We start from the raw sequence: 72089 nt of genomic DNA, 5'->3' as shown, positions 1-72089 counted from the left end.
TAAAAACATATAAGTCTAATTATATTCTTAAATAACAAATTTTATATTTACTATTTATGAAAATTCATGGGTTTATGAGACTTATTTAAGAAAATGTAATAAGGATTAATGGAGTTTTTATCTTTTATTTAAACTTGTAAATAATTTCCGGTAACCATTTAGTTACACTAACATATTAGCATTCATGAATGCATAGTCAACACATAGATGAACAAATGGGAAAAATAATTATTTGATTTAGATCATTAGAGAATGAGATATCAAACTTCAAATGTTCATAAAAAAAAACAAATTGAAAACATAATAATAAAACTAATGAACTTTTGTTTCTCTAATGCTTTATTTGATTCCTATTTTTTTCACTTTTTTTTCTATTATTTATAAATGTAAATAAAACTAATAATAATAATAGAGACATAATAAAATTATTTGATATTTCTTTATTTGTAAATTAATTTTGGGATTCAAATTGTATGTACTTCTCATGATTTAATTTTGCATTATTTGGACATATCATGACTATACCTAGCTAGTCACATGTTAGAATAGATGTTCACTAACTATACTATTGATATGATCGGATATCTTACTTTTAGTCAATCCGGATCTTTTTGCTACCAATTACCATGTTCCCGGTTGCGGACCAATCAAAATATAAGATTATTATTATATTAATAAATCAAGCTGGGTTGAAGAGGAGAGAAGGAGAATTCGGAACCCGGGTTTCATTCCGGGTTCACCCCATACGTCGTTAATGGAATGTCTAGTTAACGTACGGAGCGAAGCTCCCTTCCTCCAACTTCCAGATTAAAAGGAATCAAGATATATTGTTACCAGCGAAGCTCACATCTCTCTAAGCGCAATGTAAGAAGGAATGGAGATATATTGTTACGAGCGAAGTTCCTTTCCCTCAGCTTCCAGGTCAAAAGGAATCAAGATATATTGTTACCAATGAAGCTAAATTCTCTCCAGGCGCCATGTAAGAAGGAATGGAGAGAAGCTGTAAAGAGCGAAGCATACGCCACCCAGGCGCCCCGTTCAACGAAATGAAGATATGCTTTTAGATCGACGAATACTTCGCTTCAAAGGTTTTTAATACCCTAACGTTCATGTAAAACCCCCCAGCACACCCATGAAAAAACCGTTTACCTATCATGTAAATACACTTACTCATGTATGTAAATACAAAAATTAACAAAAATAAATTATTTTTAGATTAAAAATTAAAAAATTTATTAAAAATAACATTATGTGAAGCATACTTCGCTTCAATTACTTATTTTTATATTTTAAAAAATTTATTTACGAGGAGACGCTTTGCAGCGAAGAATATTTCGCTTCAATTACTTATTTTTATATTTAAAAAATATTAAAAATTTTATTTTCGAGAAGTCGCTTTGCAGCGTAGCATACTTCGTTTCAATTACTTATTTTTAAATTTAAAAAATTTTAAAATTTTATTTACGAGGAGACTCTTTGCAGCGAAGAATACTTCGCTTCAATTACTTATTTTTATATTTACAAAAATTTAAAATTTTATTTACGAGGAGACGCTTTGCAACAAAGAATACTTCGCTTCAATTATTTTAATACTGACGTACCCTGACATTCATGTAAAACCTCCAACACACCCATGAAAAGACCGTTTACCTATCATGTAAATACACTTACTCATGTATGTAAATACAAAAATTAACAAAAATAAAATATTTTTAAATTAAAAATAAATAAATTGACGAATAGACGCTTCTTAGTGAAGCATTCTTCGCTTCAATTACTTATTTTTATATTTAAAAAATTTACCAAATTTTATTTACGAGGAGACGCTTTGCAGCGAAGAATTCTTCGCTTTAATTATGTTATATGTCTAGAGAATCTAGCGAAGAATACTGCGCCTAGGCGCCATGTAACGAATAGAATATTTTTGAGCAAAGACTCTTTCGCCCAGGTCCCATGTAAAAAGGAATGAATAGACGTTTTTCGAGAGAAGACTTCTTCGCCCAGCCCAGGTGCCATGTAAAATGGAATGATTGTGAAGCTAGCTTCATTTATTAATTTAAAAACTCAACCTTGTGTCGTTAATGTTATAATTTCTGTGAAGTTATAATCTCTTTATGAAGGATTAAAACATATATTTCCCGCTACAAATCTCACTCTTTATTTTCATAAAAAATTGTTCATATTCTCTCTCTATCTCTCAACGATCATCTTTCTTTGAACGTTGAATCCTTAGAGTTTTCTTCTATTCTACAAGGATTTCTTATGAAAATGTCACAACAAAACGAAGTCAACAACATGCCAATGGATACTTTGTAAGAGCATAAACGAAACCGCCCCAAATCCTGAATCCAACGACAATGCCGACAATAGACGGGAGAGGTAGGTTATTTTGATTCATATTGTGTTTAAAGTTTTTTTATTAATATTAAACCCGTTAATTCCATTTCTTTTGTGAAATAATGATTTATGTTATCCCGTCGAAAATAATGCATTCGAGGTTTTACTTGAATAAATATGAAAGGAAGAGGAAGAGAAATACGAATACGAATACGAAGTCATCGACGTATGAATCAGTTTCTACAGTTGCTGTCGAAGCTACTGATATTGCTACAGGTACTACACCTGTCGATGAAGATTTACCACCACCTCCCCCCAAAACCACTGATATTGCTACAACTACTACACCTGTCGAAGAAGAGTTACCACCACCTCCCCCAAAAACGAAAACCATCAAAAAAAGGAAAGTGGTATTTCTAACAAGATCATCCCCTCATGGCCTTTTTCACATGATTCCTAAATTGAGCGTAGAACAGAAGGAAACTGTGAAGCAAATCGGGTTTGGTTCTCTTCTTACATTGGGTGTCTCCAATTCCCCAGGTCATTTTTCGAAATACGTAGTCAGATGTTTCGACCCAGATAAGAGTTCTCTAGTATTGGCCAACGATGATGAGATCCTTATCGATGAAGATCTCGTCCAGCTCGTGTTGAACCTCCCGAGAGGGCCAATGAACGTAGTTGAGTCCGTTGGGGCGGACAAGAATAAGGACCCTAATTTTTTTAATTTCTTGAGGGATGGAGCGGGGAAGAATCAACTTCAGCTCCTGAAACACGTTCTATGATACCCAAGATATTAAGTAACACAAGTGCAAACAACGATTTTAAAATCGACTTTGTTGTCTTTGTTGTCTCAAGTTTTTTATGTCCAGTTCAAAATTCACGAGTTAGGTAAACATGTATTCAAACATATTATATATATTTAATTGTATTTGTGAATACTTACACATGTATATTATTAATTCAGGTTCAAAATTCTCAAATCCTTAATGGATGTTGATAACATAAAGGACCTGAACTGGTGCCACTTCACACTACAACGATTGGTTGAAAGTGTAAGAAATTGGAAAGAAAAAGAAAAAAAAGATAAAAATCCATATTTTGATGGACCTCTAACCCTTTTATTGGTAGATAATTACTCACTTGTATATGATTTATACATATGAAATATTTACTAACATGTTTCCCATTCCTTTATTTCAGATTTGCTACCTAGATGGTGTTTTTGTGAATGATGTACTCCAGCCTTATGAAAGGTCTTTTCCAATCATCTCTTGATGGGATGACATCACATTGTTAACATTAGAAGCTCGCGCAGGTGGTTTTGGACTGGGCAGAGCAAGGGCACACCTAACAGATAAAGAACCTGAGATTCTAGTTAATTTATTGGAATTACTTGAAGATGGTGAACATGTATGTTGAAAGAAGAAATTGACTCACAATTTTCTATACTTTCTTGTTTTTAGACTAAAAATGTATGTTTTTAATAATCGGCAGATGTTAACATCCAAAGTATTGCAAACTTTTAAAGATACATCACAACAACTTAATTACCTATCAAGAGAGTTGAAGAAACGCAACATCGATCCGAAGCCTTTTTTTAGGCTGGTTTTCTGAACCTAAGAGAGTCTGAAGGGTTCATGAAACACGTGAAGGTGAATAATGTTGAGGTTTGTGTAAGTAGGAAAGATCCTCCAAAGGAGGCACTTTGGGACACTTTAGAGAGTGCGGGCTTGAAAATCAATAGTCCCCTGGTTGAATACCTTTGTGAGGATGCAGTTGAGAACAATGAAGATAATCCATCACCCTCTGTTGAACCGAATTATAAGGGTGAACGGAAGGAATAGGGTGAGGAAACCAAAGCTTTCGAAGCTTCTAAAGCTGATAAATCTTCTGAAGATGAAAATGAAGATGAAGATGATGAGGGTGAGGAAACCAAATCTTTAGAAGCTTCTAAATCTGATGAATCTTTTGAAGATGAAGATGAAGATGATGGGGGACACGTCAATATTAGAGACTATCCTAAGAGGAAGATCACAAAAATTCCAGTGCACCTTCAATCCCCTTACATGAAAGTCGTTGCGAAGAAGTTGGACAAAAAAATAACCAACAAGGAACAGAGATTGGCCGATTTTGTGTTTTGTGAAGACCTGAATGAAAAGTAAGTGAAGCATGCTTTTCTAAATTTGAAATATTAAAGTAGTTATGTTTTAAATGAATCTATTTTGCAGTGACGTACTATATGAAGGGTCTCCGGGTAATATGACCCATAAAATATTGCAAACAATGAAAGAGAAAAAATAAGTTGCTAGCGAAGTGGTGGATGCTTGGGCCATACATTTTCACTTCAAATTCAGTAGGTTTCCAAGGCATGAAAAACGAATAATTTGTTTTTTAACAATATCATATGTAAGTATTTCGCTTGTTTTTGTGTTATGTATTGTTACATGTTCATGACTTTGATACTCTAGAGTTTATTTGCAGGTTCATCTGGAGTTTGATTGCACCTCATTTTGCCTTTTCCTTGAAGAAGACATGAAAAACTCCAAAATAACAAAAGAAGACCTAAAAAACGCCGACTTGGTATGTACATAACAATTCCAAGTAACGAGTATGAAATCAAATAATTTGTGTTTTTATTCTTTTTACATATATTCCTATCAGTCGTCCATTCCGAGCATTTCTTTCTTGTATGTGTCAATATTTTTCTTTCCAAAATCGAAATACTAGACAACTCTGGACGTCCGCATAAAATAAAACTTCTGGATAAGTATACCAATTTGATTAACCACATTACTAGTTTTGGGACTTTCTTGGGAGGACTAGGCCTAGCACAACTAGTCGAAAAAATTACAAAATACAGGAGAACGACGCCAAAGCTGGATTGGCAAGACAATACAAACAAAACCGACTGTGGAATATATTTAATGAGACATATGGAAACATATAGAGGATATATGAAGAAGTTTGATATTGACATCACTAGCGACAATGTAAGTGTTAAACATATGTTAGTCTATGAATTTTTTTTATATATGTTCTTATACTTTCTCTTGTTCTTTTGAAGGTCGAAGAAGCTTTAAGTACACTGAGGATCAAATATTTATACAGAGTTCTTATGTCTGACCACAATGTCAATAAGATTAACTTAAAGAAGTTAATCAGATCAAGATTTTAGAGAGTTGTATGTATAAATGGAATTTTAATTAGTGTACTTTCACTTTAAGCACTTATATTTTATTTATGTTTATAATTTTCAATGATTATATTTCACATTCTACTCTTCTCGTACCCATATTTTTAATCGTTACTACCGGACAAAGGTATTGAAAAACATCTCTTCATGAATGTGAAAATATTTATTCCTTCATGAAGCGATTTTAACTTCACAGAAATTATAACATTAACGAAGCTAGCTTCACAATGTTAAGTTTTGAATTTCATAAACGAAACTAGCTTCATAAATTCTGTTTTTAAATTCATAAACGAAGCTAGCTTCATATTTACTTTTTTAAATTCATAAACGAAGTTATCTTTACAAGTTCAGTTTTTAAATTCATAAATGAAACTAGCTTCACAAGTTATGAAGCGATTCTAACTTCACATAAATTAAACTTTAACGAAGCCAGCTTCACAATGTTAAGTTTTGAATTTCATAAACGAAGTTAGCTTCACAAGTTCAATTTTTAAATTCATAAACGAAGATAGCTTCACAAGTATTGTTTTTAAATTCACAAACAAAGCTATCTTCACAAGATGTAACGCCCCTACCGGAGATATGTAAAGATGTTAATTAATGAATGAAAAATCTTTTATTACTTCAACAGTAGCTATTGTCATCATCTATTTAGTCTCTCACTCTCTCTTTCTGTTTTGACTCTCTCATTCCTAAATCTCTACCGGCAAATAAGTTCTTTGACTACCTCATTCATTCACTTCATTCGTTTAGTGTAATACTCATCTTAGGAGGCAGAGATGGACCTAGAGATGTCGGTTTTATCGCAACAACAGTTGGAGCGATACTTAAGTCTGATCAACGATGACCCTATCTCTTTTGGTGTCTATCATGTAGATGAGATTCTACCTCTTATTCGAATAAACGTTGACGACGGAATGATGGCCCACATGCAAAGAAGATGGAATACGGACACTCGTTCTTTTGTCATCGGGGACATGCACATATGCCCGACGATTGAGGACTTTGCTTCAATCCTTAGGTGTGGTAGTCTTTCACTCATGGTTTTTTCTATCAATCTTGAACCTCATTTTGCATTCGAAACTTGCCATAACTTCTATGGTTGTACAATGTTTGGCACTCATGAATTTATCAATATAACAAACATAAATGATTACATTTGGCGTGTCCAAGGAGGTGAAAGGACCATCAGCCACACACAAAGCAAACTAATCATGCTTGTGGTTCTTGCTCATTTTTTTGTGTCCGACTGAAGGACTACGATCTTCGGATAGACTCCTGGAGGTAGTTCATGCACTGATGGGAAATGCCCCATGTTTGGCTGGCCTTGTACTCACTAAGACACTCCTTGGTCTCAACGACTTTATTCCAGACCCAAATAATTATTCCCGTCGTGGATCACCTTTGGTTCTATACCTCTGGTTGTTAGACAAATTACATTGGTTACCTCGTCCTTTAATTCCTTACCCTTCTTTGCAAATCTATAGTTGCAAAGGATTGCTAAAATCGGGATTGAGAATTATATTTCTGATATTCACAAATTCGGTTCATTGTTCCTTGGTATCTCTTTAGCCAAAAGATGTACGAGATGAGGGGTTCTCCATTCATCATTGTGTTGGGCCTAGAAGGATCTACCTCCTACTGTACAACTATCATATATTGACAATTTGGCCTACGGAATCCCCTACCTTCGAATGCACTCAATCCTCTGGCGAACTTGATGCCTATTTCTCTTGATCTTTACCTCGAATACGCATCAATAATGGAGCTTTCTGTTAGAGTTTCATTCCTCAATCGATGAATCAATGCTGTGAATGAAGCAGTTCATCTATACATTCCACCCTTCATTGAACAAGAAGTCGTATCGATGACAGGATCGAATGACGAGTCATCCATTGATGTATCAGATTAGGGCTTAATTTATTTTTGTGAACTGCTTTTTGGTTGCTTAATTTGTATAATAATTATGTAAACAGATTATGAAATGTTTTTGTGTTTTTTTGCACTCAAATGAAAATCAATTGTTGTGAAGTTATTATTCGAATCATTGTCGTTATGAATGATTGCAATATGGATGTCATATTCATTTAAAACTGTAATGTAAAATCTTAATGCATTCTTTTAAAACCCCTTGTGCATTCTTGTAAAAATATAGAACGAAGCTTGCTTCGCTTAATAGTTACCGTTTATAATGATTCAAGCGAACGAAGCTAGCTTCGTTTGTTTGTTAGTTTATTACAGTTAGACAGTGTTAGAGAACGAAGCATACTTCGCTTATTAATTATAGTTTATTTAAATTAATTTGTATTCATAACACGTTCATGTAAAACCCTAAACGCACTCGTGTAAAACCCTAAACACACTTATGTAAAACCCCTAATGATTTAATGTAAAAACATTAAAGGGTTCATGTAAGCACAATGCTTACGTAGAACGAAGAATGCTTCACTTGTTAGTTATGGTTTTCAATGATTTTAGGGAACGAAGCTTGCTTCGCTTGTTAGTTAGTTTATTAAACGAACCTAGTGCTAGAGAACGATGTCTGATTCGCTTGTTACTAATAGTTTACAACGCTTATAGGGAACAAAGTTTGCTTCGCTTCATAGTTTGTTTATTAAAGAGAACAATCTCCATAGAACGAAACTTGGATCTCTTGTATAATAAATCCCATCAATGGTCAATCCGCAATATTGAAGCAAGCTATTGATTGAAAAAACGCCAAATTTTGACTTGTCCCTTCAGCTGACATTTGTACGGATATACAGAGATTACAGAGAAATACATTTTTATATTAAAAATTTTTATATTACAGAGATTACAGATAATAAGATCAAAATATAAATCATTATGAAGAATATAATGATGAGGATGTGAAACTGAAATGTCACATTAATACTTAGCAATTCATGTAAATAAATATATATAATCCTTCCTTTTTATTAGTTATTTTATAATTGACATAATTAAATCTGAATTAAAATATATATAACAATTATTTTTTTTATTGAGATGACGATTCGATATAACGTTAATGTAAAACACAGATGAATATTTTCAAATTAACACACAATCCTTCGTAAATTATTGTAAAATCATAATTATTATAATTATTATCAGATTTGATGAACTACATTCCATTACAACATTTGATAAACAATTCTACATTATAATAATATTCATCTGCATTATAACATTTGATAAACACAATTGTACATTATAACAATATTCATTTGCATCTCCATTGAAGCAACCACAGCGGATCTCACACGGCTAATGAATCCCATCTGTTGAGATATTTCTTACTTGAAATATTTTCCACCCTAGGGAATCTCCTACAATTGGCTTTTCCCACCAGCGGTGGACATGTATCATCTTCATTTGGTTGGTAGTTTCTACTTCAGGTATGAAGATTTTGTAGTCACTGAAGATATTTTCCACCACAACTAGACTCTCTTCATCTTCATTAAAGACGTTTTCCACCACAGAGTATCTCTCAAAGAGTAGATCCGAACAAAATATCTTAAACAACCACACACTCACAACAATGCAAATGCTCAATAATTTCATTTGGACGAAGATGGTTTTAACCCACCTTTATAGAAAAGATTTTTAACGAGTGAATTAGAAGCATTCAGTAGCCCGTGATGAAATATCACATCGGAGGACAAGTCTGCAGTCCTTATGACTCATCATTTATAATCTAAATTTTATTCATGAAAAAGTAAAAACATTAACATTGACTCTTAGGGCTTGTTTGATCTTTGTGTTTTTGGGATAAAACTCAGATTTTATCCTAAAACTCTCGATCTTCCCATCATAAATCAAATCATCCATTTTATTAATTAAAATATCTAAATTACCCTTATTTAAATATTTTATTTTATAATAATAAAAAACTGTATATATATATATATATATTATATTTATTTTATTACATTATAAAATTTATTTTCATAAAAGGAATTAAATTAATAAATTATTTCAATACAAAAAAAATATATTAAATATAAATAAATTTAAAATATAAATAAAATTATAACCTACTATATTATCTAATATACCATTTAAATTTTAAATATATCAACCATCAAACAAGCTCTTAAGGAACAAACAAACGCTAAATATAATAATGAATTGAAGCGCCAAAACATTTTTGTCATGTCAATTCATCTGTCTTGTATTTCAATTCGTAGGACGGTCGTAGTCTGTATACGGCCTAAAATTTCAACTGCTATCATCCAATCAATTGTCAATCTGCAATATTGAATTATATAAAAGATTTCCTGAGCGAATCATGTTTCACAAAATCCAGCGATAACAAGCGAAGCTTTTTCAACCATTCGAGTTTCATTTATTTTTAAAATATTGAATTATATATAAAATTTCCTAAGCGAAGCATGCTTCACATAATTCAACGATAACAAGCGAAACTTTCTTCACCTATTAGAGTTTCTTTTATTTTTAAAATATTGAATTATATATAAGATTTTCTGAGCGAAGCATGCTTCACATAATTCAGCGATAACAAGCGAAGCTTTCTTCACCTATCAAAGTTTCTTTTATATTTAAAATATTGAATTATATATAAGATTTCCTGAGCGAAGCATGCTTCACATAATTCAGCGATAACAAGCGAAACTTTCTTCACCTATTAGAGTTTCTTTTATATTTAAAATATTGAATTATATATAAGATTTCCTAAGCGAAGCATGCTTCCCATAATTCAGCGATAACAAGCGAAGCTTTCTTCACCTATTAGAGTTTCTTTTATTTTTAAAATATTGAATTATATATAAGATTTTCTGAGCGAAGCATACTCCACTCAATCTAAAGTTCATGTAAAACCACAAACGAATTCTTGTAAGAACCTAAACGGCCTCATGAAAATCCATTCACTCTGAACAAGTATTTTGAAAATATAATTTCTCAAGCCCGACTCTGGCCGTTCTACCCCCACGTTACTCTTCTCCGCTCGTTCGCCTACCGTCGTTGTCTCCGTTCGTTTGCCTCTAAAGCTATTTCTCTTTCGGTCTAGATCTTCTACTATTGCGATAATGGTAAGAAGTGTTTAGGGTTTCATGGACTAGTCTTTTCCGTTTTCTTATTTTTATTTGTTTGAATCTAAATGTGAATCTATCATTTTAGAATCAGGATTCCAAAAAGCAAACAGTTTCATATACTGAATCAACGACGGAAGTTAAAACACTGAGGTAATTATACTAATGTTAGAAAATGTACATATTTACTTAATTTCTGATTATGTAGTTCATCAATTGTTTTGTATAAACGTATTACACACATGTTAATGTAGGGTTAAACAAAATAAAAGAAAATTCGAGGCATCAAGTACGCCCTCGACACCATTGGACATACTGGCGACAATTGTTAATGAAGAACTTATTGAGAAACAGGTTAAGAAAAAAAGAAGAAAGACTCGTGATCCTGATGTTGATTTTAAGAGCAGAACTTCTCATTCGGGCCTTCACTACCTGGTTAACAGGTTATCCGAAGAACAAAAGGATGTTGTGAGGGACATAGGATTTGGTTCACTTCTTTCACTGGGCATATCAAAATGCCCACTGGAATTCTCATGGTGCATTGTGAGTCTCTTCAATCCCAGAAGGAGGAGCATCGTCCTACATAGTGGAGAGAAGATTCAGATTGATGAAGAGGATGTTCAATGTGTATTAAACATCCTTAGAGGGGAATTAGAAATTGTATAGTATTTAGGAGTTCGCACGGATGACCAGGATTACAAGGACAATCTTATGGCGTGGAGAAGGAGATGGGGATTCGAGAACAGTGGAGGTCCTTCAACCTATATAATACCGAATAAAATTCTACAGAATACAGCCGGAGACAGTAACTTCAAGATGGACTTCGTTGTGTTTGTTGTATCCTATTTTTTGTGGACTTTGCAAAATCCACAGTGCAGGTATACCCAAACTACCTAGCAGTAATTCTGTGATTTAATTTCGACCTTCTTGTAAAATTAGTTGGTCTTGGTTTGAATCCCACTTCACTGTCATGTATAATGATTTGAGGCTCTCTATTTTTTATACAGATTCAAAATACTCAAATCCTTACAGGATGTATCTAAAATTAAAGATTACAACTGGTGCAAGTTTACTTTAGACGGACTTGTTGAAAGTGTTTATAAGTGGGAAGAATATAAGACATCATATTTCCATGGAGGTAGTTCATGCACTGATGGGAAATGCCCCATGTTTGGCTGGCCTTGTACTCACTAAGACACTCCTTGGTCTGAACGACTTTATTCCAGACCCAAATAACTATTCCCGCCGTGGATCACCTTTGGTTCTATACCTCTGGTTGTTAGACAAATTACATTGGTTACCTCGTCCTTTAATTCCTTACCCTTCTTTGCAAATCTATAGTTGCAAAGGATTGCTAAAATCGGGATTGAGAATTATATTTCTGATATTCACAAATTCGGTTCATTGTTCCTTGGTATCTCTTTAGCCAAAAGATGTACGAGATGAGGGGTTCTCCATTCATCATTGTGTTGGGCCTAGAAGGATCTACCTCCTACTGTACAACTATCATATATTGACAATTTGGCCTACGGAATCCCCTACCTTCGAATGCACTCAATCCTCTGGCGAACTTGATGCCTATTTCTCTTGATCTTTACCTCGAATACGCATCAATAATGGAGCTTTCTGTTAGAGTTTCATTCCTCAATCGATGAATCAATGCTGTGAATGAAGCAGTTCATCTATACATTCCACCCTTCATTGAACAAGAAGTCGTATCGATGACAGGATCGAATGACGAGTCATCCATTGATGTATCAGATTAGGGCTTAATTTATTTTTGTGAACTGCTTTTTGGTTGCTTAATTTGTATAATAATTATGTAAACAGATTATGAAATGTTTTTGTGTTTTTTTGCACTCAAATGAAAATCAATTGTTGTGAAGTTATTATTCGAATCATTGTCGTTATGAATGATTGCAATATGGATGTCATATTCATTTAAAACTGTAATGTAAAATCTTAATGCATTCTTTTAAAACCCCTTGTGCATTCTTGTAAAAATATAGAACGAAGCTTGCTTCGCTTAATAGTTACCGTTTATAATGATTCAAGCGAACGAAGCTAGCTTCGTTTGTTTGTTAGTTTATTACAGTTAGACAGTGTTAGAGAACGAAGCATACTTCGCTTTAATTATAGTTTATTTAAATTAATTTGTATTCATAACACGTTCATGTAAAACCCTAAACGCACTCGTGTAAAACCCTAAATACACTTATGTAAAACCCCTAATGATTTAATGTAAAAACATTAAAGGGTTCATGTAAGCACAATGCTTACGTAGAACGAAGAATGCTTCACTTGTTAGTTATGGTTTTCAATGATTTTAGGGAACGAAGCTTGCTTCGCTTGTTAGTTAGTTTATTAAACGAACCTAGTGCTAGAGAACGATGTCTGATTCGCTTGTTACTAATAGTTTACAACGCTTATAGGGAACGAAGTTTGCTTCGCTTCATAGTTTGTTTATTAAAGAGAACAATCTCCATAGAACGAAACTTGGATCGCTTGTATAATAAATCCCATCAATGGTCAATCCGCAATATTGAAGCAAGCTATTGATTGAAAAAACGCCAAATTTTGACTTGTCCCTTCAGCTGACATTTGTACGGATATACAGAGATTACAGAGAAATACATTTTTATATTAAAATTTTTTATATTACAGAGATTACAGATAATAAGATCAAATTATAAATCATTATTAAGAATATAATGATGAGGATGTGAAACTGTAATGTCACATTAATACTTAGCAATTCATGTAAATAAATATATATAATCCTTCCTTTTTATTAGTTATTTTATAATTGACATAATTAAATCTGAATTAAAATATATATAACAATTATTTTTTATTGAGATGACGATTCGATATAACGTTAATGTAAAATACAGATGAATATTTTCAAATTAACACACAATCCTTCGTAAATTATTGTAAATTCATAATTATTATAATTATTATCAGATTTGATGAACTACATTCCATTACAACGTTTGATAAACAATTCTACATTATAATAATATTCATCTGCATTATAACATTTGATAAACACAATTGTACATTATAACAATATTCATTTCCATCTCCATTGAAGCAACCACAGCGGATCTCACACGGCTAATGAATCCCACCTGTTGAGATATTTCTTACTTGATATATTTTCCACCCTAGGGAATCTCCTACAATTGGCTTTTCCCACCAGCGGTGGACATGTATCATCTTCATTTGGTTGGTAGTTTCTACTTCAGGTATGAAGATTTTGTAGTCACTGAAGATATTTTCCACCACAACTAGACTCTCTTCATCTTCATTAAAGACGTTTTCCACCACAGAGTATCTCTCAAAGAGTAGATCCGAACAAAATATCTTAAACAACCACACACTCACAACAATGCAAATGCTCAATAATTTCATTTGGACGAAGATGGTTTTAACCCACCTTTATAGAAAAGATTTTTAACGAGTGAATTAGAAGCATTCAGTAGCCCGTGATGAAATATCACATCGGAGGACAAGTCTGCAGTCCTTATGACTCATCATTTATAATCTAAATTTTATTCATGAAAAAGTAAAAACATTAACATTGACTCTTAGGGCTTGTTTGATCTTTGTGTTTTTGGGATAAAACTCAGATTTTATCCTAAAACTCTCGATCTTCCCATCATAAATCAAATCATCCATTTTATTAATTAAAATATCTAAATTACCCTTATTTAAATATTTTATTTTATAATAATAAAAAACTGTATATATATATATATATCTTATATTTATTTTATTACATTATAAAATTTATTTTCATAAAAGGAATTAAATTAATAAATTATTTCAATACAAAAAAAAATATATTAAATATAAATAAATTTAAAATATAAATAAAATTATAACCTACTATATTATCTAATATACCATTTAAATTTTAAATATATCAACCATCAAACAAGCTCTTAAGGAACAAACAAACGCTAAATATAATAATGAATTGAAGCGCCAAAACATTTTTGTCATGTCAATTCATCTGTCTTGTATTTCAATTCGTAGGACGGTCGTAGTCTGTATACGGCCTGAAATTTCAACTGCTATCATCCAATCAATTGTCAATCTGCAATATTGAATTATATAAAAGATTTCCTGAGCGAATCATGTTTCACAAAATCCAGCGATAACAAGCGAAGCTTTTTCACCCATTCGAGTTTCAATTATTTTTAAAATATTGAATTATATATAAAATTTCCTGAGCGAAGCATGCTTCACATAATTCAACGATAACAAGCGAAACTTTCTTCACCTATTAGAGTTTCTTTTATTTTTAAAATATTGAATTATATATAAGATTTTCTGAGCGAAGCATGCTTCACATAATTCAGCGATAACAAGCGAAGCTTTCTTCACCTATCAAAGTTTCTTTTATATTTAAAATATTGAATTATATATAAGATTTCGTGAGCGAAGCATGCTTCACATAATTCAGCGATAACAAGCGAAACTTTCTTCACCTATTAGAGTTTCTTTTATATTTAAAATATTGAATTATATATAAGATTTCCTAAGCGAAGCATGCTTCCCATAATTCAGCGATAACAAGCGAAGCTTTCTTCACCTATTAGAGTTTCTTTTATTTTTAAAATATTGAATTATATATAAGATTTTCTGAGCGAAGCATACTCCACTCAATCTAAAGTTCATGTAAAACCACAAACGAATTCTTATATGAACCTAAACGGCCTCATGAAAATCCATTCACTCTGAACAAGTATTTTGAAAATATAATTTCTCAAGCCTGACTCTACCCCCACGTTACTATTCTCCGCTCGTTCGCCTACCGTTGTTGTCTCCGTTTGTTCGCCTCTAAAGCTATTTCTCTTTCGGTCTAGATCTTCTACTATTGCGATAATGGTAAGAAGTGTTTAGGGTTTCATGGACTGGTCTTTTCCGTTTTCTTATTTTTATTTGTTTGAATCTAAATGTGAATCTATCATTTTAGAATCAGGATTCCAAAAAGCAAACAGTTTCATATACTGAATCAACGACGGAAGTTAAAACACTGAGGTAATTATACTAATGTTAGAAAATGTACATATTTACTTAATTTCTGATTATGTAGTTCATCAATTGTTTTGTATAAACGTATTACACACATGTTAATGTAGGGTTAAACAAAATAAAAGAAAATTCGAGGCATCAAGTACGCCCTCGACACCATTGGACATACTGGCGACAATTGTTAATGAAGAACTTATTGAGAAACAGGTTAAGAAAAAAAGAAGAAAGACTCGTGATCCTGATGTTGATTTTAAGAGCAGAACTTCTCATTCGGGCCTTCACTACCTGGTTAACAGGTTATCCTAAGAACAAAAGGATGTTGTGAGGGACATAGGATTTGGTTCACTTCTTTCACTAGGCATATCAAAATGCCCACTGGAATTCTCATGGTGCATTGTGAGTCTCTTCAATCCCAGAAGGAGGAGCATCGTCCTACATAGTGGAGAGAAGATTCAGATTGATGAAGAGGATGTTCAATGTGTATTAAACATCCTTAGAGGGGAATTAGAAATTGTATAGTATTTAGGAATTCGCACGGATGACCAGGATTACAAGGACAATCTTATGGCGTGGAGAAGGAGATGGGGATTCGAGAATAATGGAGGTCCTTCGACCTATATAATACCGAATAAAATTCTACAGAATACAGTCGGAGACAGTAACTTCAAGATGGACTTCGTTGTGTTTGTTGTATCCTATTTTTTGTGGACTTTGCAAAATCCACAGTGCAGGTATACCCAAACTACCTAGCAGTAATTCTGTGATTTAATTTCGACCTTCTTGTAAAATTAGTTGGTCTTGGTTTGAAGCCCACTTCACTGTCATGTATAATGATTTGAGGCTCTCTATTTTTTATACAGATTCAAAATACTCAAATCCCTACAGGATGTATCTAAAATTAAAGATTACAACTGGTGCAAGTTTACTTTAGACGGACTTGTTGAAAGTGTTTATAAGTGGGAAGAATATAAGACATCATATTTCCATGGACCACTAACGTTTCTTTTGGTGAGTATAGAAATTTATTTGCTGTAGGTTCTAGCTTAATAATTTTTCATTGAGTTTAACGTAATATATATATTTGTTTATGCTAATGTATCATTTGTGCTACTTGGACCGGGTCGTTGAGTACAAGGTAAATAGTCAGATCTCAAGGACTTTCCCTATTTTGGGATGCTGGGACGACCAGAAGATGTACGACATGGTTGGTTATGAGGCTGCCCATGGGGGGTTTGGACATGGTAGGGTCATTGCTCGCATAACCATTCCGAATGAGCAGCCACCGATTCAAAAAACTGTGGAGCCTCCACTAGAACAAGCTGGGAATGACAATACATCAAATATTACTAAGCAACCACCGATTCAACAAAATGTTAAGTGTCATACTGAGCATTCTAGGAGTGACTATACATCCAATCTTGCATCATGTTTGAGGAAGGTTGTGGCTGCTTCAGAATAATTGGCCAGAGAGTCTAAATATCTAAATGAGATGCACCACATTAATGCAATTGAACTTGTACAATTTGCTTTTGAGACATTTACCACTGTTGTAAACTACCATTCAATCCTGAGGGAAGGCTTAGCAAGGAGCTTAGACCAGACAAAACATCATCAACCAAGAGAACAAGAACATCCTCCCACAACCCAAGCCAACAAGAACACCATTACTCTCAAAACCGAATCCAACAAGAACATCATTCCTCCCACAACCCAAGCCAATAAGAATAGCATTACTCCCAAAACCGAATCCAAAAAGAATATCATTCCTCCCACAACCCAAGCCAACAAGAACACCATTACTCCCAAAATTGAATCCAACAAGAACATCATTCCTCCAACAACAAAACCAATACTCCCACAAAAGAAGCCAACAAGAACATCATTACTCCCACAACAGAAGCCAACAAAATCACCATTACTCCCACAACAGTAGCAAACAAGAACACCATTACTACCACAAACCAAGACAACAAGAACACCATTATCCCAACAATCCAAGACTTGTCTCCTACCAAAATTTATCAACAAACAGATATTGGACCATCGAAGGCCTTAAATTTGTGTAGAAAACTCCCCCGAAATTTGAAAACCGATTGGTTAAGCGAGGTTATCAACACCGAAATCAACAACAACTCTCCTTCATTGTCAATAGTAAAAACTGAAGAACAATGCATCTCTAGTCTACCACCGCCACTTAAACCTACATTGTCTGGTCTACCAAATAATGATGGAAGAATGAAGGAATGGCTTGAAGGATTAAAATTGCCTCAAGTATTGAATACCCCCTTTTTCGATAAAATGTTTATGGATGTCAAGAAAATATCAAACATTCAAAAGATATTTGTAGGGTTCATATTTGCTAAAGGACTTGAAAAAAGGTAATGTTTCCTCTACATTCTTACTTATTCTGAAAAAATATACTTTGTACCTCATTCTGAAACATATTTTCTGGTCTTATGCAGTGATATGTTATTTTTTACTAATGAACTCACTCTCCACCTGACGCGCGTGGACATACTTTCAATGGCTGATCAATAGTAGGTAGACAGTATGATTATTGATGTTTGGTCATATATGTTGAACGACATTTGTAGGAGAAATTTAAAACGTACACACAATAACATTTTCTTCATAATCGTGCTCACCGTAAGTTGTACTAACACTATTGTTTATCAATTATGTTATTTGTGTTATAATAGAGAATATGCTGTAAACATCATTTTTTGCAAATGGGATTACTTCGAAAGAGAAATTTGATTTGAGGTGCTGTCGTGAAGGTCAGCATTTTAACGTTTCGAAACTAGACCTCTTAAATGTGAACCTTGTAAGTAAATCTCTCGTTGTGATATCATTTAATAGCATGTACACCTCTATGTAATCTTATTTGCTTTAATTTTATTTGCAGATGTTTTTCCCAATCATTGATGACTCCCATTTTTACTTGGTTTGCTATAACTTCATAGAAAAGGAAATTCAAGTAATTGACAATAGGGATGCACCTATGCAATCGCCCTTCGAGAGAAGATATAAGAATGTCCTAATTTTGGTAATACACTAAAATTTGATTTTCAACATGTTCAATCGCAATTAATTTTTTCTCTTATTTACATTACATCATGTTGTTCATTATGTACCAGGATGGCTACATTAAACAATATATGAACAACGTAGACCCCGTTCTTGGTATAAAGTATGGCAATTTGGAAATAAAATGTTTGAAATTGTCATGGCAGGATGCCAAGAATTATAATGATTACGGAGTTTTTTGCATGAGACACATGGAGTCATATGAAGGTCAAATCAAGGGTTGGAGAAGTGGCTTCGACGTTAAAAAAATAGTGTGCACACAAATAAAGACCTTGAGGATGATATATAGTTGGCGTATCATTGGGTCGGATCTCAACAAAATAAGGAACAAGGTCTACGAGGACTGCAATAAATGGCTCAGTGGATGAATTTGAAAATGTATACAGATTGTGAAATTAAAATTTTCATATAATTTTACTTGACATTTTTACATTAATGAAAATATATACAGATTGTTTTAAATGAAATTTGTTTTTTGTTAATTAATTTGTTTTCAAGACTGTAACATTCATGTTAAAATGTCTTCACATGAATGTGTTGGATGTGTTACATGAACATGTAGGTATAACAAAAATAATTGAAGCGAAAGAATCTTCGCTCGATATCGTATCTCTCGCTTCCTTATTACATTGCCCTTAGACAAAGAATGTTTCGCTCGATACAGAAGCGAAGCATGCTTCACTGAAAACTGTATTTCCATAATTTTTACATTACCCTGGACGAAGAATGTTTCGCTCGATACAGAAGCGAAGCATGCTTCACTGACAACTGTATTTCCATAATTTTTACATTGAACCTGGACGAAGAATGTTTCGCTCGATACAGAAGCAAAGCATGCTTCACTGAAAATTGTATTTCCATACTTTTTACATTGCTCTTGGACGAAGAATGTTTCACTCGATACAAAAAGCGAAGCATGCTTCACTGAAAACTGTATTTCCATAATTTTTATATTGCACTTGGACGAAGAATGTTTCACTCCATACATAATAAAACGTATATGTAAAAATGAATGCTTCATTTCTGGTTGACATGAACTGCTCAATAGGTTTTCATTCATTTGGTCATTTTTTACATAAACCCCTCATGCATACATTCTACCTTCTTCATGGTTTCAAATCAAATTTACATACAAATACATTTCAGTTTTCACATAAAACTAGAATTCGATAGTTGAGATGATAAAAGAACAGTGAATGGAGTATCGGCGTCCATGCTGAAACTTTCGTCCCATTGTTAAGGAGTTGAGAATTGAGTAGTTGTTGTTGGCATTACATTTGATGGCTGGAACGGTATAACAATTTAAAGGTTGTTAAAAATGAAGAATAATAACCCAATTATTATTAAAGTAGTTAAGTCAGCAAATTCATACTGAATTTATTGGTGATTCGCTTGTTTTTCTTGTTGATTTTCTTTTTTCTTGAATTCTTCTCTAGTCCACATTTCCTTCTCTTACCAGACTTTGTTGTCTTAATAGTTTTGATTCCTTTCGCTCGAACATGGGCACCCTCGGCAGGACATGATACAACTAGTGGAGTTTGCATATTTATATCCTCTTGTAATTTTTTATCCACAAACTTACCCTGGCTAAGCATAATTTCTTTCACATGCCTATACATGTCATCTCTTTCTTTTGCCTTTGTAAATAAATGCATGGACAAGCCACACAAATCTCTGTATCTTATGTTTTGAAGCTCACTCGGATCAATTACTGTTGTCCACCAGTGGATCAGTTCCAAAAAATCCATCTTTTGCTGTTCTTGTCCATCTCTTTAATATCAACGCGGGAGGAATCTTCAACACATCAATCGTCGTGAAAATCTTTAGAATGTGAGCACACAAAATCCCACCAAATTCGAATTTACAGCAGCTACACTCGATATTATCATTATTCTTATGAGCTGTAACTGTATGAGAGTATCTCCTAGTGTGGAGGGTTACTTTATATTTTCTGTGTGTGTCGACATCCTCTAACAATTCTACACCACAATCATGCGACATAAACCATTGTTGTTCAAAGCACTTAAATACCTCTGGAGTGTAAACATTGCATGCATCCTTTAAGATCAAAACTAGATAGTTCAGACTTGGTTGGATGATAAATAATTTGAAATTAGCCTTCAACACATCATATCTTCTTTCGTCGATTAGTCTTTCAAAGTGTTTGAAAATTTCTAAGAACTTGTGTTTGTAGGAGCAATATCTTTTCAACACACTGTTCATGCTCTCACTTCTCTGTATTGTTATCATATCAGCACAAAACATATGTCGTCCATACACTAATGCCCACTTTCGCCTAATGCAAAACATACGTTTCAACCAGTCGTTGTTTTCAAGCCTGTAGTTTGTCAACATTTGATTCCAAGCTTCAAGAAACTCTATCTCTTCTTCAAAATCATATATACATGAAGAAAAATCCTTCGAAAATTCTCTGAAATTATGAAATACGGAACTTAGATGTATGGCTGCATTTTGAAATATGTGCCAAATACATAGACGATGATTTGTTTCGGACCATGTAGACTCTAAAGCCTTAGTCATGGCCGCGTCTTGATCTGTAATAATGGTTTTAGGTTTTTTCTCACCCATAGCTGTGGTGAAAGTCTCAAACAACCATTCAAAAGTCATAGCAGTTTTATCGTATAATAGAGCTACACCAAAAATAATAGATTGTTTATGATGATTCACACCTACAAAAAGCGCAACTAGACGACCTTTCTTATTATTCTTGTAGGTCGTGTCAAAACTAACAACGTCTCCGAAGTATGAATAATCAGATCGCATGTTCAAATCACACCAAAAAATATTCGTTATCAAATCGTCCACATCAAGTTGAAAAACATTATAAAAACCTGGATCATACTATTGTTTTTTTGTAAATACTCTAATACACCCCATGTATCCTCAAAATTACAGTCTCTAGTTCTTTTCATTCGCAAGTAATTTTTATAATCCTTAGGAAGAAAACCAAGATTTTCCTTTCCATCGATTTGTTTGGACATTAGAGCATGGTATGCCTTTAGAGGTATTCCCACATGAGTGGCAATCTCGATATGTAAGCCTGTAGCTGCAGAAATATTCCTATGGCATCTATACAGGTGAGTTTTCTTTGGACTTGCAAGAGGATGACAATGCTCACTAATAAAATTTATCACTTCAAACTTTCCATTCTCTACCATTTTTATCCTCAATTTCGCTTCACAACCGAACCTCGTCAAAGAACGGCTACGTTTCACATAAACATCTCGTTTATCTTTTCCCCGTTCACCCTGTGCACTACAACAAAAAACTCTAGCATGTATTTTATTATCTTTATCAACATGTTTTGAACTGCGCCTTATACCAAACCCTATTAGTTTAGCGTATGTTAAATAGAATTCGTAGACATCTTCTTCACTCTCAAATTTCCGACCTAAATGTGGAATCAAGTTGGCTGCGATGTCCTCCAAAGGTTGGCCATTTTCATCAAAATTCAATTGACGCTGACAACTAGCAGATTCGCTGGTAAATTATAGAACAATGAGAAAATAAATATTGGTCTCAACAAAACATAAAGATGCTTATAAAATGAATGAAATATAAGTGAAGAGCACTTCACTTCACTAGTATTCACAGCAATCCTATAAGTGAAAAGCGCTTCACTTCACTAGTATTCACAGCAATCCTATAAGTGAAGAGTGTTTCACTTCACTAGTATTCACAACAATCCTATAAGTGAAGAGTGCTTCACTTCACTAATATTCACAGCAGTTCTATAAGTAAAGAGTGTTTCACTTCACTAGTATTTACAGCAATCCTATAAGTGAATAGCGTTTCACTTCACTAGTACTTACAGTAATCTATAAGTGAAGAGCGCTTCACTTCATTAGTATTCACAGCAATCCTATAAGTGAAGAGCGCTTCACTTCACTAGTATTCATAGCAATCCTATAAGTGAAGAGAGTTTCACTTCAATATGAATGAAAACATCTTATAGTATTATAGAAAAAAACACAAAAATATACCTTAAATCATGATTATCATTCTCGTTCATGTGGATTCCTTCCTGATAATTAACAAGAACAGAACATTTTGAGTCAAGTATTCAAAAATCAAACAAAACGTTATGGAAAAAACTTGAGAAGAAGATGACATTCAAAAACATATTATTGTCACTCCCAAATTTTAATTTAGGAAAATGGATTGATTATCATGAAGTATATCTTTGGCGAAGATAAGGTCAAATACTACTTCTCAGACCAGAGAGAGAGAAAATCGTACAAAGCTAGCCGGCATGGCTGCATGGCAGAATTAAATGAAAATAGGTGTTAGGTGGGGTGAGGTGACTTGATAAAAATAATTTTGGATTTTAATAATTAAATGAATAACATTATAAATTAATATTAATCAATGTCAAACGCTTGATCAGATAACGAAGATTGCTTCACAATATTTGACAATTGAAAAACATGTATATCACATCACATTTAATTGAGATTTGTAAATACTTTAGGTGCGCTGGCTGCATAGATTGCTATGTATTTAATACAAATTTATACTTTACTTAAAATGACATGATTATTTCATGTTCAAAGATTTCATTTTTGGTAATTTTTATATTACAAACTCATTCCATTGCTCATATAATTTAAATACTACTACAATCTTATTAAGAACCAAAATATGAAATCTAAAATCACAAAGAAAACAAATTCCATTAGGAATGCAAATATTCAGTATTGTCAATAAAACAAGTCTAAGGAAACAAAGGATGCAAATCACAAGCAACAATAGATTCAAGCAAGCTTGTGTGAGGAACACCATATTCATTCAAATATGGTGGCAAAGGATCCACTACCTTAAATATCCAAATGACTTCGTTAACATCGTGCCTCGTCTCATCGTATACTACTCTAGTTTTGTCGTCCTCGGGCTCAACAAATGAATTCTCTATTTCTTTAGTCGTACCTCCTCCAGCAATTACAAACCCTATTAGATCTTGTTTGTAAGCCGGGATGAAATTCCCTGCAAAAATAAAAGTGTAACTGTCGAACAGTTTCGGCAGCTGAAAAAAAAACAAAGCATTTTCAATTATCATCGAGAATAATGAAGATATAGAGGAGGAATCAGACCAAACTTACATTGTTCAAATACCGCATTCTTCCAGCTCTTAGACCGCCCACAGCCCCATGATTATCTTGTTGCACCTCGTACGGTTCCTCATCAACGTAACATTTTGATCTCATTGATGATTTTATTCATGTACAAAAGCAAATAGTATTTAGTTTCATATATGTGAAAATGAATATTGCGTTAAAAGTTAAGACTAACAGAGTCTCACAATCAATTGTAAGGACCCATCTCCCGTTCAATATTGCCTTCAATACTTTGATAGTTCGACCACATCCACTATTAGCATCAGTGGAAGTTATGACGTGGGTTACATCGTCTCGCCACCTCATTGTCACTGTGGCATCACATGTGTTAGCATATTGAACCATTAACTGCTGTGTAAGAACAATAATATTATCTCAGACAAACATGACAATGAAAACTTACACAATATGAACAAAATGGATATAGGTCAAGAATAGTACTATATCTTCACTTGTTAATTGATTTGGGTATAAAATTCAGTCTTTGCCAAAAGTGTTTTGGATGATTGCGTTGTTGGTTGTCTGCACATGAAAAAAGACAGTCTTTGTTAATAAATACTAGGGTTTCGTGTAAATAATATACACAACCCTAACCTTATGTACGTTTTCCTAAATACGAAGGATTTTCATTGAACGTGACATTTTCGGAGTAAGGTTTCCTAAATATGAACGAGATAACGACCTCCCATAATATAATCCTAGGGTTTAGTGGTTTTATAATCCTAAATATGAAAAGTTTACTATTTTGGTGTACGTACCATTGTCGAGACGTCAAGATCTTGCTTCTGGTCTGGTAGACGGGGAGCCAAATGCGAATCACCGTGAAAGGAGGCAGAAACTTGAAGAGAGAGAGATGAATCAGGTAGAAGTGTTTATACAAAAATCATATTATGGTTTATATATATTAAAGTTGTTAATCAAAGTGAAGTAGGCATCGCTAAGTAACTCTTGAAGCGAAGTATGCTTCACTGAAAAGCGTCTCTCCATGGAACTTGGGTGAAGAAGTCTTCTCTCGAAAAGCGTCTATTCATTCCATTTTACATGACACCTAGGTTGGGCGAAGAAGTCTTCTCTCGAAAAGCGTCTATTCATTATTTTTTACATGGGACCTGGGCGAAGGAGTCTTCGCTCGAAAATATTCTATTCGTTACATGGCGCATGGGCGCAGTATTCTTCGCTAGATTCTCTAGACATATAAAATAATTGAAACGAAGTATTCTTCGGTGTAAAGCGTCTCCTCGTAAATAAAATTTTAAATATTTTTTAAAAAAAAATAAGTAATTGAAGCGAAGAATGCTTCACTAAGAAGCGTCTATTCGTCAATTTATTAATTTTTAATTTAAAAATATTTTATTTTTATTAATTTTTTTATATACATAAATGAGTAAGTGTAAACGGTCTTTTCATGGGTGTGTTGAGGGTTTTACATGAACGTTAGAGTACGTCAGTGTATTAAAATAATTGAAACGAAGTATGCTTCGCTGCAAAGCGTCTCCTCGAAAATAAAAAAATTTAATATAAAAACAAGTAATTGAAGCGAAGTATTCTTCGCTGCAATGCGTCTCCTCGTAAATAAAATTTTTAAAATATAAAAATAAGTAATTGAAGCGAAGTATGTTTTGCATAATGTTATTTTTAATAAATTTTTTAATTTTTAATCTAAAAATAATTTATTTTTGTTAATTTTAGTATTTACATACATGAGTAAGTGTATTTACATAATAGGTAAACGGTCTTTTTATGGGTGTGTTGGGGGTTTTACATGAACGTTAGGGTATTAAAAACTTTTGAAGCGAAGTATTCGTCGATCAAAAAGCATATCTTCATTCCGTTGAACGGGGCGCTTGGGCGGCGTATGCTTCACTCCTTACTACTTCTCTCCATTCCTTCTTATATGGCACCTGGAGAGAAGTTAGCTTCGTTAGTAATAATATATCTTGATTCCTTTTGACCTGGAAGCTGGGGGAAGGGAGCTTCGCTCGTAACAATATATCTTCATTCCTTCTTACATGGCGCCTGGAGAGAAGTGAGTTTCGCTGGTAACAATATATCTTGATTCCTTTTGACCTGGAAGTTGGGGGAAGAAAGCTTCGCTCCGTACGTTAACTAGACATTCCGTTAACGGTGTATAGGGTGAACTCGGAATGAAACTCGGGTTCTGGATTCTCCCTCCCTCCTCTTCAACCCATCTTGATTTATTAATATAATAATAATCTTGCATTTTAATTGGTCCGCAACAGGGGAACACGACAATTGGTAGCAGAAGATTCAGGTTCACTTTTAGTCGCATGAAAAGTGTGGGAGAGAAATAAATTACAAAATAAAATGTAAATATAAATTTTTTATGAGATGGTCAAAGATTTATAATAGAGATTGACGTATAAAGCGAGCACGAGGGATATAACGTCGATGCCCTTTTTCGAGTGTAACCAAATATCAAACCTAATTCGAATCTCTTTATTTGCGATTTTCATGTATTATCTTTTTTTCTAGGATATTTGCGATTTTCATGTATTATCTTTTTTCTAGGATTCTTATAAATAAAAACGAGTGATGAAACTTATAAAGTCAAAACCGTCTAGGTGGTTGAGTCATATATTTTATTTCTCCTCTCATTTTATAAGACGACCTCCGAAGTCCGAAGAGTATTGCATTTTCATTTTTTTACAAAAGGTGGGAGGAATTTAGGACGTTATAATATATATAAAAGTTTATAGGATTAAATTGATTGTTTTTGTTTTTTTTTCTAGACAAGAATTTTTTTTATTAAAACTAGCACAAATAAATCATATATTTTAGAAGATTATATATATATATATATATATATAACTTCAGTTTAAATCACCGTTAATTTATAGAATGACTTGTCTATAAAATCTAAAATGATTAAATTTAAAAAATAATATATATAAGGCCTTACCTTTATGTATTACATTAGCACATAAGTTTTATTTTACATGTTTTATTCATTTTCAAGTTATCATCATTTTTAGAGTTTCAATACCATTATAACAAACTCATTTCTCAACACATGTGTTGTTATTTTACTCTAGATTTCACTTTGAACAAAAACATAGTTTGACATTTTTTCATATTTATTTTGTTCCATAGGTAATGGTTCAACCCATAAATTAACAAATCGTTTAAAACATGTCACATAATTGGTTGTGCGTCTTAAATGTTATAACTCATCTGTTAAAAGATCAGTTAATTATATAGGCTTCTAAATAAATAATATTACATAAACATAATACAAACAGTTACTCTCATAAAGTGAGAGTTAGCAACCACACTAATGCAAAAGGTAAGTTCACACATGTACATAAGGGAATTGGTCTAATAAGTAACAGAAAAGGAATTCGAAAAAACAAGCGCTTTGGCTGGACGAGTTCTAGAGGAATATAATTTGTAATATTGCCAAATGATTGAGTATCCAGGTGTCAAATGTTTATAAAGGGGGGAATAAACGATCATGAAGAACTCGTACGCATGTACAAAAGGGATTTTGTCTAATAAGCAACAGGAAAAAACAAAAAAGGAATTCGAAAAAACAAGCAGTGACTTTGGCTGTGTGAGTTCTATAGGGAACACAAGAGTTGCAATATAGTCAGATAATGAGTATTCAGGTGTCAACTGTTTATAAAGGTTGAATAATCGATCATGAAGAAGACTCTGCAAGGCGGTATATTGTGATCTCCTGCTGCTTAAAGTACCGACGATCTTCTTCATCGACTAGAACAAGGTTCAAATAATATTTCACGCTGAATTTGTTGTTGATGTTGCGATGTGTTGGCGTCAATTCATAAGGGCTGAGGAATAGTCTGATTGGAATCGATTCACCTGCCAAAGTAGGCAAATTAAAAAATATACATATTACAAACCATTCATCAGATCATTCTTGATTAAGCTTGGTATGAATAGGCGCTCAATGTGATGTGATTGTGGAGCCTAAATTGGGCAAGAGAAGAAAAGAGTTTTTAACCTTAACATGAATAGATGATCAATGGAAGAAGGTTCAATGTTAATGTGGAGCCTTCATTGGGCAAGTTGAATAGCGATGATCAAGCCGTCTTAACGTCACATTACAAAAATTGACTGACAATAGTTTTATTTATTATTATTTGTTTATCTTTTTAAATTTAGGATGCTAGCAAGACCTCACAGTCATAGATCTCCACTTCAACTTAAAGCGTTTGAAGTGGAGATCAAACCGTGACCATTAGTCTCTTAGACACTCTGGTCACCATAGTGGGTTAAAATTTACTGACAATAGTTTAAGTTAAAATTTATAAATTAAGCGAGGATTAAACTTTGACATGTCCAAACTAAATTTGTATGTTGCCCAAAACCTAAATTCGAGCTCATCTTACCAACAATAAAAACCAGAATTATTACTCTCAACATAGCAGGCAGATAGGCCAGATGATTAAGCTTTGACATGTCCATACAAAAGATAGGGTTAGGATAATTGAATAAAGAAGAATTGAAGACGAAGAGATGGGACATCTAGTTGTTATTTTCTAACAGTTATGAAGCGGGGTAGATTAGTATAAATAGAGGATGACAGCAAAAAAAAAAAAAAGTATAAAAAGAGGAAGACTTGTTAGAACTAGTTATGCTGAAAATTAGTTGTTGACTCTATTATCTCTACTCATATTTCTATCTTCTCTCATCTCAAGTTATATCTCAACCCTAGTAGTAAGGGTTTTCTCTTCTCACCTATACCTCAATTATCTCTCAATTCTATGAAATCAAAATCTACTTATCATCTCAATTCTAGATCTATATGGATCTCAATTCTAGATTGATATGTCAAGGTTGTCAACCTGAACAAATGGTCATTTTGGAGTAAGGCTTTCATAGATTCTTGCCTATTGTGCTCTATGGCGAGGATCTAGATTTCAGTTATAATAAAAATCTTTTACCCTACAAATGTAGAGATTATGTAAAGGTACAATAGACAACAAAATAATCCAAATGATAACTCCCACATACCTCTCACAGGAGCACCATCCATCAATTCAAACTTTGCTAGTGTCTCTGTCTCAACATGGGTATTGGCCCCTGATCCAGTCGATTCTCTTCGCCTGATTTCAAGATCCATATTTTTAATCTTGATTCTAACAAGAAGAAAATATATCTTTCCAATGATGACATCTTTCAAATGGTACCTGCCAGTAGAGGATAGGAAATAGGAAATTCTCAGTATTCCCATAATCTGTAACAAAATTTGACCAGACCAGACTCCATGGTTGCAACTTGATCAGGCCAAGGGACAATAGTTCGTCTCGGAAAGTATTATAAAATCTTGCCGGGGTCTAAAACATAATCTTTCAATCACACAGTTGTATCTATGTAATGAATTATTGATAGCATAGGGAGATGTTTGATGTATATTTTTTGAATCAACGAGAACAAACCAATATTTCATCACCAATCACTTCTTACATCAAATTCTCAATTAAAATATTAAAATACCCTTAATTTGTTCTTTATAACATTTTAAAATATTAAATAGTAAAATATTTTGTTCATTTGACCCAAAAAATCCATGTTTTCAAAAAACAATAATTTCCCCCCAAAACAAAAGAACCGATTATTTCAAAATAACCCTAGATCAAACAAGCCTAAGGACATAGGTTGAAGAATTCCAGAACCTTGCAATCTGATCAATCATAAGATTGGCCAATAAATTTCCAGACATGTAGAGCTAGAGACTAAAAAGAAGCCACAACCAAGGCAGCAGTATATTGTATTTCTGGAAACGGAAATTTACTTTTCCAAACTTACTTGCTTTTGTTATATTCAAACTCTATATGAAGGCAATCTTCAATTCCAACTTCCATCTGCAACACAAAAATCAGTGACACTCATTCATGAAGATGCTGGAAATAATCGCTACAAGGCGAGTTTAAAGAATTGTACACAATAATTATGTTAAAGTATGTTTTGACAAGTAATCATTATCAAAAGAATCACATAAAGTGGACAGGATCCTGTAAATGCTGTAAAAGGGACAAAGTTATCCAAACCATTCTATTTTCAATACAGTTATGGACTCATTAAATACTGACCTTAATACTGTTATTAATGGGCGAAGGAGGACTGTAATTGCGAACCTAGTTCAAGCAATAGAAAGAAGATCAGCAAATAAGATATAAAGTATCCACTATAATGCTCAATGAAGATAGTAAGGGTATGAATCTAAACTAACAAAGAAATTAACTTTTGATAAAGAAAAGAATCAAAGATAGACAGTGCAAACAGAATATCAACATAGAGTAATGAACAGAAACAGTTTATATTCAAAATCAGTAAACAGATGAAAAATAAAGTTCATGAAACTAAAAGAGAGATAGATTGACCCTTAATCCATGTAGGTGACAGTAAGACGATGAACACACATTTTCGACAAACTAGAAGCACTCCCCTGACAATCCTTATAGAAAACGGATTTAGCATGCTTGGAAAGAAAGCCCTTTACAGCTGTTAGCAAGGGAATGCCAACAAAATTTATGCATCGATTTAGGATACAAGAATAGACCGAGGCAAACATAATCAAGGGCTTTGGTGATTCGAAGGCCTAGTTGGAAGGAGTCTTAAGTAGTTTATAAGAAAGATTATGCCACGTTAATTATATGGGGTACACCTAAGGGCGTAGGCAAGCAATTACTGAATAAAGGCAATGTAACTGGGAATAAAGAGAAAGGGAAGAGATACAGCCACTCAACTAATCAATTCATAAGGGTCATAGACTACTTTGTCATTGACTGCATTAGAGAACTCCTTGTCTAAAAGAATTCTTTTGTTGTCCGAATAACTTGCCGACGGATATTATTGATATACCAATTTACACCATAAGATGAAGATGAGACCTAGAGACCAAGGGAAGTATGAGAAAGAAAGGAGAGAGATAGAGACACTAAATTAATCAATTCATATCATACCTACTAATGGTAATATCTCTCATAACTTCCTTTACTTCCACTAACAGTTACATAGCCTTTATTCACTAATTACTAACAAACGCCTTACGGTGTACCCTTGTTATTACACGTGACAGATTATGGTGCTGAAATTCAGACACATCCCCCATTTGGAGACACTTATAATTTTTGTATTCATCCAGATTTTGACTTTTGGCAGTAGTGCTCTTGTCCACTTGGTTGCTGATAAGCTAAGATTATTTTTTGTTGTTGTAGTCTTTGAGTAGGAAACTGGTGAACGTGATCATCTGTGATATCATCTAGTATCTCCAACTGCACTTTTTCTTAAGAGAAAAAGAAAATAGGAAACTATTTTCAGCCTATCTGTGGTGGCCTCATAGTATACTATATTATTCCCCAATTTTTAAAAAAATGAAATTTGTATGCTGATGCACCAAAACAGGGTTTAATATTTCATGGAACCTGTTATTATTCAATGGTAGTAACAAAATGTTTGGGATTTTTACAGAAAGTGCTGCAATAACTTGAAAACAAGGGAAAAATAAAAAGAAATTAATGTACCACAAAATCTTGATATTCTGTAATGCTGCCAGCATAACCACGGTTGATTGTCACTTTAAGAACATACCTGAATAAAATATAATCATGAGAAATGCAAAAGTGAATAAAATGTCAAAGCTGGGTTGATTGTCACTTTAAGAACATGCCTGAATAAAATATAATCATGAGAAATGCAAAAGTGAATAAAATGTCAAAGATTCTCGGCAGTCTAATAAGATGGAATGATTACTTCACTCAAACAATTTTAGTAACTTACCCTTTTACACTAGAATATAGAATCTATAAACTTCTGAAATGGAATGACTACTCCACTCAAACAATTTTAGTAACCTACCCTTTTACACTAGAATATAGAATCTATAAACTTCTGAAAGGCTGTAACAACAAAAAAAAATATCAATTGATCCTTCTCATATATTGTGATGGTTAAAACCATTAGCAAGAATAAACCAAGAAAGAGATGGGATAAAAGTGTAATAGAAGGAGATGTGGTAATGAAATATTTATGTGAGAATAGATTGAAAAGTGATGGAAATCATAGATTGCCTTGTGACTACAATCACATTTGAACATAATAAACCTAACCATACTTTTACCCATTATATACTATTCTTAATGGGCCTAACAATAACATCAAAATGCCCCAATGGCCTTCGAAATATAAATAACACATGACAATGCTCCCCACTTATGAAATTCTTGTCCTCAAGGAACATCCACATGAGAGTCCCGACCAAGTAATATAGTCACATATGTATCTATTATAGATCATAATAATATGATAGGATGACTCAAACTACAGTGTTTTGGAAACTGACAAAATAAAAGAAGAAACAAAATAAAGAACACGCTAAATAATTTGATAACAAAGTTCGTTCAAATATGCACTAAGAGTATCAATTAATAATAAAGAAGAGATACAAATTTTGGGTGCAACAAATCAAAGGAAGAGAGTTTCTTTTATGACTATAATACTTCCCTCACTCACATCATCTTTCGATTTGGGATTCTAATTGTAAGGAGAGTTTCTTTTATATAGTAATAAATTTCACTCACTTCCATCATAATCCGATATGTGCTTTCTAATTGTGCCAAAAAACAGCAAATCTCCACGTTGACACAATATTTAATACAAATCTTCATCATTAAAAAATAGTTCTTAATTGCTTCCAATTGACGCATTTCAGCGCCGACTCAAACACACAAGATATTTACAAAATCTAAACAATGTTTAAATTTGATTTTTCTCATATATTTCATCTCGAACTCTTTACTCGATTGAGCCTTCAATTTGTCAATTTTCATATTGGATCTTTGATGCTATTAACATATCATCAACGTACAAAAATAGATAAATATAAGACTTATCTTGCAGTTTGCGCAAATACATACAGGAATCGAATTTGCTTCTTGTGTACTTGTGGTCCATCATAAACTTGTCAAATTGTTTGTACTATTGTCACGACGATTGTTTCAACCCGTACAATGATTTGTTCAATATCTAGTTAAGCTAGCTCCAAATTTATCTACGCTACTAAGGTCAGCAAAATTCTAATAGAAGAGTGTTTAACAGAATGATAAAATACCTTATTATAATCAACTCCTTTCTAAGCGTAATCTTTAGCTAGCAATCTTGTCTTATATCGAACATCAATTTTTTCGGAAAATTCTTCTTTCTTAGCAAAGATCTATTTACAACCAATAGCATTTTTCCATTTCGGTAGATACGTCAACTTGCATGTCTCATTCTTCTGAAAAGATTGCACATCATCTTCCATAACACCTTTCCATTTTCAGCACGTCGAATGACATCTGAAAAGTTGGATGGAACATCATTTACGACTAGAAGTGCATAGGTCGTCATGTCAACAAACCGAGTTGGATTTTGAATAACTTGTCTTAGTCTGTTCACAGCAATTGATTTACGTTGTTATGAAAGTTCTTGGGCCGGAACCTCTTCTTCATCAAGAGTCACTTGTAGTTGGGCTTATCTTTATATGTTCAAACTTCACATGTTGTGGAGTACAATCATTTTGTCTGGTGTTACCTTATTAAACATTGAAGATTCATCAAAAGTAACATCTCTATTGATAATGATTTCTTTGCATCCAAACACCAGAGGCGATCTTTAACTCGAGTAGTAAATCTCATAAAGAGAGTTTTCTTTTCTTGTGAATCTAACTTTGATTCAATAACATGATAATATGTTATAAAACCAAAAATAACAAAGAATCATAATCAGTTGTAATTTTTCAGACCATACCTCTAATGGAGATTTGCCACCAAGGGTAGAAAATGGTAGGCGATTTACCAAATGTTGAGCGTATGTCACATCTTCTACCCAAAATTTTCCCGTGTAACCCTACATTAAACAACATACAACGAATTTTCTCCACCAATGCCTTGTTCATACATTTCGATACTTCATTCTGCTAGGGTGTTTTCTGGGTTTAAATTATGTCACAATCTTGACATAACTTCTGAAATTGATCGTTTTTGTATTAATGCCAAGGAGTCAAGTGTGTGGCATAGTTCAACACTTCACAGTTAGAAAAACACCACAGAATAATGAAGTATCAGAACTTATGAACAAAACATTGGTGGAGAAAGTTCGGTGTATGTTGTCTAATGTTGGGTTAGACAAGAAAATTTTAGACGAAGTTGTGGTATACGCTCAATATTTGGTAAATCGTCTACCATCAACTGCACTTGGTGGCAAGACTCCATTAAATGTATGGTTGAAAACCTACAATTGATTATGATTTTTTGCATATTTTTGGTTCTACAACATATTATCATGTAGTTGAATCAAAGTTAAATGTACGAGCAAAGAAGACTCTTTTTGTGGGAGTTACTACTGAAGTTAGATACACGAGCAAAGAAGACTCTCTTTATGGAAGTTACTGCTGAAGTTAAAAGGATATCGCCTCTGATGTTTGGATGCAAAGAAAATCATTATCAGTAAAGATGTTACTTTTGACGAATCTTCAATGTTGAATACAGTAAACACCGGACAAGAATGATTGTACTCCGCAACAGGTGGAGTTTGAACAGATAAAGATAAGCTCAACTACGAAAGAAAGAACACACTAAAGATTTTAATAGAATTCGGCCAAATGTTGTCTACGTTTCCGAGCACTAAGGATATCAATTAATAAGGAAGAAGATATGCAAATTTTGGGTACAACAAATCAAAGGGATGAGAGTTTTTTTTATAGACTAAGAAACTTCTCTACTCCTATCATCTTCCGATGTGGGATTCTAACTGTGAGGAGGGTTTCTTTTATATACTAATAAACTTCTCTCATTTCTATCATAATTCGATGTGGGATTCTAATTGTGTGCCAAAAAATAACACACAAGACTATCTAGAGCATGTAACAAATGCCCTACCCAACAAAAATAAGCATCTTCAGTAGGTTCCTAAAACCACAAGAATCTTTTATTGTTCCTCGGTGTCAGATTCCCTAAAAAGTTCAATAAGATATCTATAATCGGGTGGTTCATCTAACCACAAAAAGTACTTCAAACTTGGAAGTGATGTATGGACATGATTATTACATTGGATAACAGACTAAGATCCGCTCCTCAAGATCCCCAAAAACATCAACTAGCAACTGAAAGTGACTTACGTCTTGTTCAAATTGATAACAATCATCATGAACAACATAGCTTGATAGTCATTTGTTCTTGTCACCAACAACTAGTGAGATATTTCCCTCCAATCGATAACCCAAATAATTGTCATGAATAGAAGCGTCCGTATCAAAATCGTCTAGCTTAGAATCCTCAAGCTCCATAAAAGTGATTGGACATGGGACTTCATACTCCTCAGTAAACAAGGGATGCTCCAAATGATCACCCAAATAATGATCTTGTACATTAGTGTTCGTAATAGTCTGGACCAGAAACTTCAAGATCAATATGGACGACAAAATATGAATCTTCAATCTAGATCTTTTTTAAGTGGAGGTTCGGCGAAAGGTCTCTCTTATTCTCTTCTTCATTTTTGGACTTTAACTTCAAATCCGTGTAAGGCAACAACAATGAATCAATCGGACTTAGTTTCTTCATGGAATTTCTAACTTCGTCCAACAAAACCTTCAATTTTCCTTCTTCCGACTCTTCCATGAGCAGGTGTGGGTGTTGCGACCTTTTTTTTTCCACAGTAATGAAGACAAGGATAGATTGAATGACCGAGGATGACCGCATGGATACCCCTGTGATGGTTAAAACCAGTAGCAACAATAAACCAAGAAATAGATGCGATAAAAGAGTAAAAGAAGATGGGATAATGGAATATTTATGGGAGAAGAATAGACTGAAAATGGATGTGAAGCATAGACTGCCTTGTGGCTACAATCATATTTCAACATAATAAACCTAACTTTAATCTTACCCATTTATATTACTCTTAGTGGATTTAACAATTACATCAAAATGGCCCATGGCCTTAGGAATATAAACAACCCTAGACAATGCTCCCCCTTGTAAATCCTTGTCCTCAAGGATTGTGTAGAGTTGAAAAGCTTTTATCCACAACATCCACACGGAAGTATCGACCAAGTAATAATACTCATGTACGTCTCTATTATGGATCCTAATATGATAAGATGACTCAAACAATAAGATTCGATAATATGTTAACTTTATGAAGCCTCACAGAATATGACCCGGACCCTAACTCCAGTCCTTACAAAAAAATTTGCTTCGCTTTTGTTTTCTATCAACAACGACACATCAGGTGTTGTTGTCAACTGCGGTTGTGACCGATTCTCGTGTGGACACGAGAAGTGGAGGGGAAGCATTGTCATGAGTTATTATTTACTACAGACCATGAGCCATTTTATTTTTATGTAATGTTTAGGCCCACTTAGATATGAAAGTGAGGATATAAACAAGGAGTAAAGGGTAGGATTAGAATAGCATGTGAACTGTAAGATGAAAGGCACCAAATCTCTCATCTATTTCATATCAGCTATGGAGGGTTGTCCTTATGCTTCTCATCTAAGGGATTAGGCCATTTTTTCCCATCCCCTTCTAAATGGTACACACATACACCATCTGGTTGCACATCTAACACACAAGAGGAAAGAGGCTTGATTAAAATAATACAAGGGAACTAATACCGTACTAGTTAAATTTTTGGGATTTTGTTATATTAATCCAAGCTTCTAGTAGTTGTTGCACAAGAAAAAGCTTCTAGGATTTGTACAAGAAAATTGACAGCATAAGTAACTGCTAAGAGAAATATGAGAGTACAGTCTAGTAGAAAAATAATACATAGAAGCCAAAAGCAGAGAAGATAATCAAATGAGTACATAAAATTCTTAAAAACAATAAGATTCGTTATATGAACATTTGACAACTGGATACTCAAATAATCTGAAGAATTATATGTTTCATATAGATTTACCTGAGCCTCACATTTGCACCATTATATGTTTCATATGGCATTTCTACAGTGGAGAATTCGAATGAATAAGTTTTCCTTTCATATATCTCTCCAGGAACATCCAATTCACGAACTATAAACAATAGAATAAACAATTGTGAGGAATAGCTACATTAAAGAAGTAAATATCGATTCTTGTGGGAATGTTTGCAAGATATATTTAATCTGAAAACAGAAGTATTTTCTGATAGCCTGACGGTGTAGTATCCTATAAGTCAAGAGATTTCCTAAGCCAATAAAGTCTAGATCATAGACACTCACCGAGGGATGTGAAGTCATAGAAGTTTCCTCTGTCAAAGTACATTTCTGCAAGGATGAATAAGTTCAATGAAAATGATAATGTGAAAACATTAAATAACATTGGGTGGGAAGTTAAACTGCATTATATTCCAATCCTTCATCCCAATTTTGTTTAAAGAAGATCAACTTTTCATTAATTAAATATGAGTTGGATGAGCACAAGTGCTGTTCATGCTACATACTCCATCTCATTTAATATGAAACTGACAGAATTTATAGTTCTTTTGAACTAAAAATGTTGGCATAAGAGGTGACAAGTAAGCAACATAACACAACGCTGGACCCAAAGAAAGAAAGAACAAATCCCCTCTCTCTCCCAAAAACATAATTAATAATCTAGCATAAGATTCACTTACCTCATTAACTTTTAACTGGATTAATTTTCCAATGAACTTCTAGAATATTATTAAATCAACAATATGAATACCATCCCAAAATCGATTGTGATATCCATTTGTCATCATTTTTCAACCAAATAAAATGGAGAAAAGAGAGCCTGGTTTGGTGTTGTTGAGCTATGAAGTTATAAGTTACTAATATCATAGAAGATGTTTATAAATACTAAATAAAAGGAAAATAAATGGGAATTGGATCCACAACAGATGTTATCCACGATGAATGTAGTTAGAAATGCAGTTGATTAGGCTAGATTCATACTTTGTATTCAACTGATGAAATTTATGATATATATTCTGCTTTTCAAAAAAGAACTGAACTTGTTTAGCATCTTATTAAAATTCTGTAAATATTTTTCATTACTAATAGAAGGTTTTCCTTCTATGCAAAAAATATATAAAAGGAAAATAACAATATAATTTACTGATGTTAGTGTTTGGATCATATGCATCAAAATGAACCCATCAAAATTTCAATAACATCCCAAAGAGTTAGGTACTGAACTCGAACAAACTACTTTAACAACAAATGCCACCATAATATCACAAATAAAACTCTCAACGAAATTCATCACCATCTTAACAACATCAATTGATTCAATTTTTAAAATTAATATGTTAATTTTGGGTCCAATGACTAGGATACTTGTCTTATTGAGTGGATGACTGATGTCTTCCAATCCTTTGTTTGACTTGGGAATGGAGTAGATTGGGATCTTGGGGATTGGACCCTTCAGATTTTGCGACTCAATTCGAATGGATTTCAGTCGTAAACTTTTTTTTGAGCCATGAAATCAGGTTCTTTGGTTGTACCGTGAAATCGGGGTCTATTCAGCTAGCAGTTCATATCATAACAATCTTTTTTATCCATCATTTTTATATTTGGATCTGTACATTACCATGTTAGGGCTCCTTATACAAACATTTTCTACTTTTTCCAAAAATAAATAAAAAGCATGCGGCAACATGAGTTGTTAGAAATTTAGGTGGTAGTTGGATGCTGTTTTACAAGTTTGTGCAACTTTCTATTCCATAACTAAAATCTGTATTACTATGACAGGTTAACCTGTAAAAGATGCAACTGAATGATCTTCTATAAATATTCTTTCTTCTACAATAATTTCCATGTATATTCATGTAACATTGTAACCTTATTAATGTGTATTCTCTTTATTACCATAAAGTAGCCCCAATCAAAGTCTATTGCTCATTTTATTTGTTGGTAAAATGGTTTTGTAAATAAGAATGGACAGTAAGATAACAAGCATAAATATGCGCTCTGAAAAGAAACAAGTTAGAAAGTAACAGGAGAATTGACTATGATTTCGCTTCTCTTTCTGATTGGTAAAGAACTATTAATCTCCAAATGGAACTAAGAGGATGTGTTTGTTCATTTGTGCATATTGATTTGTAGGCTCCATCCTTCCGGCTATAAGATCTATGTTGTGAGGTCTTTCCTTTCTCTTCCTTTGTATTCCCATTTCTTTTTTTAATTCAATATTTTGGATTGTTGTTTATATGAAAGAAGTTGCTTTTCAGCGACATATCACATTATTTAAATTAATAATAATAGATAAGCTATAATGTCATGTGATAACTTGAAGTCTTATGTTCTATGATATTGACTTTGAAAACAATCATCCACAACCACAGCTTTTATTTTTCAGATGTAGATGCATTCCATTTATTGATTTGTGCTGAGCTTTTAGGAAGTCTGGGAAATTTAAACTAACTGTATACAGTACTTCAAGTAAAACTCACCTATCTGGCCAAGGAGTTCAATTTTAATTCCATTATGCTCAATCTTCTTCCCTTGAATTGGTTCTACAGAAACCTGCAATATGAAACAGTAAAAGAACGTGCAAACAGTTAAATCGAACGTCAAGGTAATGCTCATGAGGCAATTTACAAGTCAATGAAATGGAGCTTCTAAAACTTAAATACTAGCAAGAAGGAAAACCTTTCCACCGATATATTCTTGGCTTTGGAAGAGTGGAACCGTTATCGTTTGACCATTTTCCTTCTTGAGTGGAACCTGCCATTGACAAAATGTTTAGCTATTCTCAACACTTGATAAATGCATCTTTGGATATTTTCAACAGAAAAATATAGATAAAATCCACCATTGAAAAAATAAAATCACCATTAAACACACAAATAAACCATGCCCAGCTACAGAAACCATAAACTTTCCTATGAACAACCAAATATCGCCATTTCACTAATTTCAAGACAACTCTAATGGCTGGATTTGTTTCCTACTTATCTTTCCTTCACTGATTACTACTAACTGCTTACATCATAATGCACTCAGAGGAACCTTGCCCAGTTCATTACAAAAATAATTGTGATGTAGGAAAAACTGAACAACTAATGAGGTGACAAAGTTGAAACAGTGGAGATCATATTCCCAAATTCTTACATGCTAACTTGCACAAACACAAAAACAGAAAACCACAACAATTCAACAGATCAACAAAGTTTCAGAAAAATTGTAACCAGCACAGACTGTATCATATCAAAATGCTGAGCTAAAACCGACCAACCTTTTTACGAGTTTTTTCATCTGAAAATGTAATGGAAATATTACATGCCGGCTTAAAAGCTCCAAGAAGATAATTCTGGAAACAAAAAGATAAATTATCATATTAAATTGATCAAAACTTCATCAACATCACTAGGTATCAGATAGTCACCATGTTGTCCGATAAGCTCAACAATCAGACACAAATGCCCCGATCAGATCACCTGCAAACATGAGCAGTCGAATAGAAACAGCTATTTCACTGTAGACTAGTTTAAAACAATCGGAAACTTAACAATAAGAGGTTTAAACCTAAATTGATTCATTCCAGAAGTTGTAAGAGTCATTCGATGATCATTATCGATGTTTTGCAATGAACATAGAAAAGAAAACATGTCAAAGTACTTACAAGTTAACTTAGCTTTGAATTTGCAGAGAATCAACTATAGCAATGATCTTAATCTATAGCGATAACAGAGAGGAGAGAGAGAGAGAGAGAGAGAGAGAGTAGTCGTGCTCAGACTTTGAAAAGGCTTGACGAGTATCCAACTCGAGATGAAGCTTCTCCCTCTAATTGCTAGTTAAGGGAAATTGGCATCTTATATAAATTTAAAATGGAGGATATATTACACGCATTGTATATTGGAAGACTTCTCATTTTAATGAGTGAGGATTACAAAGAAAATTTTATCTTTTAAGGGATAAATATTAATAAATTTATTAATATTAAATAATTACGATATATTAAAAAAAAATATTTTATCTAAATTAACTTTAAAAAAAAATAATAATTACCCCAACACATATCTAGAAGGTTTCCAAATTTGGTCATTATCTATATTAATTTATTATAGGTAAGAGTATTTATTATGGGTAAGAGTATTTTGTTCAAATAAAAGAATCGAAATTATGAATAATATTGATAAATGTATGGAATGAGAAATGGGTATAATTAATAAAAGTGTAGTGTTTGATTAAGAAATGTAATAATTATCATTACTATTGATAGTGTTTGGTTGGTTGGAGGAATCACATTGATAATATTTTATTTGTACTATAATTAATAATTTAATATATTTATAAACTTTATTAATTTTGTTATCTTATTATTACTCTTTTAAAAAATATATAAATAAATTAATTAATTCAATATATATATATATATAAGAAAAAAGAGAAATAATTAGTCAAAATATAAAAAAAAATATTAATAAGTTTTATATTTAATTTTTTATTCTCTATATATATTTATTAATTATTAGACCATCTTCAACCTCAACACCATTTTCAACTCCAAAATGCAGTAAATATCACATTAAACAGTAATTCATCTCCAACCCAAAAATCCATTTCCAAACTTAAAAGAATATTCTCAGGATATTCTTTTTTTTATACCAATTTTTTAACTTTACTAATATTATCTATATATTCATCAACTTTATAAATTTAACCCCAATCTTTTCTTATTTGTTTATGAAACAAAATTTAATTATAAATTAACAATTCATACACATAAATATAATTTAAATAAATAAATTATTAAATACTTAAATAAATTATATATAAATATAAAAAGATTATATATTAAAGATTATAAATATATAAAATTAGAGAAATGTTTAATATAAAAATAAATAAAGAAATTCTTAATTAAAAGAAACACAAAAGTTGGAGGACATGATTACATTTTATGCCTAATTGCAGTGATGAATAGTAGTACGCCAAATTTGCCGGCTTCTCTCTCCATATTTGCCGGATCTGCAAAATGCCGCTGGGAATGCCGTAGGTTGGAGCAAAATGGGCAACTCCAAACCTATTTTGCCATAGGTTGGAGATGGTCTTATCGATCTAATTTGGTTTGTATATATTATAAATTTTAATGTGTTAATTTGAATTTAATTAAAACAAATGTGTTTATTTGAATAATACTAATTTTTTATAATTATTAATTTATGACAATATATTTTCATAAATTTTGATGTAAAAAAATTATTATCTTATTCTAAAATTAATTAAATCAATAATCACTAAAATTATAAAATATTATATTAAATAAAAAACTAATAAATAGATATTAAATCATACCTAAAAAACAATTTATGTATATCCACTCAAATTTAGTTATAATAATTTCATCTATAATTTTATTTTTAATGAATCTTATACAAAAATGAGAAAAGATAAGAAATAAAACCTGTCAAAAAAAATGAGAAAAAAAAAAGTATAGAGAAAACGGTAAAAAAGAAAAAATAAATAATGGAGAGGGGAAGTGGAGAGAAAATCATACGGAAAAATAGAGAAAAATAAATCTCAAAATGGGTTTCATTCCTCCTAACTTAGAAGGATCGAATGATTCCTGAGTATACGGGATTTATTTTATTGTTCATCAATTAAAACAACGTACCAAACATTCATATTTAATCTATTTCACATCACAGAGTATAAAAAACCAAGTACCAAAAGCACGCCCTAAGTATTTAACTTATAATGAAAGAGTAAAAAGTGATAGAATATATATGCGTACACATTGGAAAAATTATTTTTTCGGGTAGTAGAAGGGGAAGCTCATTAGGTTTGCTCGTTCGGTAAGAAAAAGTGCAAGTGTCTTTTAGTTCTGTGCTCTAGACTTTGACTTCTAATAAAGAGAACTTGTAAATTGCGAACTTGATCAATGAACAAACCCTCCATCTACCACGTGGGCACGTATTATTCGACCATTAATATACAATTGTATTTATACATTGTAGAGTGTTAAGGAAGCCTTCTTATCTTAATGCACATATTTAATTTATTCGAAGGATTCTTTTTTTTTTTGAGAATATATTTTTGGGGTAAATATGAGTGAAATCAATAACATGAATATTTTTAGTGAACATCTTTTACCATCTCTGGAGAGATGATAAATAGATATTATAACCCCATAAAACCAAAACCTTTGGTCCAGAAAAGCTAGAAGTTCAAAATTTTCAATATTGAATTGAGTGTAAAAATCTTTTTAAAATAAAATATTATTTTAAAAAATTTAAATCATTCTAACAACTTTTAATATTAATTATAAAAATAATTAATTTAGGTTCAAATTTAAATAATCTTTAGATTTTTCATAATCAAATTAAAATTTAATTATTTGAAAATATGTGTTTAAATTAATTTAAAATAATTAATTTAAAAGATCATTTATTTAAAACATAGTTATCAATTTTTTTTTGAAAATCAATAAAAAGTGTGTATAAACGTATTTTTCATAAGAGATTCGTTTAGTTTGAAGTTTGGTGATACTCGGGAAAGGACTTTCGTGTTTCATCCTCCATACCCATTTTAAAAACCGTATCTACTTTGTAGAGTCTTGACTTTTAAAATCGATTGTATAACATTTTATTTAACCAATTATTCTTCTAGTTATAGACATGCATAAGTTTTTGCGTATTTAAAAATTGTAACAACAATATTTAAATGTTTTTACATGTTGTTGATGATGACTAGGGAGGAATATACCTGAAGAACATCAGTTTAAAATGCATTGAAGTTTAAAAATAAATCTTAAACGAGTCTTTGTAAAAATGTTTTTTTATGAAAATATTCTCATCGTTTAGGGCTAAAAACCCTTGATCCTAGTTGAGAGCCCCTCGGTCCGGGCTTAGCATCCTTGGTCAAGGTTCTAAGGCCTCTCGGTCCTTGGCTAGAATTCTCGGTCGGGTGTCAAAATTTTCGGGCGGACTCCTCGGTCCTAAGTGGCGGTCATCAGTCCTAGATTCGGGAGTTTTCGGTCTGGTGTGAGACTCATCGGTCCTAGGTTCAACTTCTCGATCGAATATAAAAATCCTTGGTCCTGGCTGAAAAGCCTCAGTCAAATCTCTCGGTCATGGATGAGAACATCGGTCGGATATAAAATTCCTCGGTAGAACTTCTCGGTTCTAGTTGAAAAGCCTCGGTCAGATCTCTCTGTCATGGATGAAGAACATCGGTCGGACCTGTCGGTCCTCAAGAACATCAAAATTGTAGGTTTTACAATTTTGATGGAGACTTAGATTCTTTGATCTAAGGGCCTAGGTAGTTTCACAAAACTCTTAGGAACATCATAAACATAATCTCAATGTGTGATTCAACCAGGATGATGTTTGTTTTTATGGAAATAGTTTATGGCCAAAAATCGAGTTTTTAATTTTAAAGATGTAACGAAGTGTAAGGAGTTTTCCAATAGTTTCTTTATACTTCATATGATTGATTGATATCAAAATATTAACACTAATTGTTTGTTTAAACCAATTTTAGAACTCAAAATTTTCATTTATTTTGAAATTTTTAATTTTGATCAAACATGATCGGAATGGATCAAACATGATCTTAATAGTTGTCCAACATCATTAAAAACATGTTGTGAAGCTTTTTAATATGTTGTTCTTAAGGATTAATTCAAGAAAAAAAAATTATTTTTTAATTTTTTTCAAATTCAAATTTTGACTTTTTCTTGCATTATAAATGGGAGACAAAGCTCCCCATACTCTCAAATTGGAGGATGAAGAATAGTAGTTGAATCCCTAAACCTGCACTAAGACATTGACTAGAGGTTGGAGACAATTTCAACTCCACCAAAACTCAGCTCTTACAATCAAACCGAGTCTGGAAAGCCATGCTCTATCAAGGTCGTTTACTTTCAACATATGATATTTTTAATGTTTTTCAACATTTAAAACTCTAAACTATATTTTTTTTAAATAGAAATAGAAAATGACTTAAAAGTATTTTAAGAATATTTTTATATAAATAGGATGTCTGTTTTATTTAACTTATGTCTTAGTTCAACTTATGGTCTCTTGGAAATCAACTTTATTTAAAAATAAATTGTTTTAATTTATTTTTAACATTTATTAATTGATATGTTTCAAAATAAATGATTGAGAGAGAATTTAGGATAAAAATTTGAGAGAGAATAACGTGACAATATTGTGAAAATATTAGCCAAACAAATAACAAAATTTATCTCTCTCTCACTCTTTATTATTTTTCTTCCCTTTTCATCCCTCTCCTAAATTTCTTCCTCTTATTACTCTTTTTTTTAAAATATATTTTTATTCAAATAACATTTCTATCACAATTCAAATAAAATCAAAATAATTAATAAATTAATTATTAAGTTTAAATTTATTTTATTATCTTCTCTTCTTATTAGTTAGTTTTTAATTATTTTTTATTAAGCATTTTAACTATTTTCTTATTATTCATTTTTCAATTATATAAATAATTTAAAATTATATATACATCTAACTTATATAATTTAAAAGTATATTTATTAATTTATAATTTACAAAATTTATTAGTAAAAATATTATATTAATTTTAAACAATATTTATCATTTATATAATTTGTTTAGTTGTTAGTGGGATCATTTGTCAGCTAATTTATTTTTAAATTAATATTTGAAATTCAAAATTACTTAAATTTAAAAAATTTTGAATATAAAAGGATTTGTTTTTATTAAAAAAAATAAAATATATTATAAACTCATTTTTATAAAAATATAATCTAATATAAAAGTATTTAAAAAATGTATTAAAGATAAATATTAATACCTTAATTAATATTTTAAATAAGTAAAAGCTTGAGCCAATATTTAATAATATTTAAAAACTTTTGATAGTAAATGTTTAAATGAAATGGTAATGCAATATATATGTATATTTTAAATATGAACTAATTAATAGAACTTATAAAACTAATTTACCGAAATTTATTAAACTTTTATGAATATTTATTTTAATAAACTCGTGCTAGGTAAACTTTTGTCGTCTACATTTATACTTCAAAAAGCGGCATACCCTACATTTAAACTTTCTCTCTTCCTTCTTCTTCTTCTTCTCTATATGATCATCATCATCGTTCTCTGAAAACCTGAATCTCAAGCAACTATGGCAATGGTGTCTCTATCTTAGACGATTACATTTCAACGTATAATTATATCAATGTTCTATCTTATCATCATTCTTTTTCTTTCTCTACCAGCGGCGGCATTGTCAAATCTCGCCGCTGAAAGGTCCGCACTCCTCTCCTTCCGTTCCGCCGTCGGAGGTCGTACTCGATTCTGGAACACCTCTTTTCAAACTCCATGTCAATGGCCCGGAGTTGAATGCAATGACGACACGGTAACAGCTCTCCGCCTTCCAGGTTATTCACTTTCCGGTCATATCCCAATCGGAACTGTTGGAAAACTCACCGGCCTTAAAACACTCAGTCTTCGTTTCAATAAACTCTCTGGTTCTCTACCTTCAGATCTATCATCTTGTTCCGAGCTTCGTAGTCTCTATCTTTATGGAAACCGTTTATCAGGAGAATTGCCGGAATTCTTGTTTACTCTTAATCGTTTAGTTCGTGTTAACCTAGCTGGGAACGAGTTTTCAGGTAATATTCCAATTGGATTCAATAATCTGTTCAGAATAAGGACTCTGTATCTAGATCACAATGAATTAACAGGTTCAATTCCTGACCTAATCCTTTCAAATTTAGCACAATTCAATGTTTCCTACAATAGATTAACCGGATCAATTCCGAAAAGCCTTCTGTCAATGCCGGCAAATTCATTCATCGGAAATTCTCTCTGTAATGGACCTTTCAAACCTTGTTCAATCAACACCACCACCACTGCTCCTCAGACCATATCTCCTTCTCATGTTAACATAACATTCAACAACACGATGAACAACACCAATAAGAAAGGTATACCAGGAGGTGTTGCAATTATAATAGTATCAATTCTCGTATTCATCTTCCTGATTCTAGTACTATTCTTCTTCTGTTGCTACAAAAAGAGTAATAATCAGAAGACAAGTCCTGTAATCAATGAGATTTCAGGAAGAGAGGAGAATAAGATAGTGTTTTTTGGTAATTCGGATTGGGTTTTTGATTTGGAGGATTTGCTTAGTTCTTCGGCGGAGGTTTTAGGGAAAGGAATGTTGGGAACGGCGTATAAGGTGGTGTTGGAGACTGGTTATACGGTGGCGGTGAAGAGATTGAAAGAGGTTCCATTATCGGAAGTTGAGTTTACAAAGAAGATTCAGGTGGTTGGAGCAATGGATCATCAAAACCTGGTTTCTATTAGAGGTTATCATTACTCTAAGGAAGAGAAACTTATTCTCTTTGATTTCATGCCCATTGGAAGCCTATCTGCACTTCTCCATTGTAAGTTTTCTCTCTATCTTATACTTTGAATATTCAAATCTTTTATGTGATTTTTTTTATCATTTTCAATAGGGGTTAATAAAGGGTTTAAAATAAAATATTATCATCCTATTGGTCCGTTTTGGATGATTTTTTCTCGGGATTTGAGGTTTGATGGTAGTTATAGAAGTGAAAATGATATTTGTATCTTACATAGTTCAGAACCATAACACTACTAAACAAAATTAAATATATAAGATCACTAATATTTTTTTTTTTATAATTATATAAATTTTTAATATAATCTTTTATGAGTGGGATTCTGATTAAGATTATATATTTCTTACTTTTGCTTACCATTTGTAGCATCGAATTATGTGAAAAAGAATGTCCCTTCTTTTTACGAGATTTGATTTGACACACTTTTCAATATAGTAAAGAAATTTTTCTAAATAAAACAAGACATGAGGTTAAATGCACTTTTTGTCAGAGTAGATTTTCTGTCCCATTAATGAGTGAAAGGATGCGACATCATTCAAAAACATAAAAAATTTACATAAAAGATGTATATAAAACCCTGTTTTTAAAATACACTAATTTTAAATTATACCATAGCTATTGACTCATTCAATGGGATAGTAGATCCTCCCCTCTGTTAACATCCCTAATTATCATCATAACCATTTCTAGATTAAGCTTTAGGACTGGTTCGGTTTAAGTTATTTAAATAACTCGATTCAAAAATATAATCTATCATCTCTAATTCATTACATTACTCAATTTATTAACTAAAAATATTAAAATATATTTTATTTTAAATTATTACCTTTTATTTTATCATTATATATTAATATATTTTTAATTTTTATTAAAATTATCACTTTCTCAAAATTATCACAAATTATTACTTTTTAAATAAATAAGTTTTTCTTAAAAACTTCAATTTCCAAACAAGATCTCAGCGGTAACCAATGAAAAGAAGAAAGGATGAAATCTTGGTCCTTTGTGCAGAAAGGATCCTCTAGTGCCTTGTGTGGTAGTTGTCCATGTCTTCCCTTGAAATAACCATAGTCTCCTATAGTATAATTTAAAATTGTTTTATTATCTTGCTAGCTGATTTTTTATATGTAAATTCTTCCATTTGTTTTAGAAATTTAATCTAAAACTATAAGTTTGAAAATGTATAATGATATATGCTTTTTATAATTGGAATGATTTGATTATGTCATTTACAATTAATTATATAACCTACACACCTCTATAATCTTGTAATGTCAATTTATTTGAATAATTACTAATGGTTAGTACTTATTTCTAGTTGGAAACACTCCTCTAAACTGGGAGAAAAGATTGAACATCGCCCTCGGTTCAGCTCGCGGAATCGAATACATCCACAATAAAATCCCTCAAATTTCCCACGGAAACATAAAATCGTCGAACATTCTCTTAACCAAGTCAAACGAAGTTCGTGTATCTGATTTCTGCCTCAACCACCTCATTAGGCCTTCGTCATCTTCTTCCAACCTCACTCGATTTTCAGGATATCGTGCACCAGAAGTAATCGAACCCCACAGAGTCTCCCAACAAGCGGATGTCTACAGTTTTGGTGTGCTCGTTATGGAGCTTGTAACAGGAAAGGCACCCACAAATGGGCTTATGAATAAGGATGGTTTTGATCTTCCTAGATGGATTCGGTCTATTGTTAAGGAACGTTGGATTAATGAAGTTTTTGATAACAAACTTACGAAAAGCGACAGTGTGGAGGAGGAGGAGGAGAAAATGGTTCGGTTGTTGCAACTTGCGGTGGATTGTACTGCTCAGTATCCGGACATGCGACCTTCAATTTCTGAGGTTAGATACAAGATTGAAGATCTACTATGGGATCCAGAATTTTGAAATGTTATCTTCTTATTCATGTTTAATTTTGATTGCATCTTTATTTCAGTAGTTCATTTTTTTTTGTTTTGATACAAACAGTAGTTATATATAAATATTTTTTTTTTAGCTTTTATTCATTATTTTAGGAAACCTTAAAATTTAATGTGACTATACAAAGATAGTTGCATAATATCATTAATTTTCTAAGAATTAAGTTCTTCTGAATCATTGTATCCAGATTCAGTTATTTGCGGATTCAAAATATCAGGAAATTGGATCTTGTGCCTTTCTCTCATTGGATAATAATTAAAATTTTATTTTATTTTACACTTTTATCCCTACATGTGAGAGGCCAGATAACTTTTGGTAACAAATGATAGGTTAGGTTGGAATTACAACTTTATCAATTATACAATTGGTTGAAATTTCCAGAAGTGATACAATTTACGGGCCGAGCTCGAACTAGCCTGACTCGAGTTCGGCTCGACTCGTTTTTTATTGGCTCGGACTTTCAATATTAAACTTGAATTCGGTTCGAAAGACTCGAATTTAAATATAATTATATATTAATTTCTTATATTAAAAAAAACCTAAATCATCATTCATCAATCACCAGTTCACCACACAGAGCAACAACTGAACAAGATTTAGGGTTTTATCGGAGCGAAATTTAAAGCTTCGAAACGAAATTTAAGTTTGTTGAAGAAGTATCAATGAAACAGTCTCGAGAGTCTTCTTACAAAATGGTTGTGAAAGTCGGGAGTCATCTTAAAAGGTAGACTGTAGAATGAGATGCATATGAAAGTCGAGAGTCTTCTCAAGAAAGAAAAGTGGAGTGAGCTACGAGAGCAAAGCTTATGTGTTGTATTGAAAATTTGAAAAGTAAGATAAAAAATAGGATTATATGAATAATTAAACTTTAGAGAAGCTCATAAGCAATAAGTCAATAAATATTCTTAGGACTATGTTTCAATTTTGATTAAAAAGTAAAATATAATAAATAAAAAATATATGATTAAGTTCGAAAAAGCTCAACGAGCCATCAAACGAGTCCTCCCTCGAATTCGGCTCAAATCTTAAACAAACTAGCTCGACTCGATTTTGATGGAACAACTTAGCTCATTTATACCCCTACTCTCTTTTAAAGGGCGTTAAATTTCTAAGAGTGATACAATCTATAACACATTGAATTATATAGATATAACTTAATAAAAAAAAAAATATTTTGATTTTACACATCTATAGTTTATAAATTTTTTAAATGTTATCTAAAAAAATACTATAATATAGTAAAAATTCATTCTGAATAAAAAAAAATGGATTCTTGTTCAGGTCGTAAGAAGATTAAGTGACATAAGAAGATTCTAAAAAATCATTTTTAATCATCATTAAACTACATCACAGATAAATTTAAACAAGTCAATATCATGTATGATGAAGAAACTCTTTTCAGAAATTTAACATAATTGGCTCCATTAAGAAATTCTCTTTCAGTTGAATTTTTCATCCTTATGATCAGTCGGTTGAACCTTTAAAATGTAACAACACGATTAACGTGTCGAATAAAGATAAGTTTTTACGCTTAGTCTGAAGCAACATAGTCATCATCACTTTCACCTTCCTGCCATTGACAGAATTTTCACAAGTTAGAAAATCATAACCATTTTCTACTTTCTAATAATGCCGATAATGCAATTTCTCAGAAACCTTTCATTTGGAAAATGGTTGCTTTTAGCTAGAAATCAAACCTTTGACGAGCTTGAAAATTCTTCAATATCATCATTGTCCTCCTCCTCATCATCAACTTTAACCTATAAAAATATTAGCCATGTTCAACAAAATAGCTTACTTACTAATTGAAAAGATGGAACCATTTTTTTTTTTTTATCTTTTGGCACATGAAACTACAATAACCTGGATGGTAAATTGTTCATGGGTAGATAATACAACACTTGTTTTATAGCGCAATGGTTTTCATAAATATAACTGCAACAGTACCAAACAACTGAACAATTCAAGCAAGTTTCTTAAGTTGCATATGTTAATAAGCCCTTCAAGCAGAAGCATTTATAAACTCACAACAACTAGTCCAAGCGGTGGGTGACACGAGGTTGATAGCCCCAGCCTTTTTAAGGTCCTGGGTTTGAGCACGTCAGATTGTTTCACATAAGTACAATAAGTTGGAGTAAATCTTCTATAACTTTTATTTTCATTCTCTAGGAATATTAATCATTTTAAAAAAAAGTTATGTCAATCCAGACTTGTGGTCAGAAACTGTTGGTGCATGTCTGTATTGATCTTTGTTAGATATGTCCCAACAATTATGATGATATTAGAATAATATGTCATAATATAAAATAAATAATATATGATTGGAGATAATTGTATTTGATTGAATTTGATCAGGACATTATTACTTCTTGTTATCCTATAAGTAGTTAGTGCATTCTCAATATACATGACAACAAGATTAGAACAAATTAGATAGAAAAGTATGTGGTTTTTTAGATAATACAAGAAAAAAATAGATAAATAGATTAATTGGTTAAATATGGATTAGAATTAGATTTTTCTTAGGATTGTACAAGTTAATATAACTACTATCTCTCCATTTCTCATCTTATTCATCCCTAGATTTCTATCATTGACATTGGTATCGCACCTAAATGACATTACAATTTCAATTTGATGCAAAATATGATGTTGCGAATTCAAATGCATGCCTTGGACTTGCATGCCTCAAACTATGCATATCTTTAAACTCTGAAAGCAGCAGCAACGAGCAGTTAACATCAATTGAAAACTGGGGGATCTTACCTTTTCCTTTACTTTCTTGAACATGGTAGATATTGTCGTTTGAACAAGGGCATTATTGCGATTTTGAGATGCTTCCTTAGACTTTGTTAAGCGTGTTACACTCCTTTGAACCTGTGCTGCCGGAGTGCTAGAAGCAGCTGCAGTATCATTCTGAAAGACAACAGGATGAGATTTTGCCAACTGTATCTAATAAAAAAGGGAAACAATGCTTGGTAAAAACAAGAAGCTAAGCTATAGCCTATTCACATCAAATAATGTCATATGAACTGGAAATGAAAATTAAATTTAATTGAGTCTATTTGGAAACTGGTACTTCTCACGACTACACACAATTACGATCCCATTGGAAAATCGTCAAAGTTTATTTTTTCCATTTGGAATAAGATTGTTTTCTGGATCATGCTCCGATTTTTGGCTTCATTTAGTATATAGATTATTTTATGGATCATTGTGTAACTTTATTTGGTATAAAAATTAATTGCTTTATAGATCATTATCATTTTTTGTGAACATAACAAAATGTAGATTTTTCCGGATGATGATACCAAATAAGATCATTGTTCTCTTGTTATTGCATCAAATTAACAGAATCAATCATAGTATACCTTTAGAGGGGTATCCTTTGATGACTTTATTATTTTATTCTCTATACTTGACATGTCAGCATCAATCATGACCTCATCTCCTGAAGTAGATTCTGCAACACTGAACCCAGATTGAATGGTAAGAAAAATGATTGATGTTGTAAGAATTTCTCATCTAGATGAATGACATGTTCATAGTAGAAGACCAGAATTATTCAAGCACCAAAATGAAAGGAAGTACTTAGACGTTTTCCTAGCAGTTCTTTTGGATTGCCGAGTTGGAGTTACTTTATCCATGCCTTCAGGATTATATTTATCATCAGATAAATCATCCTCTGAATCAATTTTGAGAGGTTCCACGACTTTTGTTCCAGAAATATCACCAGCTTGCTTCTTTACAGTCTTTGCACTTGCACCACCCGTGAAGTCATATTCCTTATGCTCAGCCTGGAAAGAGGAAAATAAAATTTCTACACAATAAATTTAGAAGTCAAGGGAAATACTGAAGATAAAACTTGGTCAGATATATGGAGAGATCTAAAAAATATTTAAGGTTGAACAAACCTCAGGTAAGTCCTTGGGGAAATCGAGACGGGTTTCATTTGGATTATCTTCTTTTGTCCCAATCCACCATGCATCAGAAAATACAATCTATAAATCAAGGTGCAAAACTGATTATTAAGATGCCAAATCCTTGAGCAACACAATATTCATAAGCAAGGAGTCAGATTGAAGCCTTAAGATGCTAAGGCGGTGTTTAATAACACAATTTATCACTTAATAAATAATTGAGTGCTCAATTAAATTAAGTTAATTTAATGATTGTTATTTAAAATTATTTAACTATTTAGATTTAGCTCAAATTAAGCTAAAATATCTAGCTCCATTCGGTACGATAGGAATGAGTTAACTCGGTAATATAGGCATACAAAAGACAACTTTAACCCCTGAAAATTAATCAAATTATGTCAAGGGTAAAATAGTCTTTAAGTACTTTTCCAATAGTAGTTCCACATATTATCAAATCAAACTTACATATAAATTCACGTGTTTATATTTGTTTTATTCATCGTTACTAATTTAGCACTTAGAGTTCAGTATTAAACATTCAACACTCGATTTTCAGTTTTATCACGCACACCCTTAATAATAACACTTCCACATTTTCCTTTTGGATAAGCATCAACATAGCACCTCCATCCAATACAAGATCATGCAACCAAGATATTAGCTATCTGAACATACATAAATGAACAGCTAAATCAGTTTGCATCAAGGTGGCTTAGTTTCTCTTCAGTGTCTAGCTATACAAACATACATGTATATTTGATTAACCATACATCTTAATGTGTACTGCTAACCATAGTATCATACTAATTGGAACTCACATCTTTAGTAATTATTCTAAGTCAACAATATGCCAAAAATTAGATGATTACGCAACAAAGTCAAATAAGGGAAAATGATTAAATATATACATGAACATCTCTTTTATGGAACAAATAGTCCCTTATATTGTTTAAGACCAAAATGGCTATTGGACTGCTATGAATTGGAAGCAAATTATTCCAACAGTCTCCTCTATCAGCCAATTTGTTTAGGCCCTCTGAGCCACTGCCAAATTGACAATTATAATCCATCTACTTAGAAGTTCAGGAAACCAATTCTCATTTTTTTTCATCTAGCTAGTGAATTCCAAAGTACATACTACTATATATAAATTTCAAATATATTAATCCAAAACATGAACCATTTAAAAAACAGATAATGCAGTCCAGGACTAGATGCAGAATGCAGATAAGGACTAGATAATCCTAAAACATAAAGAAAATTAGATTTAGTAATAAAAACTACAATCACCCATATAAGAATATCCACATATAGGAAGCTCTATTCTATTCTACATCAGCCTCATTTTGGCAAATAAAATGTGTAATGATTTCCTTTAGAAAATATGTGGGAGGGAAAGTAGTTATATAGTGTCATTGGAAATGCTAAACGATGCAAGTGTGGAAGGCCTTCAAATAGGAGAAACCTCTATGGAAAAAAGAGATAAGGATCTGCTGATAAAGATTGCACAAGAATAGTTCTATTTATGCTATCTTTAGCTTACTTTGTAACCCGCAAATTCCACTTCCAACATAGTTATGTTAAGTGTATTCTAACTGAAAGAAGAGCAAAGTGCTTTAGCTACAGCAAAGTGAGCATTATAGAATTTGTTATTACCCAGTGAAGTAGAAGAATGGACATACATACACATGTAATATTCACAAAGCTCTGATATCAACATTGAACAGGGAATAAACTACACTAAGAAAAAGCTTATGGTAGAAACAAATGAAGAAACACTGACCATGGTGTCAAAATAGTCCTCACACGTGGCTTGCTTCCCACCTCTGGAAAACTGCAAGGTCAAGTACTTGTTCTTTGGATAAACTATAGTACCAAGCAATTTCATTTGGCCCTGCGAATGAAAAATGCACAAGTTAATAGCACTAATAAGCTGTAACAGTTGCAAGCAAAAGTCTGGACACAAAGGAATAATAGCTCTTTCTCCACAACAAAAAAGGCTAGCAGATCATTATGGTTATTCAGATGAGACTACAAATAAATCAGATACAAACAGACTCATTCAATTCTCCTCTTAATGTAAGCAGTTACAAATTCTTCAATTTCAATGTTTATTGACGCCTAATTTTGTTTTTCTAGTAAAATGGAAGCAAAAGTCTGGACAGAAAGGAAGCACCCAAAACCAGTTTCATTTTCTTTTCATCAGATCACTCAAAGCTATTTATTTACATGGTTATTTAGATAAGAGTACAAAACAAATCAATCAGATCTTAATGTATAGTATCTTCAATTTCAATGGCTATCAATAAGATGTAAAACGGAAGCTTGTCAATGGAATCATACTCAAACTTATGAAAGAATTAAAAAGAGCAGTGTAACAGTATAAATAGAAAATGAAGAAGAAATCCCAATGAATCGAAAAAAGAGAAACCTGAGGGAAATCGAGGTAAAGAATAGGGTTTTTGGTGCCGAGATCCTTGAGCTCGCCAATCTTTCCACCAGCGACAGGGGCAAGAAGACCGGAAAAACAGAAAAGGTATCTGTTCTTGCGCTGCGATTTTCTGAGAATGTCTTTGCCATGGTGCTTGGCAACGACTGCTGATGGACTAAGCGGCGAAAATGCCTTGGCAGGGGTTTCAGACAGAATCCCACTCTTGAAAGCTAGCTTCTTAAGCCTCTTCTGTGTTTCGACTTCAGGATTTCTCTCTTCTACTGCAACCTCCTTTTTACTTCCTCGAACCATTCTCTCTCTCTCTCTCACACACACACACAAACAAACAAACAAACAAACAGGGCGGGAAGAAGGGTCAAGAGTGGTAAGCGATCTCCAAGACAGGCAAGACTAACTAGCTAGCTTGACGTTGTTTTCTTTTAATAATTTTAATTTTATTTAATATACAAATTATTTTTTATATCATCAATATTATCTAACTTACTGTAATTTTTTTTTTCAAATATATTAATAAATATAAAAACATCTAATAAAAATAACTTGTACATGAGTTTTAAGATAACATTAAAATTATCCCCTTAGTATGTCTATGATCTTTAATTAGAGAGAGATAATAGGTAGGAACACGATTCAAATCCAAAATATTAATTTGGGTAAATAATTTGGATTGAGTTTAATTGTTTGGGTTATGATTGCTCAAATTATATAAATTAAATAAATTTAATTATTTCTTATTAATCTAATATAAATTAAACATCTTGGTCCCGAGATGCTTAATAAGTTATTTGTAATCAGAAATGAGAAATGGAATAAAATAAAGTGTTTGGTTGATGAGTTTCATTTCAGAACATTTGATTTGATTCTTGGATACTCATGAATCATTCATTCCACTCTAAAGTGGTAGGAATGAATCTCATTCTCTTCTAACACCTTCTAACATTATGTCCACTCTCCCACTTTCTCTCATAATTATAATTATAATATTATATATATATATTTTTTCTTTTATAATTATCTTAGACGTTATTTTATAATTAAAATAATAATAATAATAATTTTAATTTATTTTTGAAATAAATTATTTAAATTATTTAAATAATATTAAGAAATTATTTAAAATAAAATATAATTAATAAAATAAAATAAATTTTATAATAATTATAATAACTAATAATAATAATTTTTTATATAATTAATTCATATATTATATATTAATAATAAAATTATAATAAATTAATTAAAATATAAAAACTTAAAAATAAAATGACAATTTTATATAAAATAAAATATTTTAATAAAATTGTTATTAAAAATATTATGCAATGTTAATGTTATAGTATATATTATTAAGTAAAATATTATATTTAATTTAATTAATTATTAATATATAATATTTTAAAGACTTTATCTTGTTTAATAGATAACTTTTATTTATAAATAAAAAAGGTTGAATCATTCAACTATTATTATATATATATATAATTAATATAATAAAATATTAAATATTTATATTTTATTAAATTAGGATACACTTTGATATTTTATATATTTTAAACAATTATAATATAAAAATAATAATATTTTGTATTTATAATTAAATAAAATATAATAATAAAAAATTAAAAATATTAATCTAATTCAATTATAAAATAATATTAATAATTTCTTTTTAATAAATCTAAACATTATCAATGTAATGAAAATATCCAAACGCTATATATCAATGAGATTGAGAATGATTAATACTCATAATCAAACATATTACACTTCTATCAATCATATTCATTCTTATTCCACACATCTATAAATCTCTTTCCTTATTTAAACCAAGTGCCCATATTAATCTCCATATAATTAAATAAAAAGTAATTAAATTTTTTAAAACTCATTAATAATATATTTATTAATTATTGTTTAATCATACATAACTATAACTATAGTTTACCATATTTAAGATTATTTTAGTATGATATTAATTTTACCATATTAATTATAGTTTAGTTATACATAACTATAGTTTACCATATTTAAGATTTTTTAATATGAATTATTTAAATCATTTATAATAATTTCACCTATTATTTCTTCAACTAATTTAGTAATTAAATTATTAAAATAATTTTAAACAAATCAAAACAATTTCAAACAAATCAAAATTATGTTAAATGGATCAAAAAAATGTATAATAATGTCAAAGACATATTAGAAACAAAAAAACAAATTAAACATACCAAAAATGTTAAATGTGGCACAAATATGTTAAATGGATAAAAAACGCATAATAATATCAAATACATATTAGACACAATAAAAAGCAAATTAAACAGACCGAAAATGTTAAATGTGTCACAAATATGTTAAACAGGCCAAAACGTATCAAAAACGTGTTAAACATGTCAAAAACATGTGAAATTAATTAAAACTAGTTACAAACTTATTAAAACTACAAACGTATTAAGCAAGTCAAAATAGGTCAAACGAATTAAATATTAGTTAAACGAGTTAAAACGTGTTGAATAAGTCAAAAACGTATTAAATTGGGTAAAACGATTCAAATAGTTGTTAAACGGATCAAAATGTGTTAACTAGGACAAAAGCATATTAAATATTAAATGAGTCAAAAACGTAATAAATGTTACAAACTAAAATTTAGTTTGTGTTACTCAACCCATACCTGACTCATATTATTCATTAATATGGGTTGAATAATGGATTGACTAAATTTAATTTTGATTAAATATAGATTAGGTAATATGAGTTGAGTTTACTCATTTGCACACCCCTAATAATAATAGGTCTTATTTGGTTACGACTAAAGAAGGAAAAAAATTATACCCACTCATTCGTCCAAATTGTTCTACTTCATAAGTTGGTTGGTCCACTACTTCTTGTTGGTGTTGCCTTATGCTTACATATATATCAAATAGATTAATAAAAGGGTTCTTGAGACCCACATCAAGAAACTCGTGTTACGACCCTTTAATGCGCCTTTTAAGCGTCCTAGAAGTAGATGTGGGATAAGCGTTTTAGTAAAATTTTATTTTTAAAAGATTAATTAAAAATAAAATTAATTTTGAAAATTCATTTAAATCAATTTTAGGCAAAATCTTTTATAAAAAGATTAAAAGATTTCATAACTTACTTTACTCTCGGATCTCCTAAAAAAATGAGAAATCAATGATAGATCTGATTAAAAAAAATTAAAATATTTTTTGAGAAATTAATTTAAAATGGTTGGTCTATTGATTTTTATAAGCCGTCACTTGATTTTAAAATTTTAAAAATATTTTACATATACAACGTAATTTCATAGATTCTTTAAAATCCGATGTTTGGTGACACTCAAAAAAGGCTTACGCGTTATGTCCTCTGCGCCTCTTAAAAAACTGTCTTTACTTTATAAAATTTTGGCTATTTAGAAAATTGGATTCTTACATTTTATTTATCTAAATATTTTTTCCAAATTTTAGACATGCGTTTAGATTTGACATTTTAAATTTTAAAATATTAAATAAATGTCGATACGTGCGATTAATGTCGAAAATTATAGAGAATGGTACATGAAAAATATCAATTAAAGAAGTTTGATTTAAAATAAATAAATTTAAACGAGTCTTTAATAAAATATGTGTTTTATAAATATTCTAAAAATATTTTCAAGGCGTTTTCTATTTTTTCAAATTTTTTAAAATAGCTTAGAGCTTTTAAATGTAAAAAAAACATTTAAAATCCAAACAAACATGCCTAAAGGCCAGATGGACCGGCCACTGGGTGGACCATCGGTTTGAGGGAAGCGTTTCAGGAGCGAGTTGGGTCGAATTGGACGCAGTCTGAACCGGGTCAAGACAGTTTGGGTTCGGTCAATGCGAAGCGAGCAGGGGCGGAGCCAGGATTTGAAACCTACTCGGGCTAATTTTTTATTAAAAAAATCTATCCGGGCTAATTTCATAGTTTGCTGTCACCAAAGCCTTTTAGCGACGGAAAACAACCAATAACGACAATAATTTACCGTCGTTATTGATAAAATACATACAGGCTGTTTAAGGCTACCCGGGCTACAGCCCGGGCCGGCTTGTACTTGGCTCCGCCCCTAGAAGCGAGATGGGTGTGGGTGGACCAGACAAGGCGCGCTTAACTCAAACATTGAAGGAAGGGTTTTGGCCAAGTTAAAGTTCGTCTTCAACCTCCAATAAGACCAAAACTACCAGTTTTGGTCTTTTACTAGGAGCCTCCATTCGTGATTCTAAGGACATGAAAATCTTCGTCTCTCCATTTAGAACTTGTAGGTCGTGCTCTGGGGCCATCATTCAATCAAGAAGGGCTTCAATAGAGCTCGGGAAGAAATGACATTTTTGGAATCAGAAAAATACATCTTTTGATTATGGGTTTTAATTCGAATTTTAAGCTTGCAAATAACTTCATTAAGTTCATTAGAACCAAAATAACCTTTAAATCCTATTTGGCTACACATTTTAGCCATTTTTAAAACTCAAATCCGAGATTCTTTAGATTTTTTTTGAATTTGAGCAAACATGCCTTCAACTCTTCAGGTGTAATCTAAAAATATTCCTAACATCATTTAAAACATGTTATTGTTGTGAAAGCTATCACCTGAAGAATGAAAAAAAAGAGGAAATATAACAATCATAATGAATGTAGAACAATAGCGTAAAAGCATAGAATAAACAAAATAACGACACAAGAGTTTTCCCAAAGGTCGGACCAACAATGTCCTACGCCTTGTTTTCAGAGAATCGATTCAATAGAGTTATAATTATAAATTCTAACTCTTTGTACGTTCTAAGTTTTAGTCTCACCACATTCTACAACTCATTTACAATGTAATATATATAGCCTTTTAGAATTTATAATTAGGAAATAATCATTCTCTATATATTATATAATATATATATATATTCTTTTCCTTTTAGAATATTGTCGTTTTTGGCACAATTAGAATCCCATATCGGAAGATAATGGGAGTGAAAGAAGTTTCTTAGTATATAAAAGAAACTATATTCATAATTAGCATAAATCCCACATCGGAAGATGATGGGAGTTGGAGAAGTTTCTTAGTGTATAAAAGAAACTCTCCCCTCTTTGGTTTATTGCACCTAAATATGTATCTCTTCTTCCTTATTAATTGATAGTCTTAGTGCTCGGAGACGTAGGCAATATTTTGGCCGAACTCCGTTATCAAATTTTGTTAGTGTTCTTTCAGTTTGTTTTTTCTTCTTTTGTATTTCTGTCAGGATTTTTCCCAGCAAGTAATATCAGAGCCGAAGGGGCGTCAACTCCTTCGTCATCCTGGACGAGGACACCGATGTCGAATTTGAAGTTTGCGGTGGAAATCTTTGATGAAACTGGGCATTTTGGCATGTGGCAAGGTGAGGTTCTAGATTGTCTTTTTCAGCAGGGTCTAGATGTTGCTATTGAGGTCGGAAAGCAGTTGGTATAAAAGAAAAAGAGTGGAGTATCATGAATCGGTTGGCGTGCGGAACAATTCGATCGTGTCTGTCTAGAGAGCAGAAGTATGCTGTGAAGAATGAAACTTCTGCACAGAAACTGTGACAAGCATTGGAGGATAAATTTCTGAAGAAGAGTGGTCAGAATAAGCTCCTTATGAAGAAGCGACTGTTCCGGTTTGATTACCAATCAGGTACTACTATGAATGAGCATATAACTAAGTTTAATGAATTATTAACAGATCTGTTAAACCTTGACGTTAGGTTTGAGGATGAAGATCTTGTGTTGATGTTGCTATCGTCATTTCCTGATGAATTTGAACACTTAAAAACAACGTTACTTCATGGGAAGGGAAATGTTTCTCTTGATGCTGTAAATTTCTGCTTTATATAGTCATGAATTGAGAAAGCATGATAAAAGAAAAAGCAAAGTAGGTACAGAAGATGAAGCATTGATGGTCAGGGGCCGTCAGCAGAGCAAATCAAAAGGGAAAGGAAGAAGATCTGAAAGTAGAGTTGCCAAAGTAGGAAGAAGATCTGAAGGAGATGCTAATACATGTAAAATAAAGGGGACATGTTCAATCAAGCTGAGGAATGATGACGGATCCACCAGAATTATTAGAGATGTTCGGTTCATACCGAATATGAAAAAGAATCTCATTTCTTTGGGGGCCTTGGAGTCGAAAGGCCTACATGTGAAATTGGAAAATGGAGTTCTTAGGGTAATATCTGGAGCGCTAGTGATGTTGAAAGCTATCAGGAAGAGTAATAATTTGTATTATTATCAAGGTAGTACAGTTAATGAGACATCATGTGTATCAACTTCCGGGAGCAGTAAGGAATTAGAGGCAACAAAGTTATGGCATATGCGATTGGGGCATGCTGGTGAGAAATTTATGCAAACTCTTGTCAAACAAGAATTGTTGAAAGGTACAAAAGTTTGTAAGTTAGATTTTTGTGAACATTGTATTCTGGGAAAACAAAGGCGAGTAAAATTTGTCACTGCTATCCATAACACCAAGGGTATTTTGGATTATGTGCACTCAGATGTCTGGGGACCTGCCAAGACTCCTTCTCTTGGAGGTAGACATTATTTTGTTACTTTTATTGATGATTTTTCCAGAAGAGTGTGGGTGTTACTATGAAGAATAAAGGTGAAGTGTTTGAGATTTTTCTTAAATGGAAAAGTCAAGTTGAAGACGAGACATGAAGAAAGATCAAAATTCTCCGGACTGATAACGGTGGAGAATACAAGAATGATCCATTCCAGAAGTTATGCCAAGAGTGTGGCATAGTTCGACACTTCACAGTTAGAAAAACACCACAGCAGAATGGAGTATCGGAACGTATGAACAGGACATTGGTGGAGAAAGTTCGATGTATGTTGTCTAATGCTGGGTTAGAAAGAAAATTTTAGGAAGAAGTTGTGTCATGCGCTCAACATTTGGTAAATCGCCTACCATCATCTGCACTTGGTGGCAAGACTCCATTAGAGGTATGGTCTGGAAAACCTGCAACTGATTATGATTCTTTGCATATTTTTGGTTCTACTGTATATTATCATGGAGTTGAATCAAAGTTGGATCCACGAGGAAAGAAGGCTCTTTTTATGGGATTTACTACAAGAGTTAAAGAATATCGCCTTTGGTGTTTGGATGCAAGGAAAACCATTATCAGTAGAGATGTTACTTTTGATAATTATTCAATGTTGAATAAGGTAACACCAGACAAGATTGATTGTACTCCGCAACAGGTGGAGTTTGAGCAGATAAAGATAAGCCCAACTATAAGTGACTCTCCGACGACAGACGAAGAGTTAAATGAGGAAGAAGTTCCGACCCAAGAACCTTCAAAACAAAGTGAATCAATTGCTGTGAATATGCCAAGACGAGTTATTCAAAAACCAGGTCGGTTTGTTAACATGGCGGCCTATGCACTTCTAGTCGTAGATGATGTTCCATCCATTTTTTCAGATGTCAGTCGAAGTACTAAAAATAGAAAAAGGAGAGGTGTTATGGAAGATGAGATGCAATCTATTTAGAAGAATGAGAAATGCAAGTTGACGCATCTACGAAAAGGGAAGAAGGATATTGGTGGTAAATGGATCTTTGCTAAGAAAGAAGGATTTCCCAAAAAATTTGATGTTTGCTACAAGGCAAAATTGGTAGCTAAAGACTGCGCTCAGAAGGAAGGAGGTGATTATAATGAGGTACTTTCTCCTATTGTTAAACACTCTTCCATTGGAATTTTGTTGGCCTTGGTAGCGCAAATGAATTTGGAGCTAGCTCAACCAGATGTGAAGACCGCAGACATACACGGTCATTTGAACGAGGAAATCTACATTTATCAACCAGATGGATTCAATGTTGCTGATAAAGAAAATTGGGTTTGCAAGTTGAACAGATCATTGTACAGGTTGAAGCAATCGTCGAGACAATGGTACAAGCGACTTGACAAGTTTATGATGGAGCACAAGTATATACAAGAAGCCGATTCAGTTAATGTGTGTATTTGCGCAAATTGCAAGATGAGTCTTATATCTATCTACTCTTGTACGTTGATGATATGTTGATAACATCAAAGAGCCAATATGAAGTTGACAAATTGAAGGCTCAATTGGGTAAAGAGTTCGAGATGAAAGACATGGGGAAAACCAAATCTAATTGTTTAGGTTTGGTAAACATCTTCCGCGTTTGAGTCGGCGCTGAAGAGCGCCAATTGGAAGCACTGAAGATTTATTTTTTAATATTGAAGATTAGTATTTGGATATTGTGGCAAGGTGGAGATTTGTTGTTTTTGGCACAATTAGAATCCCATATCGGAAGATAATGGGAGTGAAAGAAGTTTCTTAGTATATAAAAGAAACTATATTCACAATTAACATAAATCCCACATCGGAAGATGATGGGAGTTGGGGAAGTTTCTTAGTGTATAAAAGAAACTCTCCCCTCTTTGGTTTATTGCACCCAAATATGTATCTCTTCTTCCTTATTAATTGATAGACTTAGTGCTCGGAGACGTAGGCAACATTTTGGCCGAACTCCGTTATCAAATTCTGTTAGTGTTCTTTCAGTTTGTTTTTACTTCTTTTGTGTTTCTGTCAGAGTTTTTCCCAACAAATATATCATTCTCTCTCCATATAATATAATATATATAGATTCTTTCATTGTTTTGTATCTAACATTGAGGCACACTAAATTGGGCCTCAAAACCCTATGCCCAATTCTAAATTATGAAACTTCTTAAGTGGTCGTAATGAGCTATACCATTGTATTTTATTTTTATTTTTAATTCAGCGTTTTCAATTTGGATTGATTGATTCAAATTAACTTTGATAGATCTACTTCAAAGAAATCAGTTATCCTTAGCCTTGTTGCGAGGAAGAAGATGAAGCTAGGCTGTTGATCGCTCCGTCTATGTTCCGTTTGCGTTCTGTTTGGTTTGGGTGTTATGTGTCTTGGTCATTAGCTCGGACGTTAGTTGTCCTAGCGCACACTAATTGGTCAGGGTGGCTTCAAGTCTTGTTTGATTTGGGCCAAATCTTTTTCCCTTTGTCCCCTTTTTTATTACTTGCAAAAATACACAAAATTAATTAATAGATATAAATTTTATTTTTGTTTATTTTTTGGGGTATATTTTAGGGCTTTATAAATAATTTTTTTGAAATATAAATGGCTGCAAAATTTTTCTAAATAATTGTTTAAATTTATTTAAGCCCTATTTTCGGGTAAATTGATATAAAATTTTCCCAAGTTATTTAATTTAATGAATACAACATTTATTCAAATTATTTATTTAATTATATTTAAATCCCTTAACGAGTCTATAATTTTTGGAAAATTATTTTAACGACTTGAAATTTTTTGATTTTTTTATAAATTGAGTAAGTCAAATTATAGTGTCTACACGTCTACATACCCGAGTTATAAGGATCAAAGTTTCACGTAGTTTTTGTTATATTATTATATGTCTCGCGATGTTTAATGATTTTAAGTATTTTAAGTTTTGTATCTTATTATAACATGTGCTTCAACGATCCAGCGTCTAACTATTAAAGGCCTATGATTGAACTTAAGAAAACTCGATGTTCAAGATTAAAATAAGACAAAGAAATGCCCATTTATAGTTAGCAAAAGTGTCTTAACAACAAAATATTCGAGATGTACTCGATTTAATAGTAAAGAGTGATGACGTCCGGAGACGTAATTCAATAAGAGATGATGGTTATAACAATAATGCAACTGTGAGACATTATATTAATTAGGAATATTTCCGTGCGATGCACACGGATAAAAATATAAAAAAATTAATAATAGAAATTAGAAAAAAAAGCTCACTTAGACGTATGTACTTGTACTATTAACTCACTTAGACGTACATATTAATAAAAGATCATATAAACATATATATTATCAAAAATTGGGTCATTTAACCTCTTTTAGTAACCATGGTTAACGTTTATTTTTAAATTTATATATTTATTAATTAAATATTAATATATTTTATCTCTCCTTCTTTTTCATTAATTAAACTAGGTAATTTATTTTATTCTTAATTTTTTTATTATTTTAATATTAATTTCTCTTTTATATGTTATCTTCCTTTTTTTTATTAGTTTTTATTTCTTATATTGCTTAAATTCTCATTTTTGAAAAAAATTTAACAATTTATTTATAAATTTTATGTTTTCCTGCAATATTTATTTAAGAGTTTTTTCTTATTTAATTTAATATAAACAAAAATAAAATTAATAAATTTTTATTTAATTTTTATTCACGACTTATATAGTAGTAAGGTGCATTGTTTTGTCTAATATTTGATTATTAGGGGGCGTTTGGTTCAAATAAAGGAATAGGAATATGATTGATAGATGTGTGGAATGAGAATATGTATGATTAATAAAAGTGTAGTGTTTGGTTATGAGTATTAATCAATCTCAATCTCATTGATAAGTTTGAATATTTCCATTCTATTGACAATGTTTAGATTTATTAGAGAGAAATTATTAATATTATTTTATAATTGAATTAGATTAATATGTTTTAAGTTTTTATTATTATATTTTATTTAATTAAAAATACAAAATATTATTATTTTATATTATCATTGTAAAATATATAAAATATTGAAATATGTCCTAAGTTAATAAAATATAAACATCTAATATTATTTATCAAACAAATAAAGTTTTTAAAATATTATATATTAATAATTAATCAAATTAAATATAATATTTTACTTAATAATATATATTATAACATTGCATAATATTTTTAATAACATTTTTTATTAAAATATTTTATATTTAACTTTTCTAATATTTTTTAAATATTTATTTTATAGAAAATTGTTATTTTATTTTTAAGTTTTTATATTTTAATTAATTTATTATAATTTTATTATTAATATATAAAATATAAATTAATTATATAAAAATAATTTTATTATTATTAATTATTATAAAAATTTTATTTTATTTTATTCATTATATTTTATTTTAAATAATTTCTCAATATTATTTAAATAATTTAAATAATTTATTTTAATAAATAAATTAAAAAAATTATTATTATTTTAATTATAAAAGAATCGTCTAATATAATTATAAAAGAAAAAATATATATAATATTATAATTATAATTATGAAAGAGAAAATGAGAGAGTGGACATCATGGGAGAGAAAATTCATTACAAGGGAATGAAATTCATTCATCCCAATTTAAAGAGGAAGTATACGAGAATCAAATGAATGTTTTAGAATGAAACTCATCAATCAAACACTTCATTTTATTCCCTTTCCCATTCATGAGTACAAAAATCACTTATCAAGCATCCCCTTACTCTTTTGGGTTTGATGAATGAGTTTTTATTATTATTCAATTTTTAATTTTTAATTTTTAATTAATATATTTTTGTGTTGAAAATTTTTTATTGTTGAAAGGATTTTCATTATTGAAAGAATTTTCATTGTTATATTCATTCATTGGGGCCAAACAATTTTAAAATAATTAATAATATATGTGAATATAAGAAAAAAAATATAAAGTTAAAATAATTAATAATGAATGCTCATATATATAAAATAAAATAAAATAAAAATAATCAATAATAAATGCTTATATAGAAATAATAAAAAAGATTAAAAAATAGAGGGTTCATTTATTAGTAATAAATGAAAAGGAATGAGAGATAAAATATATTAATATTTAATTATTAAATATATAAATTAAAAAATAAAAATTAATCATAGATTACTAAAAGAGGCTAAATGAGCCAATTTTTAATAGTAAGTAGGTTTAAATAACTTTTTATTAGTACATACGTCTAAGTGAGCTAGTTGTACAAGTACATACGTCTAAGTGAACTTTTTTCCTAGAAATTATAATAATATGTATTCAATGTTTAAAAATCCAGAAACCCTTCTTCCAAAGAAATTGATTGGGCCCGAATCGAAGCCGGAGATTTTTTCAACGTGAAGGTTGTGATCATCACGCAGATGGAAACTCTAATTCAAAACAACGAGAAGATAGAAGGTGCCAAGATGGAATCCTCTTTTTCTTTCAATGAACTAGCTCAGGAGGAATAAAAAGGGTTTACTTAGGGCTTTCAAACAAACAAGCTTGCCTATTGTATAAACTTTTATAACTTTTGCTTAGTTTTTTTTTAATAAATCATAAATAATATATTAAAAAAATAGAATACACTCATTCCACATTTTATTCACTTCGATAAAACAATTCATCTTCTCACATATCTTATCACATATTTTTTTTCCAATGAACCTCTCATCTTGTGAACTTACACGTTCAAAAATCTCAAACATTACCAATCTCTTTTTTACCCTCACTTGGCCTATCAATGCTAAATCGACCTTTCATCTCGTGACCTTAAAGCACTCAGAATGACCAACCATCTCATTCCACATTTATCTATCAATTCAAATATGACTTCTCATCTCGTGACCTTAACTTTCACTTCGGTCAAACAACTAATCTTCTCGCATGTTTTAATCACCAATATCAATTTCTTTCCCAATCGACCTTTATCTCTTTACATTACTTTCACTCCAACTAATCAAAAACCATTTCATTCCATATTTATCCATCAATCACAATCAACCTCTATTTTCTCGAAGACCTTACTTTCACTTCATCAAATAACTCATCTTCTCACATAATTTATAATATACAACCCGACATTTTTATCCTCACTTCGGATAACCATACATTTCATTCCACATTTATCTACCCCCAATTGACCTCTCATCTTATTACCTTACTTTCACTTTGACAATTGACCTTTCATCTTGAGACATTGTTTTCACTTCGTCAAATAACTCATCTCCTTACATATTTTATAATAATACAACCCGACCTTCTTTATTCTCAATTCGGCTAACCATCTATCTCATTCTACATTTATCCACCAAAATATTCAACCTCTCATATGTGACCTCACACTTCACTTCGGCCAAATCAACCATCTCCAACATCACATATCTCTTTTACTCTTCACTTTGACCATTAATCCTCAATTGACCTCTTATCTCGCGACCCATCTCTTCACATATTTTACAATATAAAACCTTACATTTTTATCCTCACTTTGGATAACTAACCATCTCATTCCCCATTTATTCACACCCTAATCGGCATATTATATTGTGACATTACACAATTTCATTTTGGTCAAATCAACCATCTCCAACGTTACCAATCTCTTTTACCCTTACTTTGACCCATTAATTCCCCAATCGACCACTCATAACATGACCTTACTTACATCGATTAACCAAAACCATCTCATTCTACATTTTTTTATCTCACTAATCTCAATCTACCTCTCATCTCGAGACTTTCATTTTAGTCAAACAATCCATCTCCTCACATATTTTAACCAGTTCCATCAAAGATTTCCACTGCTAAATTCAAATTCGACATCGGGTACTCATCGAGGATGACAAAGGAGTTGTTGCCCTTTTTGAAGACTCAACTGCCATGACAAGGATGAATCTTCGGCTCTGATACCACTTGTTGGAGGAAAAAACTGACAGAGACAAAGAAAAAACAAACGAACACACTAACATAATTAGATAACAGAGTTCGGCCAAACGTTGCCTACGTCTCCGAACACTAAGACTATCAATTAATAAGGAAGAAGAGATACAAGTATTGAGTGCAATAAACTAAAGGGGGAGAGTTTCTTTTATACACTAAAAAACTTCCCCCACTTCCATCATCTTCCGATGTGGGATTATATTCTAATTGTGAAAAGAATTTCTTTTATATACTAAAAAACTTCTCTCATTCTCATCATCTTTCGATGTGGGATTCTAACTGTGCCAAAAACAATAATTTAGACTGCCCATATATGTGGACCAAACTATTGAGAAGCCAAATATCATAACCAGAGCCAACTTCAACACTAAAGCTTTCTCCCATCACCTACTTGGGGTTTTCGATTGGAACTGTTTACTTCAATGTACAAAAGGAACCCATCAACCAATGAAAGAATGTCTAAGCTATTTCATTTTCACCTTATATAAATATATATTATCATGCATGAACCTAATTACTATATAAAGACATATCTATCTCTATCTATGATAAGAATAATTGAATTAAGTGGGGATGTATATTTGATCATCTCCTTCTTTGACTAAGTACAACTTTAAATCAATTTCCCTTTTGTCTTTAATAGTTTTGTGACGTGCTTACTTATTTGGTAGAAGGTAAGTACTCTCCTTCTCTTATTCACTTGTCTTTTTCAACATTCCATATATATTACTTACCATATTTACCTTTTTTTTAGTATCTAATTATTTGATTAATTAATATTAATTATACACAATAAAAAACATTCAAGAAAAATGTAAAAAATATTAAACATTATAAAAATTATAAAAGGAACGCATGATCAAACACGATTTTGAATTATTTTGATCTTCAAACTTCATAGTTAATGATATTGTTACTATCGGCTAGAAACCTCATAGTTAATGTTACTATGAAATTTTACATCTTGGGATCATGGATCGATTTGATAATTTTTTAGGTCTTCTTCGATACTCTCCATTCAGTTGTCAATATTTTTCTCAATTTTATTATTGACAATTTTATAGTCAATAAAAGTCAATGTCTGCTAACTAAGATATGAAGATTGTCTTTGAGCATTCAATTCACCCACTCCTCATGAATAATGCTTATAAATGTGCATCTAAGCTAATGGGTGCAAGGGGTCACATGATCCTTCTACACCAAAAGGAGAGAAGTCCCATGGTGATAATCCTCGGCCTCTTCAACAGTGGGATCAAGAAAATTGAAAGCTTTCTTCCTCGCCTTAACATGAACTACTTTATACTTTATAATAGTTTGGAGGCACCATTTGTAATGTGGAAAGGTCAACCATACCATCCATCGATCTCACTTTGATTCACCCTCCCACCATGAACATGTGGCTCCTCACCGGGTATAACATGTGTGATACAACATTTTTATACTTCTCAAAGTTTCTTCGGACGATATTTCCTTATTTCACTTATGAGTCTTCATGAACATCAAAGTTGATAGGGACATTAATCGATGTAAGAACTTGTTGATAAATATATACACCCAAACCATTTTCTCACATAACAAATAAAACATGCACATTGTTGCTAGGTAGAGCCATGTTCGACTAGAGGAGGTCTTGATCATCCAAAACAATTCCATCTCAAAAAGTTGGATCTGTTTGATTTTATTTCACACATCATTAATCCAACATGATTCAGCATCAATAGAGACCATCCCATAATGTTTCATATACATCTAGGTTAAAGATAACTTGATTGTTTCTGATGGTGCTTCTCGCTTTGAGGTGGTTATGTCTTATTAGAATGTTCTCACAATTACAACCAAATCTCGAAGATCGATCCTTGTTGTTTGTGTTAGTGACTTGTTGAACAGTTAGCTGTGGTGTTGTTTGCAGGAAACTACCCATTTTGACCAGGAGAAGGCTCTTAATTAGCATTATAGAAAACCTCTAATGTTGACAAAGATCTCCAAAACTACCATGGCTAAGGGTTGTCTCAAATGGTAGAAGGTCGCCCATCAGGATATTATCTATATTTGTAATCTTATCTCGTTACAAATACATTATATTTATTATAATAATACAACTAAAAATAATTTATGAAATACATAAAAGTACTAAACAAATGAAAAAGAAAATTTTCTATTATTGCATCGAGAGTCATGATGATATTATTGAGGGACGTCTTTATCAAAATATTTTTCTTTAAAATAGTTTTAAAGTCTATAACCACATACTTGAACAAAGTACATGATTTACAATAACTAGATTTAAAAGAAACTAGAAAGTGAAAAACTCTAAAACGATTTCATAGTATGAAAATTAATAATTCTCTTTCTGAATTAAAATGATAGTGATATGATGTGAAAATAAATTAGAGGGAAGAGATATTTATATTGATGAAATATACTATTCAATAAATAAAATAAATAAATCGTTCATTGATCCATTTAATACACATGTAACATGTGCAATTGCACGAGAAATGATATAAAAAACTAAGAAAAAAAAAACGTTAAAAATGTGACTTTATAATTTAACTCAATATTTTTTTATTTAATTATTAAAAATACGACAAAACTTAACTATCTCCACTCGTTTTATTTAAAATTGTCTTAACTTTATATTTAACTCAATATATATTTTTTTTATCTAATTATTAAAATATATGATAAAACTTACATTTATCTACTCGTTTTATTTAAAATTGTTTTGTTACTTTTTTTTAAGCCTACCCAAAATTATGTAAATTGAAAATACTCATTAGATGAAAATAAAAGTAGTTTCGATAAAACAAATTTTCGAATTTTGGATCAAATTACCAATCAAATTTAAAGTTCTATTGGGTCTAATATTACTTATTATTGTATATTTATTTGAAAAAATAAGAATATTAAAAAAATCTTCTAACCAATTTATTTAAGTTTTTATATTTATAATGATTTTGATTATTTTATAATCAAATTTGTGGGTGCATTCATAAACATTCGAGTACATATTTTCCTCTATGGACGAACCCTTAGGTTTCTCACCAATGTTTGCGTTACTCAAATCGCCATTCCC

General features: G+C 31.6%; 3 protein-coding genes across 3 annotated transcripts; 1 reads left to right on the top strand and 2 right to left on the bottom strand.

Annotated features, from left to right (window-relative positions):
• Positions 1-27246: 27246 nt before the first annotated feature.
• On the bottom strand, positions 27247-40614 carry LOC124919088 (vacuolar protein sorting-associated protein 26A). Its single transcript, XM_047459230.1, has 12 exons — positions 40447-40614; positions 40210-40261; positions 40060-40134; positions 39474-39548; positions 39275-39347; positions 37080-37124; positions 36780-36891; positions 31364-31430; positions 29930-29974; positions 29646-29701; positions 28851-29026; positions 27247-27695 (listed from the first exon to the last, which is right to left on the bottom strand). The coding sequence occupies exons 2-12, from the start codon at positions 40210-40212 to the stop codon at positions 27514-27516; spliced, it is 909 nt and encodes a 302-aa protein (XP_047315186.1). The 5' UTR covers positions 40213-40261; positions 40447-40614; the 3' UTR covers positions 27247-27513.
• A 1129-nt stretch (positions 40615-41743) lies between these two features.
• LOC124934056 (probable inactive receptor kinase RLK902) lies at positions 41744-49116 on the top strand. Its single transcript, XM_047474524.1, has 3 exons — positions 41744-41893; positions 45969-47211; positions 48509-49116. Exons 1-3 carry the CDS (start codon positions 41744-41746, stop codon positions 49084-49086), a joined length of 1971 nt encoding a protein of 656 aa, XP_047330480.1. The 3' UTR covers positions 49087-49116.
• A 1314-nt stretch (positions 49117-50430) lies between these two features.
• Positions 50431-55849, bottom strand: LOC124919087 (DNA-binding protein RHL1). The gene is made up of 8 exons (XM_047459229.1): positions 55471-55849; positions 54823-54933; positions 53034-53120; positions 52711-52916; positions 52491-52590; positions 51886-52035; positions 50817-50879; positions 50431-50689 (listed from the first exon to the last, which is right to left on the bottom strand). Exons 1-8 carry the CDS (start codon positions 55780-55782, stop codon positions 50651-50653), a joined length of 1068 nt encoding a protein of 355 aa, XP_047315185.1. The 5' UTR covers positions 55783-55849; the 3' UTR covers positions 50431-50650.
• Positions 55850-72089: the final 16240 nt, after the last annotated feature.

This window comes from Impatiens glandulifera, chromosome 1, assembly GCF_907164915.1.
Source record: "Impatiens glandulifera chromosome 1, dImpGla2.1, whole genome shotgun sequence".
Lineage (NCBI taxonomy): Eukaryota > Viridiplantae > Streptophyta > Magnoliopsida > Ericales > Balsaminaceae > Impatiens > Impatiens glandulifera.
Note: the sequence above shows the minus strand (reverse complement) of the source record. Positions and strands in the feature narration are given on the sequence as shown.

Excerpts from the sequence above, each read along its gene's own strand:
- LOC124919088 (XM_047459230.1), bottom strand. Across the intron at positions 39,549-40,059 it reads ATGAAAAAACTCGTAAAAAG|GTTCCACTCAAGAAGGAAAA; the intron begins GTTGGTCGGTTT and ends TGTCAATGGCAG. Across the intron at positions 29,975-31,363 it reads CAGAATATCAAGATTTTGTG|GTTCGCAATTACAGTCCTCC; the intron begins GTACATTAATTT and ends TGCTTGAACTAG.
- LOC124934056 (XM_047474524.1), top strand. The coding sequence starts at position 41,744 with ATGAATAGTAGTACGCCAAATTTGCCGGCTTCTCTCTCCATATTTGCC. Across the intron at positions 41,894-45,968 it reads GGTCTTATCGATCTAATTTG|ACGATTACATTTCAACGTAT; the intron begins GTTTGTATATAT and ends TCTCTATCTTAG. Across the intron at positions 47,212-48,508 it reads CCTATCTGCACTTCTCCATT|TTGGAAACACTCCTCTAAAC; the intron begins GTAAGTTTTCTC and ends ACTTATTTCTAG.
- LOC124919087 (XM_047459229.1), bottom strand. The coding sequence starts at position 55,782 with ATGGTTCGAGGAAGTAAAAAGGAGGTTGCAGTAGAAGAGAGAAATCCT. Across the intron at positions 54,934-55,470 it reads TTTACCTCGATTTCCCTCAG|GGCCAAATGAAATTGCTTGG; the intron begins GTTTCTCTTTTT and ends TTTCATTCGCAG. Across the intron at positions 50,880-51,885 it reads TCAAGAAAGTAAAGGAAAAG|GTTAAAGTTGATGATGAGGA; the intron begins GTAAGATCCCCC and ends ATATTTTTATAG.